The sequence below is a fragment of the Tachypleus tridentatus genome, chromosome 11, assembly GCF_004210375.1.
Source record: "Tachypleus tridentatus isolate NWPU-2018 chromosome 11, ASM421037v1, whole genome shotgun sequence".
Classification (NCBI taxonomy): Eukaryota; Metazoa; Arthropoda; class Merostomata; order Xiphosura; family Limulidae; genus Tachypleus; species Tachypleus tridentatus.
The window spans coordinates 53,018,330-53,090,418 of NC_134835.1; the positions used below are offsets into that span (position 1 = coordinate 53,018,330).

The 72,089-nt window shown below is 32.0% G+C and overlaps 1 protein-coding gene across 1 annotated transcript; it reads right to left on the reverse strand.

Moving 5' to 3' along the window:
• Nucleotides 1-8,680: 8,680 nt before the first annotated feature.
• On the reverse strand, nt 8,681-60,108 carry LOC143232170 (thyrotropin-releasing hormone receptor-like). Its single transcript, XM_076467276.1, has 2 exons — nt 58,925-60,108; nt 8,681-11,360 (listed from the first exon to the last, which is right to left on the reverse strand). The coding sequence occupies exons 1-2, from the start codon at nt 59,780-59,782 to the stop codon at nt 11,001-11,003; spliced, it is 1,218 nt and encodes a 405-aa protein (XP_076323391.1). The 5' UTR covers nt 59,783-60,108; the 3' UTR covers nt 8,681-11,000.
• Nucleotides 60,109-72,089: the final 11,981 nt, after the last annotated feature.

Here is a 72,089-nt window from a genome sequence, read left to right on the forward strand (position 1 = left end):
TACATAATAAAAAAGAAGAGAAATAAAGATACCATGTTCAGAATATTTAAAGCTAAGAGATGAAGAACACCGATTCCAGACTGATATGACAAGTAATCATGACTTTCCTACCACATGGAAAGTCATATGAGTGTACAAAACCTGAGTTGGGCTTATTTTCTTTCCTTCTCACCCAAACAGTGGTTTGAGGAAGGTCAGTGGACTAAATACTGTCCTCTATCTTCAGTGACCGACAGAGGATATATTGAGTTGTTGTTTTTTGTATCAGGAGATGAATATTTAAATCTTGTCCGATCTTATCTTTAGGTAAAGGCAAATATTGTCAAAAAATAAAAAAAATGATAAAGATGACTCTGCACCTGTCAACTTGCTACTTCATTCTCTGTTTTATAAAGTAGGTGTACACCTTAATGATAAACTCATTTCCTCATCTTGCGACGTTTACGCATATAAGGCCCAACGAATAAACCTTACTAAGTTATAGTGGTGAAGATAAGAGAAGTCATTCCATTTACAAGCAAAATGTATGGAAAGGAGAAGATTCATCTGTGTGTGGACAGTATTGTATAATTATGGTTGTTACCATTGTTGACATGTGTCAATAGAAAACTCATATCTAAATCTGGATCCCATAAAGACAGTAGTAATATCTTCGTTTATGATTTTTTTGTAAAACATTTTCACGTAAATATATCATTAATATATGTACATTTTTATATAGGTCAGATTGCAAATTTTTCACTTGTTAGAATACAAATTATTAAAAAGAATTATTGTGTTCAGGTTTTTTATTATAATAATACTGCTGAAATCTTTAATCACTTGAGTAACTTTTAATTGAGATATGATCTTTTTTTGGACGAATTAACTAATTATTGATTATACTAGCTGTAGTACTCGCCCTCTGGACGGATAGAACAAATTTATTAATAAATTAATGATTAATTATCTACATGATGAGACGTATTGTATGAGAAGTAAACACCTGTCATGGCATCTGGTGGCAGAAATCGAAACAATGACTTCGTCGTCTTTGATGACATAACACCACTCTCACTCTTCCCTGCTCCTACTACTTTTCTCTATATAGATGCCTCAGCTGTCTATCGCAGTTCAGGCCTGGCATGGCTAGGTGGTTGAGGCACTCGACTCGCAATCTGAGGGTCGCGGGTTCGCATCCCAGTCGCGCCAAACATGCTCGCCCTTTCAGCCGTGGGGGCGTCATAACGTGACGGTCAATCCCACTATTCGTTGGTAAAAGAGTAGCCCAAGAGTTGGCGGTGGGTGGTGATGACTAGCTACCTTCCCTCTAGTCTTACACTGCTAAATTAGGGACGGCTAGCACAGATAGCCCTCGAGTAGCTTTGTGCGAATTTCCAAAACAAACAAACAATCAAACACATTTTTTTCAGTTTTCATGTTATGATGATGATAGATCTTACTCTAACCTTGTGGGGCCTGGCATGGCCTAGCGCGTTAAGGCGTGCGCTTCGTAATCCGAGAGTCGCGGGTTCGCGCCCGAGTCGCGCCAAACATACTCGCCCTCCCAGCCGTGGGGGCGTTATAATGTGACGGTCAATCCCACTATTCGTTGGTAAAATAGTAGCCCAAGAGTTGGCGGTTGGTGGTGATGACTAGCTGCCTTCCCTCTAGTCTTACACTGCTAATTTAGGGACGGCTAGCACAGATAGCCCTCGAGTAGCTTTGTGCGAAATTCCAAAACTAACTAACTAACTAAACGTGTGTAAACTTTATAACAATATTAAACGACAGTTTCAAGTATTAAAAAATAGTTATAGAAATAGCGCGAACGAGATTTTATCAGTGATATGTATTAATTGAGTGTAATAAAAACAAATGCAAGTGGATTACAGTGCAATAAGTTAACCAGTGAGATTTTACATCGTAAATTCAACGTTTTCCGCAATATAAAAGTTTGAAACTCGTTAAGGAACCTAGAAAGTAGTGTCTAACAAAGCTTATTAAACGAGAGATAGCAGCTGGTTATAAAGATTTGTGAATTATTACTATTGTATTAAAGCTAGGATAAATCAAATGGAAAGGAACCAAAAAGCAGCAAGTGAAATAATTTTTTTATTGCGTTGCATGAATGCACAAAGAAGTATAAAAAAAGAATAAAGGCAATTGTTTGGTTACATTTCAAAGAAGTCAATGATTTTAAATTTTCGAAACCGAAAAACGTACATAGACCTTTATTTGTTTGTTTTGAATTTGAATTTCGCACAAAGCTACTCGAGGGCTATCTGTGAACATTCTACTATACTGTGTATCTGTGTTATTATTTTGGGATGATGTAAATTTGCCATCCCTACTATCTTGTTTGTATTATTTCTTAGGGATTGATATTAGCCATCCTTACAATTACTTTCTTTTTTAAGAAGTTTTTCTTCGCTTGTATATGTTCAGCTGGTCCTTCATACATTGAAATCTAAGTATTTTGTTTTTTTGACATCACTTGAATTTCGCGCAAAGCTACACGAGGGCTATTTGCGCTAACCGTCCCTAATTTAGCTAGAGGGAAGAGAGCTAATCATCACCACCCACCGCCATTTCTGGGCTACTCTTTTACCAACAACTAGTGGGATTGATTGAAACATTATAACGCCCCCACGGCTGAAAGAGCGAGCATGTTTGGTGCGACCGGGATTCGAACCCGAAACCCTCGGATTACGAGTCGAACGCCTCAACACACTTGGCCATGTACATAGATAAATCTCGACTTGAATATAGAAATTCTGCTTCAACTGTTAATACAAAGAGATTTTTAAAAGCTTCAAAATATGCAATACACTCATGGTCAGATATTTGACTGGATAACATTGTTTGTAAACGTAGTTTATAATTTACAGATGGCTTCTACGAACTGTTTTTTTCATGTGTTGAAAGTAGAAGGGTTTAACTTTTGTGCTTGTATGAATATCATGATAATTTAGTCATAAGTTTTAGAAAAAATTGTGTTATCGGAATTAAGATATTAAAACTTAATTATGTTAGTTTGAAGGTCAAGAATAGAGACAGCCCACGTGTAGATCTGCCAGACGTTTTTAGACTTACATCGTAAAAAACCGGGTTTTGTATCTCAGAACGGCTGGTATGGGTATTAACGCTTTTAGTAATAAAGCAGAGAAGAACGTTTCGAACTTACTAGGTAACCTGTAGATGACCTAGTAAGGTCAAAGCGTTGTTCTCTGCTTTATTAGTAAAAGTGTTTATATCCATACAGCCGTTCTGAGATATATTTTTATTTCAAGTGGGTTTCTCGTCATCAAGAAACCAGGTTTTGATACCCGTGGTGGGCTGAGCACAGATAGCCCTTTGCTTAGCTTTGTGCTTAACTACAAATAAACAAATATTTAAGACAGCTGGATGTAATGATATTTCCTATCAAAAACTTGCAAGTACATAGTTGTCTAATAAATGGAAAACTATTGGAAAAAGTAATGATATATTGTGGATGTCCTAATATTAATTTAGAATTATTTATGACTAAGAATGACAAAATATATACAAACTGTTCAGTGCAATAGTCAAAATTATATTGCATGTGAGTTGTTGATCAGAGTTCTTGTAGTCCTGAACGAGCAAAGTACATTATTATATTGAATCACTTAACATCTTGAATTAAATCGTGTTTACTTAAATTAGTTTATCCAAAGGCTAGTAATCAATATAAATGACCGAACTTGAATTCTTATGTAACATGAACAGATGTAAGAGGAGTTTGTTTTGTATTGAATTTCGCGCAAAGCTACACGTCCCTAATTTAGCAAAGAAGGCAGCTACTCATCATCACCCTCCGCCCATTCTTGAGCTACTCGTTTTCCAAATAATAGTGAAATTGAACGTTACATTATAATGCTCTCCACGGTTAAAAGGACGAGCATGTTTGGTAGGACGAGGATTCGAATCAGGGACCCTTAGATTGCTTGCCCCTAAACCACCTGGCCTGCAAAAAGAGAACTGGTGAAAGAGCTAGAACTGAATCACTGAGAATGTGGAGAAAATAAAATGATGTTCAGAAGTAAACATTTATTTTGGCACAAATTATATTTTAAGTTAATTATTCACTGCTTAAAATACACGTGTAACTGTATGAACTTAAAGACATAATATTTTGTTTGTTTTTTTAATTTCGCACAAAGCCACTCGAGAACCATCTCTGGTAGCCGTCCCTAATTTAGCAGTGTAAGACTAGAGGGAAAGCAGCTAGTCATCACCACCCACCGCCAACTCTTGGGCTACTCTTTTACCAACGAATAGTGGGATTGACCGTAACATTATAATGCCCCCAAGGCTGAAAGGGCGATCATGTTTGGCGCAATGGGGATGCGAACCCGCGACCCTCAGATTACGAGTCGCACGCCTTAACACGCTTGGCCATGCCAGGCCTTAATATTTTGATATTTGTTTTTTTAACCTGTCAGTATGAAATTAGCAGAAATTCTGTCATTAGTATGATTAATGTATATGATTATTGAGTACTTAGTTGCTAAAAATATACAGGTAGATTTTATAAAATAATACAGACGATGGCACACAGACTTCTGTACGAATTATCACCATGAAATTGTGAAAAATAAAACTGTTATTCCTTAGGACAGTACAGAAAAACGTATTATCTAAGTTCACATGTGTGGTTCCTAAACAAAATGTACCATACACCAAAGAGACACAGCTAGTGTCCTTGACGTACAACGATTGGCACAAAGACACTATAGTCTAAATCTCATTAAGATGTTTTTCTTATATCGTCCAGCACTTTTATTCAGTTCACTAGAAAAACGTGGACTTTTTCTTGATTATCGAAAATAGTCCTCATTATTGTGAAGCCACTGTTATTGATTGGTTGTGATGGATGCTGTCTTACATTACTGTATGACGTTGCAGACACAGCATACAACGAAAAGACACAAGAGCTTTCAGTTCTCTCATCGTATTTTGATGAACTTAAGTTAATAGTTAATAGTAAGTACATGCAAACATCTTTAACGTAAATAAAAAGGTTTGTTTGTTTTAAAAGAGCCTGAAATTTATTAATTTTATTGTACAGGTAACTACTGAACATAGGCTCATTTTTTTTTTAGATTCTTCAGTTTCACTTAGAATGAATTGAACTTTTAATGGAAACTTAAAGACGCCTCTCTGAAGTTTATAGAAAAAAATTCTTGAAGTGACTACTACGTATAGTATAATGAATAAAAGTTTACTTTGATATGACAAAATACGACTTTAAAACCAATCTTGACGCATTTTAGATTAATAGCTATAGACAAGTTTTTTTTACAGTTTGTTTTTGACCAGGTATAAAGAGGGAAAGTTTACATCTGAATAGAATCTGTTCCAGAGTATTTTCAAACAGTATCAGTTTATTTAACTTTCATATAAAAGGCTAAAATTCCTATGATAAAATGTAAACATGTTTATTATAAGTTATAAAACACTCCATTATTTCGATTACTTTCAATTGTTTATGTTCAAGCAAAGATATTTAAAATTGTACAAATGATAAAAAACATTTTGTAACGATCGAAGCTCAAGTTCCACACATTTTTTCACATTTTCGCAATTGAAACTTCAGGTATTAGTGTGCTTATCATGTGGCTAAGAACTGGTTTTCTTAGCTTAATGACAATACATTCTAGCTGTCTATGTTGACATTTTTCCCAGGAATCGAGGCACTAAATAAACTAAATTTGTTTAGATAGTGGTTGGTAATCTTACCAGTCTTATATACATCATAATGTTACAGTATTCTTTCAATCAACTGCAGAATACATCACGTGACTTATATATATTATTAATGAAGTATTCAGTGAAAGTTGTTAGTTTTTAAAGTTGATGATCCCGTTTAATTTAGACTGTTTTAAAGACATTTTAAAATGAATTTATGCATACAGCTATTTCACAAGTTTCTCAACTTTCTTCTTAGTCGTGTATAAGATAAGTAAGATATGACAACAGCAACAGCTTTTATCGGATTATAACAAGAGATGGGAATTTATTTTTATTGTGTGAATTATTTTATTAAGAAACTACAACGGTTATCAATTCTTCGTAAGTCTTCATTTAATGTTCTCAATGTGTTCACCTCTCACTCCAGAAATAACTTCAGTTTAAAAAGCTAGAATGTTTTACCATACATGTGTTTCTGTCCATACAAATATCAACTCGGTATGGCCAGATGGTTAAGGAGTTCCACTCGTAAGCTGAGTGTTGCAGGTTCAAATCCACGTCATATCAAACATGCTCCTCCTTTCAGCCGTGGGGGTGTTATAATGTGCGGTCAATCCCACTATTCGATGGTAAAAGAGTAGCCCAAGAGTTGACGGCGGATGGTGATGACTAGTTGCTTTCACACTATTTTTACACTGCTATATTAGGGACGGTTAGCACAGATAGTTCTCGTGTAGCTATGCACGAAATAAAAAAAAAAAAAACTCTTGCGAAACTCTACTATTCTACCTGGTTAAATAGCTTACGATAAATGAGCTATGAATACATAGGTTTTGCGTTGTCCAAATAATAACAAGAGCGTATGAATATTGAAAAAAAGTGTCAAACAATCTAACTATCATTGAATACAAACTAAGGATTACATACAATTTAAAAATCTAAACTTTAATGTAAATCGGTTTCGATATGTTCTTGTTTATACAATTTGTCTAAAATTGTGTGAACATAGATTGGGAAATAAATTTTTAGGCTTTTAATGACGTAATATATTTTGACATCACCACGATTTTTTTTTTAATCCACAAGTGTTCGTTTCAGTTACCTAAGCCTTGTACAGTTGCAAGACGACTTAGGTACAGTTATGTAAAAAAGTTAGGACACCCAATGAAAGCATGTGTATTTTTGTAACATTTTTGGATATATGGATATTTAATCTCAATTTTTACAATAATGAGAGATTATAGAAATATAACTAAACAATTAAAACTGAAGAAAAGACTTTTCAAGATCTTCTGTAAATGTAATTCTACAAAAATGCATGTTCTAACTTATGACACCCAATTTAAAAAATGGCTCAACTCACACACAGGTGTATCACACCAGGTGCACATGATTAGAAGATCGTTACTCACGATTTTGAATGAGGCTTGCCCTATTTACATTTCAGACATTTAGTTTGGTGTGCTCCTGACTGTTGAAGTGAGAGTGAGCACCATGGTGAGAGCAATAGAGCTGTCTGAGGCCTTCAGAAAGAAAATTTTGTAGCAGCTTATGAGTCTGGTAAGGGATTTAAAAATATTCTAAAAGATTTTGAAACCAGCCATTTCACTGTCCGGAAAATAGTCAACAAGTGGAGGGCTTTCAAAACAACTGCCAACATGCCCAGGTCTGGTCGTCCAAGCAAGTTCACCCCGAGAGCAGACCGTAAGATGCTAAAAGAGGTCTCCAAACACTCTAACATGTCATCACGGGACCTACAGCAGGCTCTGGCTACTGTTGATGTGAAAGTGCATGCCTCTACAATCAGAAAGAGACTGCACAAGTTTAACTTGCATGGGAGGTGTGCAAGGAGGAAACCTTTGCTTTCTAAGAGAAACATCAAGGCCAGACTGAAGTTTTCCAGAGAGAATGTAGACAAAGATCAGGACTTCTGGAATAATGTTCTTTGGACAGATGAGTCCAAAATTGAATTATTTGGACACCAAAACAGAGGACATGTTTGGCGTAAACCAAATACAACATTCCAGGAAAATAACCTCATAGCAACTGTGAAGCATGTAGAAGTGTCATGGTTTGGGGCTGCTTTGCTGCAGCAGGACCTGGATAGCTCACAATCATAGAATCCACCATGAATTCTAGTGTGTATCAGAGGTGCTTGAGGATCTTATGAGACCATTTGTACGAAAATTAAAGCTGAAGCGGAACTGGACCCTGCAACACGACAATGACCCAAAAACATACCAGTAAATCCACCAAGGACTGGCTGAAAACTAAGAAATGGAGAGTCCTGGAATGGCCGAGTCAAAGCCCAGATTTTAATCCCATTGAAATGCTGTTGGATAACTTGAAACGAGCTGTACATGCAAGAAACCCCTCAAACATCTCACAGCTAAAAGAATTCTGCATTGAGGAGTTGGGCAAACTTTCTTCAGACCGATGTCAGAAACTGATAGATGGCTACAAGAAGCGTCTCACTGCAGTTAATTGTTTAGTTATATTCCTATAATCTCTCAGTATTGTTGAAATTGAGATTAAAAATCTATATATCCTAAAATGTTACAAAAATACACAGGCTTTCATAGGGTGCCTTAACTTTTTCACATGACTGTAATTGAGCCGATAGCTTGCGCATTAAAAAATACTAAAAACGTGGCGTTAGTCCAAATAACTTACTTAATTCAAGTAAAATATGCATATTTACACAAATTCAAGTCTTTATTTAGGACGCCAAAATTGCTTTTATAATTTAAAAACTGCAATCTTACAAAATCAATCGTCAAAAAGTACCATTACTAATTTTTTATTTATTTTATATTGAAACATTTAAACTGACGTTTCATAAACATTAACACTGGATGAAATTGTAGGGAAAAGATATGACAATAATTTGTGACTTAACTTGTTTAATGTAAATATTCATAATACTAAGCGTTCAAATACAACTGGAAAGAAATAGTAACTTCATAATTAATGTAAAAAAAAATTCAAATTAAAACCCTGTTACAGGAAAAATGGTATGATGTATAGATATTTTTACTCTTTAAATAATGTCAGTAGTTTAAAGAAGGTGGGTAAAATGACGTTATGAATAGAAACAGACTTTTTTGTTAATGTTTTATCTTTCTTCCATTCTTGACTTTTAGATTTCCAATAATGTTTAACATTTTCACATGAAATTATTGCACTTTACACAAATAATATTTTAATCAATTTGTAGACGAGAAGGAAATGACAATGGTTTCACTTCTACAATTAATATATATATGTATGTATTATGGGCAACTGTAGTTTTAAAGGATTACTACTGGATAACGCTTTGAAATTAATTACTTAGAAAAATTCAAAATCTTTTAAAATTGATTTAAGCAAGGTATATTCAACATTTGAAACTTTATGTTTTACGATTCTAGTAGTTTTTCTTGGTTTTGGAGATGGTGTTTAGGGCTAGATGTTTACTTCTTAATTTCGAAGCCAAGAAAAACAAAAGGAAATCCTATAGAAAAATTTTCAAAGTTATGAAACACTTATTTATTTGAAAAGTAAAAAGTTAATGTTAATGAACAAATAAGCTCTAAGTATAATGTAAGAAAAACAAATTACAAATATTCGCGTATATTAAAACTACATAGCTTTATGTTTGACAGGAACACCGATCGCTTAAGAGAACATAATAAATTTTGTCAACTTGTAAAAATATTTATGACACCCATTTCTCTTTAAAAACACCTCTTTTTCGATCAGCCATAAACGTTAAATCATTCCGTTGAAACATGTTTGATGTGATCTCTGTAGTTGTTTCCTTTTTAACCACTGTTTTCAAGTGATAAGTCGCAGAACACTTTTGTGTTTTCAAGGTTTGTATTTTCAAATATTATCGTGCGCGTCATTGGTAAACCAATATGCATAAGTATTTCATAATAGTTATGCATACAGAAACTGTTCACTTTTTCAAATATTCATTCCATTCTCATTCACAAATTTAAAGATATATTTAATAAAACTCACAATTGTATATATATTGACAACATCACACTGTACAACACACATTTTAAAGAAAAAGACTTTTCAGAAGGACCATGATTATATTTTACTTTTTCTACTTGATAAAAGTTACGGTTAATCCAAAGTAAAACATGCCTCTGAAAACCAGAAAGTGTAAAATTGAAAAACAAAAAATAAAATATGACACAAAATATGTTACAATATGACACTTCAAAAACACGTAGGGACACAATAGTATATTGTATATAAATACAGTAATGTTAGAAGCACTTTCGAAAGGTCGGTTTTTGTGTTAAGGGGACAAATGATAAATATATATATACACTTGATTACAAATTACCAGGAAAAATATACATAAAAATAGGTGGTAAAACATCTATATTAAGTAAAAAATGGTTGAAAATCATTGATCCCAAGTTAAGAATGATTCTCTCACGAATGATAACACTCAAAAAGAGAAAAATTATTTGGCTCAATTTTTCTTTTTGATTAGTTTTAAATGTGAATTAATTCCCTATAAGTGCAATCTTAATTAAAAAGTGATTAGGTTTAATAAATCGTTGGGGAAGAGGAAGATATTTGTACGAAATAAACGAATATTTGTGATTTCTAAAGTATTTTAAGGTGTCAGAGCAAGTGAAACTTAGTTATGAGTACATAATGGTACAATATTTGAGATAAATGGTTTTAATGTGTTTTATAAACTATTCTTTTATGATTTTATACATTTTACATTTAATTTTGTCAAGTTAAACATTTAAGCACTGCCACTTTCAGAATATTTAATTTTAAAGTTCTTTTCACACGCCCCCAGTGACTCAGCGATATGTCTGCGGACTTACAACGCTAAAAACCGGGTTTCGATACCCGTGGTGGGCAGAGCAGAGACAGCCCATTATGTAGCTTTCTGATTAATTCAAACTAACAACAATCTTTTCACATTCAGTTACTAAGGATTTCTTAAACACTAACTTTTTCATTACATTGTTGCTTGTGAGGAAGGACCTTCGTCCAGGAAGTTACTTTTATACAGCGTTATAATATTATCATACTAACAAGCGTGGCTTTACTGAATCTAAGAAAAATGCACACCAATCCAATATACCACCAGTAACTGTATAGTAACCTTTATTATTTCTTAGTTCTCTCTTAAGTAGAAAGAAATCTGCCTTCTAAAAGTGCTCAAGTTTTAAAGTTTTTTTATAACTGTGGTCTACAAGGCAACATTAAAGGATTAAATTTATTTACATTTAGAAATACTGTCCTGACGCTACAGTCTAGAGACAAAACAGAGTTATATTTTACTATATTTGATGGAGCTGAAATGTTTCTCTTTTATTTGTCAGACTTCTGGTTGTTGTAGCCACTGTATGTGCAGCTTCAGGACGACTTGATCCAGCCACACTTCGAAAAGGATGACCAACCCGCAACTCCATCTTTGGACAGGACAGCATCCTCTTGAAGGCACGCCGAAACTTTATAGACATGGCATTGTAAAGGATGGGATTTATGGCGCTGTTGATGTAGATCATTGTTTTACAGAACATAAGAAACCACAGTTCCATGTACCGTCGCTTGGCAAAAGAATTATAGACAAGAAGGACTCGATAGGGCACCCACAGAGTGGCAAACACGGCTACAACAACAGCCAACATCTTCACAACCTGTAAATATAGAAAACAGAAAGATATATGGTAACGTAAAGGACTTTCAAATATCTATCTCAAAGGTAATGTTCACAACCGGGAAATTAAAAATAACAATAAACAAATAGATAACCAGTAAATTTGTTGACAGTCTTTATATAAATGACATAGAATTAAAAAAAAAAAAAACAAGTGTAATAATCAACAGCTAACGTCTTCACAAATTACAAATATTTTCCAGTGTCGAAATTCACAAGTAATTAACATCTGTTCCTTCACCTCATACAATGGAAAGAAACCGTATTTCTAAACAAACGGAAAAGCAATAAAGTGATCAGACCACACTTATCTTAAAGACTGCACGAATAACTTAAAATTAGGTTTAAGTACTATTGATAATATAATACAGCACTCCCAAAGCTCAAGAGCCATTTTAGTAATGTTACATAAAAGCTAAAACAATGAGATTGTTATTGTAAGTAGACTTGAAAATCAAACATATGAAAACACTCTGCAACTTTACAGATGAAGTTCTTATTTCTAACATTCAACAGCATACGATTCTGAAATGTTCTTGCTAATTAGCCAAGAACCGTAGCAAGGAATAATTATATTACCTTTCTAGAGCGATTATGGGTTCTTAAATTTTTAGAGACTAGCCTGTTAGCGTGTGTGTATCTCTCATAGCAAAGCTATATCAGGTACTCGCTGTGTCTACCGAGGGGAATCGAGCCCTTGATTCGAGCAGTGTAAATCCAAACACTTAGTGCTTTTCCAGCGGGGAACTAGTATTTTAGGAAAGAAATGTTCTTTCTTCAACTAATCTGCATAAACATATATCATTGTTGTAATATTACCAATAAAATGTCAGTTGACGTTATTTTAACCATAACAGTTAAGAAATAATACTTTCATAGGATATAACCATTTAGCTAAAGAAAACACAGTACATAAGCGAGAAATCTATGTAACAGATAGATATTTGATTAAAGCATCTGACAAGTATTTATATATATCATTGAATGAGTATGTGTGGTAATGTTAAGATATAATCACATGCGGTTAAGGATACTTCCATGAACTTAATATAAAACAATTCAATGATAGTAAACACTAATGGTGTTTTGAGCAGGCTATAATATAATTGAAATTGTAAATTTTCTAAAATATAAAAAAAATAAATAACTTATCTATTTTATATTCTACTTGGCCTTGTTCTGGTCTTGTTGTTATGTAAATTTTACTTCATTTTGATAGTAATTTTTTCTTTAAATTTCCATTTCTTCTAAATTGTCAAAACGTCTTTCCTTTCTCAAATTAAGTACAGTACAACCACACAAGATTGAGTGATTTGTTTTACTCCAAATCTTCAGGAGCCAGATCATATTAGAGCTATGAGTTTCTTTATAAAAATTATTTAATGAATAATATATAGTAATACGTTACATTTGCACGAATTTAACTTCATTAATTCAACTCTACAGACCTGCCTAATAATTAGTAAATAAAAATCCTCTGAAATTATTTTGATCAGTCATAATATTATATGTATTTACAGTAGAAAATATTATATGAAACCTGTGTCTAGTATTTAGATTTTAAAACCACATTTTTTACTATATTCTGTGTTTCTTCTGTATGCCTGCCTAGGTATTGCTTGTTTCTATACATTAATCCCCTAATCTCTCTTCATCTGTTTATGTGTCCATTGTGATAATATATATTTTAGTATATTTAGCATATTTTATAAAACTAGTAGAAATAAAATATTAACTACAAATCACAATTTTTGTGTTAAATAAAATAAGCACAGTACAATAATTAAAAACATACAGCATCACTTCCACTGTTTCAAATGATACAAATCCATTATTGTTAAGTTCTGTCTATATCAATAGAGCGAGAAGTATAGTTTTTAAAATAACTTTCCAACAAAACTTTAAAACACTGGTTCAGTTTTGTTATTGATTTATTTAACTATTGTTTCCGTTTATAGATATATCTTACATAATAATATGGTGGCCGTAATTTGTTTGGTTTTCACTCTACATACGTTATGTTTAAACAAAATAAAACTAGAAATTTTAATTATCGATTATTTTTAATTGAATTCGATGTTAAAATTAGAAAAAAATCATAAATTACATCAGTATAAACGACTTATTTGGCATTACTTCCAAATTCATTTATTGAATATTAATTTTAACACTGTGAAAATACTGTAAACGTTATACTAAATATAACCATAATAACCAGAAAAGTACCCAACGTTTCGCTGTATCAACTTTATTCAGATAGTTACATCATACAGCGAAACTTTAGGAATAAAAATTAAAATTTCTGATGATTGGTCATATTTGTTATAATTTTCTACAATGTCTACCATTATCTAGTGCAAGAACTAGTCACCCAAGAAACCAAAGATATAGTAACACTTACTGTGGAAATATTATATCAATGAATTAAATCGTATGCTGGTATCTGTTTCATATAAACGAATATTTCTCTATTACAATATAAAAATAGCCAGAAACAATTTAAATTATTTTGTATATTCATTTATCACTTAGTCATATTTTTTCTTTTAGACATTTTTTAGGTATTTCTTAATAAAATCAACTAATAGTGTGAAATACAGAATTAAAGATTTGTTTGAATATGTGCGACTTTTAATGTTCTGAGGAAACAATAAGAACCGAACATCAACGCTTGCAAATTGTTAACAACAAATGATTTTATTGCACAATAAAACTAATAACAGCTGATACTAGACGTCCTTACAAATTAGCCTTTAAATGTCAGGTCATGTCTGGGATTTTCTGTGCGATAAATTTGTATAGTTATTACTTAAAACATTTCTTCATAAAAATATGGCCTGGCATGGCCAGGTGGTTAAGGTATTCGATTCGTAATATGAGAATCGCGAGTTCGAATCCCCATCACACCAAACATGCTCGCCCTTATAGCCATGGAGGCGTTATAATGTGACGGTCAATTCTATTATTCGTTGGTAATAGAGTAACCCAAGAGTTGGCGGTGGGTTGACAATCTGCCTTCCCTCTAGTCTGATGCTGCTAAAGTAGAATGAGCTAGCGCAGATAGCCCTCATGTAGTTTTGCGCAAACTTCCAAACAAATCATAAAAATATAATATTAATTTATATAAATACTGCCATATCTTATTAGGATACATATTTAATCTTACGTTACTCAATGTATTTATTTTCAACTAGTAAGTCAATACCTTTAAAATGTAAACTCATATTCAGTATATTTATTTGGTACACGGGATAAAGGGCAGTGTAAGAGAAACGAAATGCTTAATTGGATTAGTGATGAGTTATCTTTCTAGTTCATTAATTAGAAAAGCTTATGTTTACAGAATATATAACATTGAAATATATGCTCAAACAGAACACCAAGTTTATTTTATTCAGTTTTACTTTTCATAAGCAAGTCCATTAAGATTTTGAAAGATTACAGTAGTAAAGTACATTATAATAATCAACAGTCCTGATTTTGCTTTGTAAAATTAAGTAACTTAAAACTCTTATTTAATTAGTTTTCATTAAGCACAAACTAAATACGGAATTAACCATGATTTACTAAAATTTTAACTTCATTTTTAATGGACATAAACTACACTCAACTGTCGACATTTTCCTTTTTGGGACTAACATGTAAATAGTAAACAATTTTATTCTCATTAAATAAACTTAAACCCTGACAAAAGTAAACAAGTAATATCAGCATCATATCACATCGTAATGAACTCTTATTGTATTATGTAAAATATATAAAAAAACTTGTTGAAAAATAAATTGCTTTGTATCACTTATGTAATCCTTAACTGTTCTGTATCTTTTAATATCAGATATATTTAGTTAACGTAAAAGGTGTACATGTAAAAATTATTAATATGGCAGACCATTTATTGTTTCATATCGTCATTTATATTACATTAAACACATGTGGAGGGGGAGGTAACAAGAGTTTGATTTTTTTCATCTTTTTCATAAAATACACTTACTGAGATTAACACTTTGTTACCGTATATTTGTCAGCTTGTGTTTCTTGTTCTATTGTGCTTGACATTGACAATATAGGGGTATCTCACTGGATTGTTGAGTCCATCGCATTTTATTGTTTAGTAAGATATGTTTTTGTTAAAGCTATGACATAAGGGATGCATGTTTCCAAAAAAATAGAAGTCAGAATACAAAATAGCAATAGGTTGGAATTTTGCAATACAGATTTAACAATGTAAGTTGCATGCATTTCTAAATATAAATTTAACTGAAACAAAAACCGATACGAAAATAAACATATAATAGCCAATTTGTTTCACCCCTCAAAAGGAAAAGAACAATAAACAAAATAATAAAGAAATTTGTAGGGATAAGGAATATTTTGGTTAATATCTCCGTCTTTATTTTAGGGATTTTACATAACTGAAAATATTCATTCCAGTTTTACTCTAAATATGATCCATTATGAGTATGTTTGTGTAACCATCACCCAGAAAAGGTCGGCTCGATTACAATAATGTTTGATATGGCAACTGGAATCTACTTGATGTAATTTAAGATTTTTGTCCGAGTACTGGGATAAAAACTCATGAAATATGGCACATTTCCATTTTTTTAGATACTTTTAACTTGCAGATTTAGCTGAGTCGATTATAGTAATTTTTTGGTATAGTAACTGAAAACTGTTCGGTGATGCAAGAAGGCTAATGTATTTTAAGAGCGTTTTTCTAGACGAGACATAAAACACATTGAAATATTGCACATATTCACTTTCTTATAGACTTTTGGTTTCCATCACCTACGGTTGTCCGGTTAATGCAACGTCTTATACGGTAATTGAAAATTGACAAGGATTATACTTTTTAAAGATTTTTCTCACGAATAAGGATTAAAAGGAGCCTGACATAGAATACATTTTTACTTTATTATAGACTTTCGGCTTTGAAATTAAAGAGGTAAGTGTTTAATCAATTAATTGAGTCAATTATTATCTTCCTCAAAGTAGCGCATGCAATTAGCATCTAATGAAGTCATTAGGGATTTGATAATAAAATAAAGAAGGATGCAAAACATTATCTAACATTGTCCTTCATACATTTCTTGCTTCTTTAATGGGTATCTTCAGCTAATGTTAATAATGTGTAAAAAATGATATTATATAAATGTATTAATTTGATCTATATTTACAGGATACGGTTAATGTGCTGTTACCGTTGCGTTCATAATGTATGCATTACGTGTCGATTGGTCAATGATAAGTTACTAATATAAACATTTGAATTTGCAATATGGTGTTTCGATGTTGTTCTTACTTGTTATCAACGTAGTTCTGGTGGACTGGTTGTGTTTGGATATAATCACAAACTTACACACAGGTTTTGTTTGTAAGCCATATCTATTTTTTTTTTACTGATATACTAGAGAGAAGGCAGCTACTTAATAGCACTGAAAGAAAATGAATATAGGAAAAAATTATAAAGATTAAGGCCAGCAATTAAGTAAGCAAGTATAAACTCTTCACAATAATGGCATAGGCGTTATTCTGGTGTACAATTAGCGAGGATATTTATTTCAAGGCTAGACTTGCTATTGAAATTATAGAGAAAAAGGTATTAAATGTTTAAAAGATATCGCGTTGTATATTCATCTATCAATAAAACTGATGACAGCTCATTAACCTTTCATAAATAATGAGTGTCTTGATATAGATAATACGAATTCTTCGACTATTCTTGCCTAGTAGTGAGATTTAACTTCATCATTTTTGTAATGTACTCACGAATTCGACGTGCGAAGTGCGGCTTTATGGAAACAGCAATCAAATCATGGACTCTAAAGTATACAGACAGCACATTAACCACTAGCTCAAGATTAACAAGGCTATATCTAGTATATGAGTAGAGATGTACCTGCTGTCAATGAAAATTTATGACCCAAAATTACTTTTATATTTCTGGATTTTGTTTCTATGTATTAGTTTGATTAGAAATACTTAAAATTTTTTTATGAAATATATTAAATCAACAATGACTCTTACTAAGAAGTTGTGATTACAAAGAAAGTTAATTTCGAGAAGGAGCAGTAGAAGCCTAGTCATACCTCAGACTTTACAATTTTCTTTGTTTTTGGATATGTTGTTGTTGTTGTTTTGGATCAGCGGTATGTCTGCGGATTTATAACGCTAAAAGCCGGGTTTCGATACCTGTGGTGGGCTTTTGTATATGAATTTATAGTTTTAACTTATGCATACCAAGAAATTGTTAAAAATTCCAACTTCTAGTCCACATTCTTCCATTATCTTTGTCTTTACTTGTATTTGCATTTCTATTTTTCCCTGAACATGATGCCTTGTAACGATTATAAATTAATGTTATAGTTGGCACCCAATTCAAGAAAACAGCTAATTTGTTGTATCCTGTAACAGACGTCGTAATAACAATTAACCGTAAAAGTAAATCTGTTGTTTTAGTATCTTTTTTTTCTAATATAGGAAATCCATCCCAAAATGTTTTTATGAATATTTGTTTTGTTCTTGTAAAATTTCAAGCGAAATTTCACCTTTTACCTAATATAACCTGAGCGAAATTCCGCCTTTTACCTGCTAAGTAATCAAACATCGTTAGTTCTTTTTATTTATTTTAAAATTATTGTGCAAAGTTACACATGTACTATAAGCGAATAGTCCTTCCTACTTTTGAACTGATAAACAAAGGAAAGGCAGTTCACTAGCATCCACAGCTATCTCTCAACGTACTATGTCTGACCGAAAAGTGAATTTGACTTTCACTATTATAACCCACTCCAGTCCTAAATGCAGAGAGTGTTTTTGCGACAAAGAGACACGAGACTTTATCCCTCGGATTCACAGTCTGAACAGTTTAACCAATGAGATACTTGTGATCTGTATTTTTCTTACGTTAATGACCCTTTTTTGACGAACATAAAGCTACATAAGTTGCTCAAAAAATGTTTAGTTTCTCCAAACATTTTTACTGATTTGAATGTCAGCGCCAATATAATATCCTTAGCGGTAGAATGATGTCCTATGCATTATGTGACGTCAGCGAAGTCTATAAATTGTGCAATCATTTCTTCTCACTTAAGTAATTTAATGTAGCCTCCTGTCTGGTAGCCATAATATATATTGTCAGTTAATCCAATACCGAAGATCAAATACAAACATTTTTCATAGAACCATATCACATTGATTGTAAATAGAGGATTAATTGAATGCTTTTGTCATTTATTCACTTGTAAATATACCATACATAGCTGTATACTCGCTTGTGAATTTTAAAACAATACAAAGATGAATCAACTTTTCTGAAACTTAGTTTACTCACATTCAATGGACAATTGCTATTAGCCTTGCCATATTTCATCTCATACGCTTCTAATTTAATACAAAACATAACATAAATAATCTACCAATATAATCGACTTGTTACTTTGAACTTTAAAATAGTTTCAATTTGACGAATATTCCCTAACAAGTTTCAACATAATCATAAAATGGTCACCTTGGAGTTTCATTTTATTTAAGCATATAGAAATAACTCGTTATAAATTATTTACTATAATACTTTTATACGAGGAACTACTTATTCTAGGAAACTTTAACAATGAACTGAGATATAATGGTTGTTTTTAAACGAGAATTTAAAATGGAGTTTTTGCTAACGTTCTTCTGAGTTGTAATTTTCTCTTTCATAAACCAGACATGACATAATATGAAAGTTAGGTTTTTTTTAAGATAATATGACGCACCCTGAAACTAACACCTCACTGACGTTCAAGAGAGTAATTAGATGTATAGATAAGAATGTAAATTTATTTTGAAGTGAATCGTGAAAATGATCGAATAAAATAACATCGTAGAAAATGTACCTGAAAAATCATGGTTATGCAAAAGGAGAAGAAATCTTAGTTCTTTTGATAAGTGTGATAACTGAAAACACCCCAACAAAACATATAAAGTGCTTGTTATGTTAAACTGTGTCGTAATTATACTTCATATTTGATAAGCCACAAGCTAGAGAGGCATAATTATGTATACTTGTTTTATTGCATGTGGTGGTTTTATAATATATTTAGAAGAGGCAATCTAACAGTATAAGTTACAGTTACTTGTTAGATGTCATCTAATGGGATAACTGTAAGTGTATGGACTTACAACGATAAAATCGAAGGTTTGATTCCCTGAGGTGGACGCAGCAGGTTACCCAATAAGATTGTTCTAAAAAACAAACAAACTTGTTTGTTGAATGTAGTGACAGCTCTGGTAATTATGTTCAGAAAGTGACATTGATGATTAAGTGTTTCAACATGAAGATTTAACTTTCGCTTACTGAATGATGTAAGAAATACCTTAAACACTTTTACTTGTCACGTGATGTCTAATTTTCCTTAGTTGGAAAAATAATACTCGTTTTGCTTACAAGATGTTTAACATGTGATATTTTTATCGTAGAAATTCATTTCCTTTAAAAGCAGATAAATACTGTTAGTTATTTTAGCAAAAAATGTCAATATAGCCTAGTCTTAAAAAGTGGCTCGAATTATTGTCGAACGAGTAACTATTTATAAAACAAATGCTCCACAGTATAGTTTTAGCTTGCTAGACATGTATGCTTAATGTTTAATATAAAAGTTATAGCAAAGCTAGATAACCACAGGGTTGAGGAAATAGACATCGTTACATAAAATCCATATATACCATGTCACATGCAAATGATAAGGTAACAATGGTAGCCATGCTAATGTTTGTGATAACACTATTATAATGCTAATGGTAATTTATGAGAGTGATAAGTTGAGTGAAGAGATCGTTCGAAATGAATACGGTTTATAAATATTTGTGTTTTATCTTAAATGAAAAGAAGAAGATTTTTTTTTCATCTTTAGATATATTTATTAACGACTAAAACATAACGACGGTAGAATAGTTACTGAAAAAACTGAAGTATTTAAGCCATTGAATTTTACACAATAGTTACTGAAAAAACTGAAATGTTTAAGCCATTGAATCAGATTTATGAGAAATGAAAGTCTGAACTGTGGAAAAAGTGAATTTGAAATTTTACTCTAGCATGAAGAAGGTTAAATTTCCTTCAGAAGTTTCTAAAATCTACCAGTTTCAAATTTTGTGTAGTCAAAGTTGAAATATTAAATCTTCTGCTTTTTTTTATTGTGTGTTGAAAATGAAACCGGGAGTTTGGAGCGACGTCTATGTATATAAGCATGCAATAAAAAAAAAAGTTCAGCAACAAAAACAAATAAAAGGAGCGCATTATAAGAAATGTAATATCTGACTATGTCAGTGAGTTATTTAAAGTCCAACACGTTATCACATAACCTTTAGAAATAATGCACCTTGAGCTGGTGTATTTTGGGAGTGAAGGTATAGGGTTATTGCTTCAAAAGTAATTACGTTGCTAATTTTATTGTATAATATGAACTAACAAGTTTATTAATAGAAGTCCGGAGAATCTTAGTTCTTGTAACTTACTTTCAACATCTTCCTATACGTTACTGTATCAAATCTTCTTTCCATACCGACTTTATATAAATTTGCATACTTATGTATGTTTAAAATAAAGCAAATAATTGGATATGTGTAATAAATGTAATGAGAATAATGATCCACTGCATATGTTTTTCTTTAAATTCTTTATGGATTTAGGCATAAGTCTCTGTTGCTTCGCCTAGTTTTAGTGTTTTAAAGGATTTATCATGGCCTGGTGATACGGGCGCTCAAGTTCGCAAGCTGTGGGTCACGTGTTCGAATTCCCATAACTGAACATTCTTACTCTTTCAACCGTGAGGGTATGAAATGTCACGTTCAATCCTACTGTTTGCTAGTGAAATAATACTCAAAAGTTGGCGTTTGGTAGTGTTGACTAACTACCTTGCCTCTAGTTTATTACTGTCATATTATAGACGGTAAATGCAGCTAGCCCTCGAATAATTTTGCGCGAAGTTAAACAAATGCCAGTGGATTTGCATATTTTAATTTTATTTTGCTTTTTGTCATTCCAATGATTCATATAAATGGAGAAAATACAATTAAAAAAAGAAAGAAAAACATTTTCTGATCTTCATTTTCACAAACAATTCATTTACTAAAGAGAGAGAATAATTTTTAGGGATTCAATTTCAATACCGTATTAACATATCATTTCTTAGTTAAGCCTAATATCTTTTATATATAATGTTTCAACATTTGTGTAAAGTAATAAAAGTGGTACGTAAAAAAACAAAGATTGTTTTGGTGTCGCAAATTAATAAATTGTTGCGTTAATGGATTAAAGTTATCTAGAAAAGGAAGCTAATTTTTTTGGACAATAATTATCAATTAAGACTTTCTAATATGATTGATTGTTCAGTGTTTTCTTTTAAATAATGTGGCAAAAAAAGTCGTTTATCTGTTAGCTGTATATAGAAACGGTTATTCACTTGAAATTGAAAACTTAAAAACGTCTGTTTATTAAAATGCTGTCGATACACTGTTTACTGGGATCAGTATTGATAAAATATATAAATTAGCTGTACTGAAGGAAATTTAACTAAATACAGAAATACAAAAGTTTTAAGCTGCACATCAATAATTAGATGAGATGTGTAATACATGTCATGAATGTATTAAAACTACTGTAAATATATTTCAAGGAAATAAAACTAACTAAAATAGTTTGTTTAGCTTCTTTGATGTCATCATTAAATTCTAAACTGCTTCACGTATTCAAATAGGTATGAAAGTTATGCATATATATAATATATATCTATATATGAGTGAAAATTAATACATTTTGATGAAGTTAAGTAAACAAAATCACAAAGAAGGAGTGCGTTAAAAACAGCAAATTCAAACCTCTGACTACTTATATTAGTTTGTTATTACTTAAAAGAACAATTTGAAAAAAAGTAATTAAACAAAAAAAAACGATGCACTAATTGAAAAGATTCCATGATACAAACTATAATGGTGAAATGTAAAATGTACCCTAGAGTTTGGAGGTGTTGAAGAAATAGGACCTATATTGCAGTGGGGATACACCGTCTATCAGTCTTAACCTCCATTCGTCAATTTCAAATAAAAAATAAAAGAGTAGCAATAGATATAAAAATAGAAGTTTGTTATAACTTAAAAAACAACCCGAAACAAAAATAAATTAAACAAAAAACGCTGCACGAATTGGAAAGATTCCAGGATACTAACAATTTTCTCATAAGTTTCATCAACTTTAAAGTGGGCTTGAATTGATTAGCTTTACACCCTACAGAATTCCATGCATAGGTAATGTTAAAAATAAATAAGTTAAGGCCCTAAGTTAGCTTAATGTAGTTTTGGTTCTTTAGTAAATTAATTCACCGTTCCCGAGATAACTGAATAACATTGAATCTTTCAATGGTAGTTTACGCAACAAATGAATGTTTTTATAAACTGGCTAACTTTACCAAGACAATTACTTATCTTTTCTGAAGTAAATGTTGTGGGCAAGAAAAGCCCACATTTACCTGTATTTGAAGTATATCATGTTTCGTATCCTTTAAGTATAAAAGTAACCTTGAATAAAATTAGTTAAACGAAAAGTAGTTAACAATATTCTGATAAAAGGATCATAGATTTAGTTGGTAAGAAAACACTGAAGGATTTAAACGATGAATTAGAGTGAAGTTTTAAAACTGAACATAAAACAAAAATATCTATTATATACATAAATAACTTAAAATTAAAACAATACAACAACGACAAACGGAATCAAAATGAATGTGATGATAAATGCAATATAAACTGAGATAAAATAAAATATATGATTATTTTTTAAATAATAATAAATTTGCAAAGGTACAGGGTTAATTAGCTTTAAGGCAAGAAACTGTACAAAATTGAATATCAGAGAGTGAATACTGCATTGCACAACTGACGCAGGTGATGTTAAAATGCATTATTACATCCGCAATAAGAATATAGCCTTAGAAAGCTTTATGAAGTATGAAAAAGGGGCATATGTATCTACGACAAAATTTAAAAAATTTAAAGCGATCTACATCTATGTGCGTCTAAATAATAACAAATGATTTATATTGTTTTTGAATGAAAAACGATGAATCTCTTACCATGTACAAGTTAATATTTTTGGGCGATAACCAAGCTCAAACGATTCAACATTTTGACAATGTACAGAATATTTGAGTTAATAAATCAGTATGATTATCTTAATTATTTAGACATCAATCCCCGCTAGTACACCGAGAAGTCTACGGATTTACAACGCAAGAATCAAGGGTTCAATTCCCCTCAGTGGGCTCAGCAGATGCCCTGAGGTGGTTTTGCTGTTAAAAAACAAACACCTTTGATGTTTGATAGAATAATAAATCATACAAATAAATATAGCTATCTACAGTGTAGAAATGTATAGTATAATGAAAGTTACTTACAAATGTTATTGGTTTATATATATATAAGTGAAGTAAATCTCAGCAGGCATATGTTACAAATTGTAGTATATTACAATCTAAAAACATCAGTTAAGAAAATGAATTTTAATTTTCTATATTAAGCGACAAACATGTGCCATTTCAGCATACTCAAAATATTCAGAACATAATGTTAAAATGTTTTGTGCATGAGCTTAAAGCAAAATGTTATTTCAGTAAATTAAAATAGTTAAATATTTATGTAAAACGGAAATCACGTGATACTACAGAAACTGAAAATTTATCGTAGGTATACATATATGTATATTTTTGAATGATCTTCTAATTGTGCATAGCAAAGTAAACAAAATATATTTGAAAAAGTAATGTTTACAAAGGTCATAGTGCAGAACGGAGAAAGAGACAAACATTTAAGTAATTCAGTTTTATTTGTTACACTAAACATGCTCACCCTTTCAGTTGTGTAGGCATTATAATGTGACGGTCAAACCCACTATTCGTTGGTAAAATAGTAGCCCAAGTGTTGGCGATGAATGGTGATGACTAGCTGCCTTTTCTCTAGTTTTACACTGCTAAATTAGGGACGGCTAGCACTGATAGCCCTCGTGTAACTTTGCGCGAAATTTATAAACAAACAAACACTGTATTAACACAACAATCATGTTACTATTGTTTAGCATACATCATTCTACTAGTTACAACTGTTACTTTTTATTTGTTTCATATGTTATTATTGTTAACTCAATGGATATCTGCGATCTTTTCACCGCGGGGAATAAAACCCCGAATTTTAGTGTTGTAACTCCGCAAGTTTCATCAAAAGTTTCTTCATATGTTACACAGTATTGAACTTTAAGTGGACTAATATTTTACAAAGTAGTCGTACTTTGGTTTGTATAAGCGGATATTTTACAGAATTATTATTTTTATTTATTAACACCAAAGATTACTGAAACCAATATTTTACTCAATAAACGTTTTCACAGATTGAATCTGAGTTTATTAAGAAAGTTAATACTAAACTATAAGGTGCTGAGATAAACACGCAGTAAAATAACCGAAACTTATGCAGAAATTGAGGAATAGTAAATGTAGAATCTGTTTGGTTATTTTTCACGCTAGCCGGCTGTTATTTTGAATTGGTGAATTATAAAGAAAGTAGTGAGATAACAACATATACTGACAATTCTTTAAACACCAATCGAATACTAGGATTTGACTACCACTCTTGTAACTCACCAACGGCTCCAAAGTGCAGAGCACAATTTTGTAACAATTCGACCCTCGGATCCAGAGTCCGGCACGCTAAACACTTGGCCACACACGGCCCTAACTAACAGAATCCAATATTATAGTTTCCATTGTGTATAGAGATCACCACGAATAGCGAATTAAAGCAAAAAGGTTAAATTTCTAAAGATGCAACTATTATATTTTCCATCATAACTGTGCAAATACTACATCATTTTACAAAATATTAATTGAGTAAGGAGTACATTTCGAAAGTGTAAGAGAGCTCAAAGAATCAAGAAGAATATTCAATATCCTGTGAATCGACAGAAGTGACCCCTTTAAAATTGGCTTCCAATTTTGTGATTTATTGCCAAATTAAAAGACATATAAAAACTCTCCGTGTTTTGATTTATTCCTGAGTATAACCATTTGTGAAGGACTATAATAAATAACCACAATATTGTATAGAGACAAAAAGACAAGTTACCCGGTATATTAAAAATAAAGAAATATGTCTAAGTATGAACAAAGTCGAGTTCTCTGGTAAATTTAAGTACAAATAATTAAATATCAAATATTTTGTTTATTTTTTCATAATTATTATTGTGAATTTTCTCAACTTTATTGAGTTCAGCTCTTTATTTATTATACTTATTACTGTCATTATTTTTATGGTCCCTTTTGATAAGGATTAAAGATTGTTCAGGTTGTATTTCAATGGGTTTTAAAACAACTGAAAAGTGGTACGCAATCACATATACTTTTATGTATTTAAATTTTAGTAAGATATAGCAAAGATATGTGACTCTTTGGAGTTTCGGTTACATAAGCTAGTTACAGTGTTTTTCCTTATTCTTTCACGCTATATTTATGCACACATACATATAAGACGTACTTCACACGTATAGTTATCGTTGTTTAGGAAACAGAGTCTCTTGAAGAAAGCGCTGAATGAGACTGAATGTTAGTCTGGTTTACAATGCTTGAAATAACATTTAGTGTGTGTTTTGGAATTTCGCACAAAGCTACTCGAAGGCTATCTGTGCTAGCCGTCCCTAATTTAGCAGTGTAAGACTAGAGGGAAGGCAGCTAGTCATCACCACCCACCGCCAACTCTTGGGCTACTCTTTTACCAACGAAACTAGTCATCACCACCCACCGCCAACTCTTGGGCTACTCTTTTACCAACGAAAAGTGGGATTGACCGTCACATTATAACGCCCCCACTGCTGGGAGGGCGAGAATGTTTGTCGCGACTCGGGCGCGAACCCGCGACCCTCACATTACGAAGCGCACGCCTTAACGCACTAGGCCATGTCAGGCCCCTAACATTTAGTAACTGGAACTGATATTTCTGTCGATTTTAATCTGTTTGTGATTTTAACGTCTGCGTTGCGAAAATCTTGACAAAAAATAACAGTTAGGTGAAAAGTAATCTTTATCGTATACATACTCTGAATGATTTGAGTGTCCGAATTACACTTTTGCATGTTCGATTCGAAACAATGTTGAATGCTTCAGAGAATAATGTCATTTCCTTTTCATGACTACTAATACAATTTTGTATAGAGAATTAGTATTTTAGACTTATAGTGAAAAACCAGATGTGTGTTGGACGCAGTACGTGATTCAAAACATCTGCAAGAATGTTCTTGCAAATATGCACAAAGAGCTATCTAATAAGCGCTAAGCTGTTCCTACCTTGAAAATGATTGACTAGAGTAAAGATAACTAACTTTTCAGTATCAACTCCCTAGCCATCTGTTAGGTTATTTTGTTATGTCTCAAAAGTATATCAGTTTGAAGTTACAAAAATTTGTTTGTTCGTAATTAATCACTAAGTTATACAATGATCTATTTGTGCTCTGCCCACCACGGGTATCAACACCCAGTTTTTAGTGTTGTAAATCCGAAGAAATACTGCTGTGTCACTGGGGGAAGTTAAAAATTCAAATTAATTTGATATTCATCCAGACTGTTGATTATCTCTTCCATATAAAGGTAATAAAATTATTTAATTTATATTTGAAAACGGTTAAAAAGTAGTATTGTCGAAATACACTATTATTAAGATCATCTGATTAGTTATATCGCTAAAACAAACTTTTTCTTTTGTTTAAGTGTCCTTAAAGCACTCAGTGACTTTAAAACAATTGATTTTTTCACTTTCCTAAATCTTTTTGTAATATAGGCTTAATCAATGAAAACAGAGAGTGCATATGATATAATAGCTGGAAAAACATGAACACGAGAATATGGAGTAAACAATGCTTTAGTCGAACTAGTTAGAAAGTTTTGAAACTTAAAAGACAAACTCAGAGCTTAGTGATTCTTTTAAGTTGTTCCATTTCTGAGCTTGATTGTAAAAAGAATGAAGAAAAAACTACGTGTATGTCACAACTATTCAACATTAAACCTGTCAACTTAAAACTTTGGAAAATTTATCATAGTATTCAAAAGTAATTCCATTTTTTCTATCAAATAAAATCAATGATTAATGCTGTCATACCAGTGGCATTGGTAACAGCAATTAAAAGTTTTAATCAGATATAAATAACATATTTGGGACATTTCTTAGTGAACTTTGATGTTTTGTGTGAAAAGCATTTCAAATGCATATTTTGTTTAATCAAATTTGCAAAATAACACTGCCGTTTGTTTATGTTTGGTGATTAGTCACAAGTGAATCCATTTGGCTAAAATCATATCTTTTACTCAATTAATAACTAAGATGTTTTCTTTCAGTGCAAAACTAAACATTTGGTAATCTGCAATCTTGCCGTTCTCTGGGATCGAATTCCAGATTTTAGTATTGCGAGTTGGTAAACCTAACTTTGACTCATCAGGTGACATCCAGTCACCAAACATTTGTATATGCCTTACAGAAGAAATTTAAAAATAAATTATGATATTTTTTTTTGCTTTATGTATGCTTGCATTTTCAGCCGTGGGACGGTTATAAAGTGATAGTCAATCTCACTATTCTTTGGTGAAAGAGTACCTCAAGAGTTGGCCGTGGTGATGATGACTAGCTGCCTTTTATCTAGTCTTACATTGCTAAATTAGGGACGGCTAGCGCAGATAGTCCTTGTATAACTTTGTGCGAAATTCAAAACAAACAAACAAGCCTTATGTGTTGGTATATATACATATATTTGTAGAACATTAAGAAAAATCATAGATTGAAGAATGTTTACTGTTGTTTACTGACTAGCTATCAGCCTTCCAGTAATCTTATCAACCATCCTAAGAGAACATTTTTATTTATTGGTGTAATATATATATAAATATATACAAATGTTTATTACGATATATTATGCCGTATGAAGATATTTATGAAAACAAGCAAATTATATTTGAAAAATGAATTAATAATTTAAATTGTACTTGTTTTATCATCTCTGGATGAAGTTTAATGATCCTTAATTTATTTAACAAACCAATATAAGTATTCCAAGAATTTGATAACAGTGATTTTCGATAAACAACAAGACAGGCTGAGTGATTTAGTGACTTATCCAGATTTTATTACAACACTCGCATGTAAAATAGTGAGAAGGTAGTGAAAAATAACATTTAACATTGTGATTTATCTTTATGAAAAGATTTGGGGGATTTAGACATAATACGTAACATTGTATTACCTAAAATATATATTTCATGTTAGGTTTCTACTAATGCTTTTGTGCAATTTAATGACATTATACAATTTGTTCTAATTAATAACTGACAATGATGAGCAGTAAGTGAATTGTTTATGTGTAACAAACCAAAACACCTCATATTAAAGCAAATATATGCTAGTTCTAACAATTTTGTATATGTACTAGTATTAAAATATGTTTTTCAACGTCTTTAGTAAAACTTTAATTTATAGCTTGTTTCTCCTACGTAGCTTTTCTTAAGAAATTCAATCTTTCTAAATACGAAAAATATTAGTTGAGTAAATTATAATTCAAGCATTTGAATGTGATAGTTACTCTCTCTGGCTCATTTTCTTTATGTGAAATATAATTGCCATAAGCTACACCATTGATTTGGATACATTTAGAAATGAAGATTAACCTAATGAGTTGCATTTTTAGATACTTGTTGTAAGAGAAAGGCAGTTAATGGATTATGTCTGCTCACGAATCAATCATTTGGGAGTCATTCGATGCAGAATAGTTGTGAGGTAATTACACCTGCAGTTCGGTATTGGGAATGATACATGTGATTTATACATATATAAATATTTCATATACTATAATATATCTTCCCATACACACTACAGTTTTTAATGAATAGATAAATATCCGTATCCGAAGCATGATGATATTTCAAGTGTTTAAAATTAGAGAAAGATCGATATTCCAGTACCAAAGGAAAAACATTATTATGGAGTTGATAGACTTTATATGTAAGCGTGGCCAAGGTACTAAATAGGCATAATACAAATATGCACACTATAAAAAAAAAACAACACAAAACAACTACAGACAGTTTTACTTTACAAATAAACATTGTCACTTAAGTTCATTTGCTTTTCTACCCAACTAATCCATAAAAGGGAGGCATAAACCATCACTAAGATACCAAACCAAAAAGCGACCAAAAACACCAAATTGTCCATCTTTTTCCTTTTTTGCTTCATTCGAAATAACACTATAACTACTTTATTACTAACGTCAATTTAAACCGAAGTCCACTCTATATGTTTATAAGTGCTGCATAATGTTATCATTTAGCCGTTGAAATTAGCAGTAATTTAAGAAAAATCATACCCCTTAAAGTTAGCTCTTTTATAGAAATTTGGTGTTCCATTCAATAGCTTAGGTACAGGGTGAAACAGGAATTACCAGGCAATAATAGATGAAAGTTATATGACTGTAACATGTAAAATTCTCAGTGTTTTGTACACTATACAATCCGAGTATTTAGGGGGCTAATCAACCTGTATTGTGTATGAAGTGATGGAGTGAAAATAAATATCCGTAATATTAAATTTTATTACAAACAAATACGAATACAGGAATGGTACAGCTATACACAGATCATCCCTACCTGAATTCCAATACCAAAATATAATGTTACACTCTAAGATGCATGCTTGATTATGATAGTACTGCCATTGGAAGTTATAGATTTTTGAATGTTGGTTTGCAGTTTATCATAATATCATAGCCATGTCAGAGAAGGCATCAATCTAGCGTAACTAAGAGCCTAGGAATCACGTACAAGGAAACCATGTTGTGTCAAAATATGTATTTATTATTACAGACTCCCGCTAGGAAGTCGGTCAATTCGACATAGATATGATCTATGTGTAGCTGTATCATCCATATAGTCTTGTTTACATTCATGTTGGCTCTACCATCCCTGCATCATTTTACATTTATAAAATGTTTTTATTACTCGTTTAAGAATAAATAAGATTACTGATTGGTTTGTGATGCCTTAATAATATGTCACATGAGGATTAAAGTTCGACAATGACCCATAGAGATACTAGTAGAGGATCTTATTAATTCGTGCGATGATGGCTTTCCATGTAAGTACACCTGTACATACAACAAATTTCTGAGATCATTTGTGAACATCTTTCATTTCTAAAGACATTCATTTAGTTGAAACTTAAGTTTCATATTAAGTATTATAAAAGACGTACCATAAAAGACGTAGTTATTGGAGTAAGAAAAGCTAAACTCATCAGCTTTAAATAGCTTTTGCAGCGATTGTGCCCTTATGTATATTGAAAATTGTTGTTTTGTCTTAAAGTTTCTCTATAATACTGATAAAAGTTATGTTTTAACCATATGTACTAGAGTTTTGATAAACGTTACTGTTTTAAGTTTACGTTTCTCTTCAGTACTGATAAAAGTTGTTAGGTTTCATTGTCTTATCGTACTAATAACATTTATTAGGCCTGGCATGGCCAGGTGGGTCAAAGCGTTTGACTCGTAATATGAGGGTCGCGGGTTTACATCCCTCTTACACCAAACAGGGTTGCCATTTCAGCCGTGGGGGCGTTATAATGTGTCGATCAATCCCACTAATCGTTGGTAAAAAAGTAGCCCAAAAGTTGGCGGTGGGTGGTGATGACTAACTGCTTTCCTCTAGTCTTACACTGCTAAATTAGGGACGGCTAGCGCAGATAGTCCTCATGTAGCTTTGCGCGAAATTCAAAAGACAAACATTTATTATGTTTTACCTATATCATCTTCAGTGTTCCTCTAGAGTAATCATAAAATTAACAATTTTAACTAAATGTTTCTCTAGAGTATTTATAAGTTTACTAAGTTTTACCTGTGAGCTCTTCAATTGTATTGATACAGTTTATCGTATCTTAAACTATATTTTATTCACAGTACTTATAAAAGTTACTGCGCTTACAGAATATTGATACAAATTTGCTTAACAAACATTTTAGGCGAAATTCACCATCGCAGTTTTTGTTAATTCACCTAAACTTTCTAAAACTATACACTACCTACTATAACATAAGATGTTAAAGTATAGTATACATAATGTATTGTAAAATTGATGGTTCTCCTTCTTGTTTTTTCTGGAAACAAGTTATAATGACAATTTTGAAGAACTCTTACATAGAATAAAATGCTTAAGTTAATGATAAAATAATTTTCAAATACCAAAATATATCTTTATATCTGTACTACAAGTATTCGTCATTTCCTTACGTATAAAACTAAACGGACAAAATGCTTGTCAAATATGTTGTTATTTGCAACATTACGCCCACTTGCAAATCATATCAATTTACACTTGGGAATCAGGTCGATGTAAGGATCCAGAGCTTGGAACTGGCTTGTTTATCTAATCTTGATAAGAATAATCCTACTTCATAAAGTTTAATCTGGTTAATCCTTTTCTGGCATAATTTCTCAGATCCTAGGAGTGTTTAAACATGAACATCTCATGCTGTGATCGTAACAGATGGTCCATTATTCTAGTTGCTCTTACAAACATCTATCAAAATGGACTGTAAATTGGCAAATAATCATTTATATTAATAAGATGGCAACCATCCTGTTACTGTATTATCTGACTGATCTGTATTTTCAACATGCAAATAAAACAAAATCTTGGAGTTAAGTGAGCCAACTGTTCAAAATGACACCTTGCTTGAACTTCCAGACAATACGTACGGTTGAATGATAATACTATAATACTGATAATAATAATGAACCATGTTATATATATGAGGTGGTTAGAAATATAAAGAAATGTTAGCATCGCATAATCACTTGAAACTCAGAAAAATTTGTTTAAATTATTTCGTAACGATTAACAACTTCTTAAGGATAACATTTCGTGAGTAATAAAAATGTACTTTACTATATAGAGATTTTTAGAGACATTTATTTTAAATGTTTAAAAACCTAACCTTTTGAAAGATCTATCAGTGTTTTTACAGTCTAATATTATTGAGACACATTTTCATTAACAAATTATTTTTGTGATTTATGTGTATTTTAATTGAAAAAAACATGTTTAAATCACTATTTTAACAAAAAAAGTAATGTTAAATCCATATTTCAGTCCAATAGCATTTTATTCTTTTTTTATACAGAAATACTTATCATATGGTATCTAGGTAGGTCAACGGTAGATTTATGGATTTGTAATTGTGACTGATGTAATTCGAAGTAATTCATCATAAATACAAACAGTAAAAGTCTGAACAAAATATGTTATAAAGAAAGGAAATATATTATAAAGCTATGCAATGAAAATTCCTCTCGTGCAGACAACTTTATTAATTCTTTCTACTGTTCTATACCCGCAATTCTCTTTTTTAAATCTGCGTCAAAAATTCACATTCCCAAATATTTTTGACTTTCATAATATTATCTTCCTATTTCTTTTGGCCAGATGGTTAGGGTTGTCGATTCGTAATCTGAGGGTCGCTGGTTCGAATTCCTGTCACACAAAACATGCTCGCCCTTTTAGCTGTGAGAGCGTTGGTAAAAAACGTAGCCCAAGAATTGGCGGTAGGAGGTGATGACTAGCTGTCTTTCGTGTAGTCTTACATTGTTAAATTAGGGACGGCTAGCACAGATTGCCCTCCTGTAGCTTTGCGCGAAATACAAAAAACAAAAACCTATTTATTTTTTATTGTTTTCATTACCTTAAAGTGCTTTGTTTAATTATTTCTCTGTTTAGTAACAGTCCAACCTTCATTCGTTTTACTTATGATCAATAAATGTATTCTACTTGGTCATCACAAATCTTACGTTGTATAGATTTATTAATTCTCACATCGTTTTAGAAGAGTATGCTACAATAATAAATTATAAAGTTCTTTCGCTCGGTATTTTTCAATTTTGTAGGAAATAATCTTTCTCTTCTTGAAATACGTAAAAAACTAATTACTTGAAGAAGATTTTAGAAACAAATTGTGATGTGCTATCCATCATGCAGGTTCAATTGATCAACTTTTTGTTAGTGTATATATTTAAGCAAGGTTTGATTTCAAATAAACATAACGGTAGATAAAACAAGGAATTCCGATCCCAGTGTAACCAAAACTCTAAACACGAACTAGTCGTATTTTCTTATATAAACATAAACATAAAATTTGTAATTTATAAGTTAAACTTCGAAAGGTTTTAAGATCACCTGATCTTTCTTTTTAAAGAGAAACAAAAATTGTTCTATTTTTAACTTGAAATAGTACTTTTTGATCGCAGTTTTCGTGATAAACGAAAAATAAATTGACAAATGGTTGTAATAATCCTGAACCCACAGCTACATAATCAAATCTGTCATAAATTGTATTGACTTAATGTGAGCTACGATGAGCATGATTTGTAATTCTAATTATATAAAATATTAAAAGTAACGAGTTCTTGCAAGTTATCCGTTAAAGTGAGTGATTTTATTTTCAACAGTCGCCTTTATCGCCAGCTACGTGTAAAGTGGCAATAACCGTAGGTCTATAAATGACCCTTGCCAAACTTCTACTATTGTTACTAAATACTTAACAAATAATACATTGAATTAAAAACATATTTATACCGAAGGTAATTTTATTAAACTTTTTTGATTTCTTAAATCCACTCTCATGTATAGAAATTAAGTATAAATTACTACCAAATGTATCCACGTCTTCTGAGGAGTGACAAACCAGATAAATACATGAACATTGTATAATAAGACTGCCTGTAATTTTTAAGGTATTCCAGCAGATCGCATTGAGGATTGTCCTGTTTCACTCATAGGTACATATAACCATTAACTTGTTGGTTTCTTGGTAGAATGTTTGGAGCGTGATGAATACACTGGAAAGACATTTTTTTTTTTTTATAATGAAATACAGGATTTAAGTTTTGTTAATAATACGTGTTATTGAAACTGTGAAGTAGAATTTTTCTATACCAAATATAGGATACTCTACAAATGGTTGGTGTAATAATACAATCTAAGTATGTTTTTCCACAACTGTTTACAAGGTATCACATTTTTTTTCAACGACATCATTTATGACAAAATTGATGATATAGTTACAGGTTCGTGATTAGCAAAATTATTTCCAAACTTATTTTTTGTTTTGAATCGTGAAAAATAATGACTGAAAATTTGTCCTCCAAGTTTCAAGCATTTGTTTATGATACCTTCAACATTTTTGATGATTCTAAAGACGGAAAGCAGTTCTTCGAGAATCTCGGTGGTCAAAACGTTACTATAAGGTTTACTGTGTGTGTGTTTGTTTTTTTATGGGAAAGCCACACCGGCTATATTTTGAGTCTACCGAGGGGAATCGGACCTCTGATTTTAGCATTGTAAATCCCTAGGCTTACCGCTGTACAAGCAGGGGACTCGTAGAACGTCACGCAAAAACATTATAAACTTGCATTCTGGGATATATTAACGCATAACAATGAAGACAAATTTAAATACGAAGTGTATCATGAAATAAATCGACTATTTTATATTTATGTTTGTAAGTTTTAACCCTTTCTTTTTTTAAATTAGCTAAAACGTGATTGGTCGTAATTACAATATTTTATATTTACTTAAAATACTTGGAAATATCAAGAATACTGTAAACATAAAGTATCACAAACAACATTATACCTGGTTATTTGAAATATTTCATTATTTTTAATCAATTAAAATAACTTCAAATTATAAAAAAGGCTCCTTATTCCTGATAAAAGTATTCAAAAATTATTCCTGATAATATTATAAATAACTATTTCGAAGGGGTCATCGTTTCTAAGCAATTAAGGAAGAATGTTTCAAAGCTTATTTGTTTGTTTATTTTAAATTAAGCACAAAGCTACACAATGGGCTATCTGTGCTCTGCCCACCACGGGTATCGAAACCCGGTTTTTACTGTGTAAGTCCGCAGACATATCACTGTGCCACTGGGGATGTTTTCAAACAGCTTCTAATAAAGTTGCTGCCATATACTGTTAAAGAAGCATTGTTAAAAAAAAAAAAACTAACAACAATTACGTAAACTTCTTAACAGAACTCATCCACACCAGGCCTGGTATTTACTCAGTTTTAGCTGAGAAATTTCGAAAAGTAAATCAATAAAGTAAACGAAAAATATTTTCAAAACCAAACGTTTTTAATCTTTTAAAGAACCAGATATGTCGTAATATGTGTCTACTGCAGCTGTTAAATTGAATGCTTTTCAAAATTATTTTTTAAACTTCGGGACCTGGCATGGCAAGGTTGTTAGGACACTTGCTTGCAACACGAAGGTCGCGGGTTTGAAAGATGCTCGCCCTTTCAGCCGTAGGGGCGTTATAATGTGACTCTCAGTCCCACTATTCGTTGGTAAAAGAGTAGCCCAAGAGTTGGTGGAGGGCAATGATGACTATTTGCCTTCCCTCTAGTCTTTAATTAATAAATTAGGGACAGTAGCTTTCCGCGAAATTCTAAAAAACAAATAAAACCAAACAATAAAAAAGATAACAACTCTTATTAAACTTGAAATTGCATGTACGGAGTAATAACAACCTCTTCTGCATGATATTTTGTTTCTGGGGATAATTTTCAATTTTGTTACCCCATATTTTAATTTCACATATACCCCTTTATTTTTTATATTTTGTTATCATGCAGTTACGGTAGTAAGGTAAAAGAGGCTTCCAGTTAAATATTTTATTTTTGTGGCACAAATAACCATAAAATTGCGGTTAATGACCGAACTACCAGGAAAATCCATAAAAGCAACTGAAAAAATTTTGTTACTTCACGCGACGTCGAAATGTTGCTTTTTATATGAATATATTTTTCCTCCTGCTTCATGAATGTTAATTTTTCTCTCTATATATATAAAGCACAAAAATCTATATGTCTGCTATTTAATTACTTTTCTGTTACTGATTAATACCAACAAAACTTTGTGAGACATTACTTTAGATCAAGGTCCATGTGTTTACATCCGACATACACCCTTTATTAATGATGCTAGTGAGTTTTTATTATAGTTAAGGTAAGTTAACATTAGCTACATTCATAGATGGCGTCACACTCTACCGCTAAACCAAAAGGCTCATGAACGTTATTTACATCTCAGTGACTGAGCTAGCACTTTCTATAAAGGAATGCAAAGAAAAAAAATGTGTTTCCACTAATACATAAATTCAGATGAGGTTTCTGTTCCAGCATCCACAATAAGGCTGATGTGAAGAACCATGTATTGAATTATACCTACTTCTTTCTTTAATTCATGAACTTACAAATACGGCTCATAAGAAACTTCTGCGATCCATGACAGCCAATTAATTAACAACAGAAAACACTGTTGAAGGACATTAAAAGTAGGGCGTTGAAGTGGTTAACAGAAAACACCAATATCTTCACTATTTTGGCTACTACCTCTTCAAACAAAGTCACCCTGAACATCGCTCAGTGTATTTCGTGTTTTAAGCATATACATACTAAGTTCTTAAAGCTAATACAAAACTTTGAGTGAGATAATAATAAATAATATAATAATACATCATGTTATAAATACGTTGTGAGGAAGTTAGGATTTTTATATTAGTTATCATAGCATCCACTCCAATATTTTATAAAGTTAATAACCCGGATAAGGGAAGGGTACCTCATCTTGTGTACTGTACATTATAGTACTTAGGGACAATAACATGCATTTTGATTTATATCGTGCTACTCATAAGAGAGATTTTACAAAAGTATATTTTAATCCCATGGAAAAGGTAGGGGCTGTCAACAATAAAATAGTTCTATGCATTTACCTTTTACAATCCTCGAGGTTACGAACCGACCAAACACAAACAAAATTATTTAAATAATTTTCTTTGTGAAATTCTTAGGGAGTCCCAAAAGAAATTAGTAAGTTTAATAGCAGTAATTTTCTTAGTATTTCAGTTTGACGCCTTTATTATTAGGCAACCTTTACTTAAAAAAGAAAAAGTCGTGGAGTCACAAGCACTACGGTGTGTAAATAGTTTATAAAACTGTGCTTAAAAAGGCCGAGAGGTTCTATCTGGGCTCTATGAATAAAATAGCGTGATAAAACAAAGAGATTAAGAACGGTTTCGTGGCATCGTTGGCAAGAATATTTTCGTCATAAAAACACAAAAAGCTGAAAAGTAAGTAAAGTGTGATAATTTATTATTATAGTTTTCCTCACTCCACCAGATGTAGAGAGATAACAATGCATCTACCTCTTACATTACGACATCTAATAACAGTATGTAATATTAACTAGATAACTTATTAAGCAAAGTAAACTCAGACATATAGCGTTTATTTTAGAGCAAAGACACATCGGTCTATCTGCGCTTTGTCTATAGCGGGAAATCTAACCCCAGTTGCTAGAGCTGCAAGTGTACAAACTTACTGCTGATTATCCCTTGGTGGAAAAGCAGAAAGTTTATAGACTTACAAAGGTATGTTTATGGACTTACAACGCAAAATTAATGTTTAATAAGTAACCTTATAAACAGAAATAAACGATGAAACGCAGTAAAACAAATATATCTGGAGAGAATCGCTGGTATTATTCTATCTTGCAGTTTAAGGGTTGTGCAGCAGAAACATATTTTAGTTTTATATGAAAATTTTGGGCTGAGAAAACACTTTACATCAGTGTTTTCTCAGCCCAAACGAGCCGTTTTTGCATATAAATTTCTCAACAAGTGGGTTTCTCGTCATCACTGATATTTTAGCCTTGAATAAAATTTTATGGTTTTTGAAACTTTCTCTAAGAGTTCCTGGGTTTCGTACAGCACACTAGGGAGCTCGGCATGGCCAGACGGTTAAGGCACTCGATTCGTAATTTAAGGATAGCGGGTTCGAACCTCCGTCGCACCAAACATGTTCGCCCTTTCAGCCATGGGGCCGTTATAATATGACGGTCAATCCTACTATTCGATGGTAAAAGAGTAGCTCAAGAGTTAGCGGTAGGTGGTGATGACTAGCTACATTTCCTCTAGTCTTACACTGCAAAATTAGAGACAGCTAGCACAGGTAGCCCTCGTGTAGCTGTGCGCAAAATTCAAAACATACCAATACAACAAACTAATGAAATAAACTAAGTGTGTTGTGCAATTCATATCTCTGATATTTCAAAATGCTATTAAAATGTTTGTGGGAGAAGGTGTTGATAGCTTCTTATAGCTTACAAATCTGACATTGAGCTTTATTATAAGGATACTGGAGATTTTTGTTTTTGTTCTTCTGGAAGGAAATGAAACAAACGATTATTGAGTTGAATTAAATGGAAATATTTTTATTTTCGTAATATGAGGAAATATTTCGAGTTTAAAGTGATAGGTAATACCAACAAGAGTTATTTAGGACTGAAATGACAAGTTTTCGTTAAGTAGGTTTAGTATTTTTAATCTTCCCATCAATTTCAAAATCGTTATAAGCACGCTGTATTGTGGTTTGTCTTAAAATATTTGCCGTTCTTCCTTGTTGTTTTCATTACTTAGAATATTCTTGAATATAATAACTTGAGCATAGATTATATCACATTTAATTTGGACAGCATGGCAATTCTATGGCGAACTATGTTATAATCCATTACTAGGATTTTTTATTTAAGACCATCTTTCATCCAGATGGTAATACTAAGAAAGCCTAACTTGTGACGGTAATAAGTTCGATGGTTTTATGGAATGAGAATAACTGAGCGAACAAGCATGAAAATGTTTCTAGCTATAGGGTTTTAGTTTGGTAGAGAATGGTTTCCTAAGAACATTCGCGGTTGGAGTAATGCAAAGTTTAAAGGTAAAGATAGGGTTGAGGTAAAAGTTGTGAAGTATGAAATGGAGGTTAAGATAAAGTATTAACGTGAAATGAGTTCGATCACGGACGAGCAAATTGAAATTTATAAAGGTACAAGGTTTCCATGTTTTCTTATGGTAAAACGTGTTTACACAGGATTTGACAGGTCCATTGAAATACGAAATTTTGTGTACTTATGAAGAAAGGTGTTTAGTATATTTGAGGTGTGCTTTGAGACAACGAAACATGATATAGCATTTCAAACTTCTATAAAGCCATCCTCAGTAGATTTAAAATTCTGTTATAACTTATTAACATCAAAATGAATGATCATAAGTAGGTAGATTCACGCAGGTAAAAGTTCATATCGATGGAATCATGAATACTTATAGATTGTGAAATATATCGTGTTTAGAAGAAAGGTTGCGTCTTCACGTAAGTACTTTAAGAAAGTCACTCGTGTATATACTCACGTGGCGAATACATTACTTGTTCTCAACTCACTCACGACGAACAAGGATCCACGTATTAACTCCTCACAAGTTCTCAGGTTTCTTGTATTGTGATTTCTATACTTCGTGTCTTAGTATCAAAATTTTAATAGCAAACATATTTTCACACCTTAATATTGAGCTATATCAACAGTCACCAACTCAGCTTGTTCGATCATTGTGAGTTTTATCCAATAGAATTTACATGCCTTTAGGAGAAAGCGTTGCTGACACTAACAGCATACACATACATAGTCTAACAAGGCCTTTTCTATATTTTGAATTTTGAGGAGTGAAATTTTGAATTTACATATTAGAGTATTAAATTTGTTCCGAATTTCCTTTGGGCCAAAATTCTGTCAATAGCATACATAACTTATGGACAACGAAATTTACGAAAATCTTTTACTGTAAACTTTTTGCTTCTGAAATGCGATTCACTGAGTAGAAAGGGAGAGAATATATAATGGAGTGTTCGTAGTTGAAAGTTTTTATTTTTCTGTTTTGAGACAAAACTATTGACAGTGTAATTTAAGATTTTCACCCTCATCTGATCTTGACAACACCAAATCCCATTCTATCGTTGTTAATCAATAACATGTTTTCGCCCCCTACTGTTTTCACCGGGGACTACAGACCGGTTTTTCAATATTCTTACAACAGAGCAAAATCCCTTAAGGCTATCCAACTTTGTGATTTAGCGAAATGTGAACTGAACCTAAATTTCAATTAATAGTAAAAGTTATCTAAAACTATAAACTGTTCGTTTGCAGATGTATGGATAAAAAAAGGTGAAAATAACAGCCAATTTTTAGTTTGAAATCTTAAAATATACACACGTTATGGATAATAAGCTATGTATAAAGGAAAACATGAGTGTTGCGATTTTCTTATTTTAGATTTTCCGCACAAGCTGTGCAAGGACTTTTTGTCTTAATATAGGGATTTAATTGTCCCTTACATAACGCTTACACGGTTTCAAAGTATAGAGCGAATTTTTGTAGTGTTTGGAAGCGAACCGTGAGCTCTCGGATTTGCGGTTCTTTTACGCTAACCTCTGTGTCTGGTTCGATTCAAAATATTTTGTTCTTTATTTATGTTAAGCACAAACTATACAATAAGTTACATATGCTATGTTTATCTCAGGAGTAAAACCCAAAAGTAATCGTTGTAAGCCTTCAAGCCTGTTTTTGATTCTCAGTGAGCCTGAGACCAAACTTTAGTGTACAATCATTTTTAGTTGAACTCCATGTCTTTAATTAAACCTAGTTTTCAAAACAGTTGAGTTATATATCTATTTGTTTCGAAAAAAGTAGTATACAACTTTATTTTTTGGTTTGTTGTATCATTCATAAGATCCAATTATTTTTATTTCAATGCTGCTGTGATAGCTTTATAATAGAAAAATGGGATTTTAAGTGGAATAATGACCATATTGCTATTGTATTTGGAATTTACTTTCATTAATCTTAGGACCTCGAGTTTCTCCTGCAATGTATAGTTTACATTTCAGTTATGATAATTATTTGCTACTCATTAAATCGTTTATATAATGAATAGGGTTGAAATTACCCGATATAACGTTCGACATTGAAAGTCATTTTGACGCAACAGAATTTAGTCACAATACATTGCATCTTATTAATAATGAATTTCATCAGTGTCTTCCAAAACATTAATTCCGATTATCAGCATCGTAAGAGAAACAGAAACTAAGTTAGGCATAAAGGTTGAAAAAGACAGTTGTTATACGACGGATTAGGAAAATGAAAAGTATGTTAAATTATTAAATTAACGATAGTGTTTTAAGCCACATGAATAAAAGTTTACATTCTACATCTGTATTTAGCTTAAAGCCACTGAGGTTATTCACTTCCGTCTCTAATTTTGAACTGCTCACCAGTGAGAAGTCAAAAAATCAGCAGCAATTTTCTACCTACAATCCATGTTATGGAATTGCTTGTCACTCCTATAACACACCCACAGCTTAAAGTGAGAGAAATATTTTGTGTTGTAGCATGAAGTTGAAACCAGCTCGTCAGATCCAAATCTTGAACTCTACTACAGTGTTGACCCACGTCCACATTACTAAAAGCTTACAATTACTGACAAATTAATTTGCTCCAAACACACCCATGCTTAAAATGACAATGGTAAATAATTTTTGAATGCAGCATTTATTAATTAAAATCATCTTTAGAAAATTAAAAAAAGTTAATTGAAAAATTTCTTATTCTATACTATAGTTGGATGATAGAAAACGTTAAAGGTATGATGTGCTTTGGACACGATAGTCTTTTTTCCCATATTTCATACTTTAGTTTTATTAGCCTTTCCTGAAGGATACGAGCTGTTTTATAAAACTTCATTGGTGATTAAAAATCGTCCTTTAGCATAAACGATAAACTTGATAGCTAAAATATATATCAGAAAATGCATAAAATAACAGTATTGAAAAGTAAAGAAAGCCAGAGACTAGAAATATCAAATTTAATGAAATATGTAGCTTTGAATAGACTAGTTTCTAATTTTTAATTAAATATATATTTGGAGAAATATTAATACACCTTCATTGCTTTATCCTTATACCACTATGAAGCAAATTTTTATCAAAATTATTCTAAATGCATGCAAAACTAATAATTCCACATACTTTGCTTTATGATAGTCAAGCGCAAGTAAGTAAATGAAATATATATTTTTCTTTGAAGTTAAGCACAAAGCTACAGAATGGGCAATCAGTGCACATATTAGGAAACGTGCAATTTAAACTAACACTTCATGTTTAATGTGAGGGTTTCTATAATCAGTAATTTTGGATCGCCAACACAGTGTTTCGTTTGTTACTAGTTGAATTTACTCTTTGTATTTTTTATAATATTAATTATTTATCTTATTTTTGTAAAGGTTTTCATGAATTATAATGTAATAACTAAGACATCTATTCGTGATATTCTATTCTATAAAATATTTAAGTACACTATCTCGGCCCTATGTTCTACATAAGATAATTAAAATGGAAATGTGGAGTAATTTACATGCATAATGGAAACTCCGATGAATTATTCGTGATGAAAATAAACTACTGTTTTCCATATTAGATATAATGTTTGATTGACTGGGTTTCATTTTAGGAATTCATCAGGAATATATAATATTTTGTATTATTACACAGTAGGCATTCAGTTGTTCACTTTGCTGCATTATCTTTCCTGAAAACCCCGCAAAGGCAAATTATCAATTACGTTTTAGTGTTCAATTAACATATTAAAAGTATTTATGAAATTGTAAGTACGAAATTAGAAAAAAAAAAATTTATTCCATTTTAAACGTTCTTTTTACAAACGTTCAGCTACAATCTCAAGTCCCCCTAATGGCAAAGTGGCATATCTGCGGATTTGTTTCGATACTCTTTGTGTGGTTTTGTGCTTAATTAAAACAAATAAAATCACTAAAAATTAAAGCTTCAATTATTATTAAATATTTAAAGTACAAATTAATACTTGTTTTTAAATCTTCATCAGCGAGATGAAGATAGTTTTTTTAGGCGGCTTTTTCTTTAAATACTTCATTAATTATATTATCTTTGCAGCAACGTATGACACATGAAACAGTTTTTGCTCAAAAACAAATTAACAGCTTACTTAAACTTGTGAAATCAATATTTACTGAACTGAAATAAAATTTTATATACACGTATATACAAATATCATACGTTAGGTCTCTAGTGAGCTCACAGACTTACAACTCTAAAATCTTCGGTAGAGAGAGTACAGATAGCTCATTGTGAAGCTTTGTGCTTAACAAAAATGAACAACATTGTGTATATATATGTATATAAATATTTGTATGTATATGTTAGCTTGTATGCATGTGAATTCATTAGTACGCACTGGTCAAGATAATATAGACCGCAGCGAGAACGAGAAAGATGATGGGAAAAAAACTGTTGCACAAGGGTTTATCTGGATGCCTTGCGACAGTAGAAAACACATTATTATCTATCTTTTTGATTTAATTGCTGGTTAAATAAGTTCATGAAACTGTTTAACACGGCAAGTTAATTTGCAAAACTTATTCAAATAAATCAAATAAGTGACGTTGTATGCTAAAATACAATCAGGACAAAATGGAGCAGGGTATTATAGTTATAATTATCTGACGTAGAATAGGAATAATAAAAAAAGGATTCTAATCAGATATTTGTATAGTGAAATGATCTTTGTTGAGAAAGTTAGAAAAAATTAAACTTATATCTTATATCATCGTTTCAAGGTAATTAGTTCATGTAATACAACAGTCCTCATCTGATAGCAAAACGGATATGAAATTTACGTGAGTGTTAAGGGTCAATTAAACTTGTTTATAAAATGACTTATCTGTATTAATTAATTTGAAGCAACAAAGAAAAAATAATTTATTCAAGAGTTAAAATAATAATAAAATTCTAAAACGAAACTAATAGTTTTGTGCTACCTTTAAACAGTATGATTGTTTAATTCGAGTGTTGAGAATATTTGTACTGATTAGATTAGTTCTTTCGTCTGTGTCTGTAGTCACATTCATCGTTATATAGAAAGATCATTTTAAAATGTCAATATTAGTACCATACATAAGACACGTCTTATAACCGGACCACCTCAGTGACTCGATACTATACATATTGAAAGCTCTGACCTTCCTAATGCAATTCAGTTGGCGTATGGTTAAATTCAGCTGAGAAAGCTACGTATTAGGACTTTCCAATGCGAAGTTCTTGTATTCTGCGAATACAAAAACAAACATGAAGCCTGAAATTTTATTGTTTAGAAACATATGCTTAGCTATTCAACTTTCTGAGCATAGCAAGAGAAAGCATAATTCCAGCTAGGATAAAATAGGCTACTCCATGACTGACTAACTACCAGTCTCATTAACAGTTGTTAAAATAGATAAACAACGGAAGTAGCTGAAGGACATAAAGGTCCATTGCAGCTAAATTTGAGCCACTCTAATAATTGTAAAGGGTAATTCATATAGACAATTGTGACACAAAATCTGTGTTCACTAAATTGTACCAAAGTTTAGAGACGAAAGGAAGATGACCTGTCGAAATTTGTATGAGCTGCTTATGGCAAATGGAAATATATCATTAAACTGGATGAGATATGTGTCTGTTTAAGTGTTGGCAAAGTTTCGGGGAATTACAAAAAATGAGGAAGGGCACGTAACGAAAGCTTTTTCATGGAATCCAAGGGATATGTTTGCAGGCTTTAGCTCTAATGTTAAGTTAAACATTTGGAAATTTATATGCAAAAACGGCTCGTTTGGGTTGAGAAAATATTTTACATAGGAGAGCGAACAACGTTTCGACCTTCTTCGGTCATCGTCAGGTTCACAAAGAAAGAAAGAGGTAACTGACCGGAAGCTGACCACATGTTTGAAAGGTACTGTGTAACTGAGTGTCGAAATGTAGAGGGCGGTGTTAGATGTTTTAATATATAATTTTATTTATTTTATTATATTAATATAGGTATAAAGGCATTTCTTTATATTGGTTTATTTTGGGTTTAAGTTGTTGTATAAGTAAGGCTTCTTTAATTTTGCGTTTGTTTATGTTTGTTTCTTTATTTAGTATTTGAGTGTTTTCTATGGTTATGTTGTGTTTATTTGACTTGCAGTGTTCGAAAACGTGTGAAGGTGACTTTTTATGTTCTTTGAATCTGGTTTCCATTTTTCTACATGTTTCTCCAATATAGAAGTCGTGGCAGTTATCACATTGTATTTTATAAATAATGTTGGTATGGTGTTTGTCAGTGTAGTTTTTACCTAGTATAGACCTCAGTTTTGTGCCTGGTTTTTGAATAAATTTGGTATTAACTGGAATGTCATATTTTGTTACTAATTTTTGCCAAATGTTGGTTATTTGTTTGCTGATGTCAGGAATATATGGTATACAGCAGTATATGGTTTCGTGATTTTTTGATTCGTGAGATATATTTACTTTAGTTGGTTGATTTTGCTTTCTGTCTAGGTGTGTGCGTATAATGTTTTCTACGGTTTGTGGAGGAAACTTATTGATGTTGATGAAGTATTGTTTTATTTTGTCTAATTCATCGTTAATTTTATCTGGTGAGCATAGTTTTATGGCTGTGTTTATTTGGTTTCTTAGTATGTTGAGTTTTTGTTTTGTTTCATGTGCTGAGTCCCAAGGAATGTATAGTCCAGTATGGGTGATTTTTCAGTGGATTTCTGTTTTGAATTGTGTGTCGGTTCTTGTAATTTTGAGGTTAAGAAATGATATTCGCTCTTCTATGTAAAATATTTTCTCAACCCAAACGAGCCGTTCTTGCATATAAATTTCTCAACAAGTGGGTTTCTCGACATCACTGATTAAACATTTGGAAAGTTGAGCGAAATATCAAGGTGAGATCTGTATATTCGAACACCATTACGCCGTTAGAAAATACTGTCTGTAAGGATTGGATATTCTATTATTATAAAATAACCAACCACATGTCCTTGCCTTGCAAGATGCAAGTACGAACATGCTTCACCGTTTGCACATATCTCCCATTGTTTTGTTAGCCTTTTGTTTGCTTGAAGAGGCCCTCGAAAATCTTTGCTCATTCACTGATGATGGACTTCAGAAACCACAAAATGAAAATAGGAAACAATTCCTGATGACGAGAAGCCCACTCGAAATAAAAATGTATCTCAGAACGGCTGGTATGGGTATTAACACTTTTACTGATAAGGAGAGGACAACGTTTTGACCTTCCTAGGTCATCTTCAGGTTAAGGTCGAAACATTGTTCTCTCCTTCTCAGTGAAAGTGTAAGTACCAATACCAGCCGTTCTGAGATACAAAATGGGAAACAGTTATTACTTCGTATTGTGTAAAAGTCTCCTGCAGTAGAAAATACACCACAGAGCAATAGTTCTTAACCAGAGCTAACTTGTAGAATATCACTGGTGGTAGAAGATAAGATTTTAATGCTACACGGGGACCCTTGAACAGTTACTACTCTTGTAGCCGAAAAACGAAGACAAAATTGTTAAAGAATCTTTATTTCAGTTAAATAAATAACTTTCAATTCGCGCTAGCTAAAGGTTTTATACTTATTTACTTATATGAATATTAATTTCGTTTATCTCTCGTAACATATTTACTCAGTTTTACCTGAGAAATTTGGAAAGGTAAACTAATAAAACAAACAAAAAATATTTTCAAAACTAAGTGTTTTTACATTTAAAAAATTGTAATATTAATTAGGTAAGGTAATAAAAAGAGGGGGTAAACTTTTGGAGTTTAATAACGAAAACTGCAGAAAGTTTTAATTATAGAATCTTAGAATATTTAGTTACTGATTGATCCTTTTCTTATTGAAAATGTTTACTTTATGTTTTAATTTGGTTATCACACAAGAATATTTCTACTGTAACTGATAAAATGAACGCTTTTAAATATGTGCTTTGTAAACTTTGTGAATTTCTAAAAAAAAATTACACTATGAATGTTTTTAACAAAAGTTAAAGTAATTTGTTCCCCAATAAAATTGAAAAGCTAATATATTGTCCAAAATAAATAAAAGCCAAAACATTTTCCAAACAACCTAATTATAACTCAGAAACTACTGAAAGTGAAATGTACTGTTTTTGTAAAGCAGTGTCTGAAGCAATTATTTGGCTCAGGGTATCGTATGACTACCTTATTAGCTCTTCTGAACGCTTTATATAAATCTTTTGATTTACTTTTCCCATCTGATCCAGCAAGTCTGATGTGTGAGGTAAAATTAAAAACCGTGTTATGTAAATTTCAGTTAAATTCTTATTTGTGAAGATATTTCATAAGTAAACTGAAAGCTTCCTGTTTTGTTTTCTAAAAAAAAAATGCTTAATTTAACAATTCCGTGTGACGTAAATAATTCGAAGCACGAATTTTTCTCTCGGAAATGAAAGCTCTTGTTTAAACACAAATATTAAATATACCTTCAAATGTTTAGGTGAATATTTCAAATATATTTAACACTGATTATTAGGTACAGCTTTATTGATTTGAAAACTAATATGGGTAAACAATATTAAGTTAAAGAGAGATTTGGGGTGAGGGCAGGTTTCATGATGCACTTACTTTTGTTAATTTTAATATATATATATATATATTACTAAGGAAATTAAGCTGGTTTTATCATATATATATAATATAAATGCTCTGTTTTATAACTGTCATATTAGCCCGACATGGGCAGGTGGGTTAAGGGTTTCGATTCGTAATTTGAGGATCGCGGGGTCGAATCTTCATTGTACCAAACATGTTACGGTAAGTCCCACTATTCGTTGGTAAAAGAGTAGCCCAAGAGTTGGCGGTAGTTGGTGATGACTAACTGCTTTCCATCTAGTCTTACAGTGCTAAATTAGAAACGGCTAGCGCAGATAGCCCTCGTGTAACTATGCGCGAAATTAAAAACAAATAAACAATTACTGTTATATTCCCCAGTGTCAAACTAAATACAGTAGGGCATAATGTATCAGCTATGCTAATATCCTTGCCATTATTTACAAACTCTCCATTTCCTGAGAACAAAATGTTATTTTGAAATATTGTAATAAATCTTGTTATTCACTTTATCTTGTTTATGTAAATTCTTTTACATCCTATTATGTCTTGAGAAATAATTTGACAAAAAATATATTTTTTAATCCCTGTCAAATTTTATATTTTTCATTTCGATCCAAAAATATGAAAACAAAAACTCTTAATCTCTTCTTTCTCTTCTTGGTGCCCCCCGCTAGTACAGCGGTAAGTCTACGGATTTACAACGCTAAAATCAGGGGTTCGATTCTCCTCGGTGGGCTCGGCTATAAGAAAAGCACACAAACACACTTTTCTTGGTAGACCTGACAGGTAGTTAAACCTCTCGACTCGTAATCTGAGGGTCGCGGGTTTGAATTACCAAACATGCTCTACCTTTCAGCCATGGGGGAGCTATAATGTGACGGTCAATCCCACTATTCGTTGGTAAAAGAGTAGCCTAAGAGTTGGCGGTGGGTGGTGATGAATAGCTGCCTTCCCTCTAGTCTTACACTGCTAAATTAGGGACGGCTAGCACAGATAGCCCTCGAGTAGGTTTGTGTGAAATTCAAAACAAATAAACAAAACAAACTGTTGGTGAAATGTTTGCCTGTGGATGTATCTTATCCCTGTTGTTTAATAACATTTAGTATATAAATATCTATCGACTCCGTATCTTTTCCGCATATTCTCGCATTTATGAAGAGATGTGATATGTCATTGGTGATCAGTTTCATAAATATCACTATAACTAGGCATGTCGTTGCTATTTTAATGGAAAGTATGAGGGATTATAACGCTAAAAATTGGGTTTTGATTGCCGCGGTGGTCACAACACAAACAGTCTCTTTTGTAGCTCTGTAACATCGAAACAAACAATTATATGAACTGAATAGTTTATTGCTTCCATCAATGTAGATCACCTTAAGCATGTACAAAATAAAATCACATTTTTAATAATACAGTGGCGTAAAAATCAGGAACCTGGCCCATAATTTTCATAATTTATACAAAACCCAAGAGCTTTTAGGACCCCTGGTGCACATTCCTTTGCTTCGCTTGACCCAACAAATCTTGGGCCACCCGATTTTGTATACGATTCCTACACCTCAGTAATAGATTTTTTTTCGAAAGAGCTACAAAAAAGTGGTTAACAGTTAAAAATTATTGTTTTTAATTTGTTTACAATTATTTGAACGTAACGTACATGATGGAATTAATAAAGGTTTAAAAGAAAATGAGGTTTTCTTGCAACAGATTAAAACCATAGGTGCAGATAATGATAATACGCGATTTACTGTACAAAATCTAACACGTTCTCAATCCCGCTGTTTATGTCCTAAATGTCCAAGTGTATAGTTAATTTGTTGTGAATCCTATTTTATAAGAATAAGATTTCTTCTCCACAGACAACACTTTGAATGTTCTCTCTAAGAGAAGAAAAGATGATTTTTCCAATATTTGGTCTACCTGATTGTAAACAGGTATTAAAGTTTATTGATTAACAATTAACAGATGCGTCACAGCTTGTACTGATTATTAAAAATTCCTGATTAGTTTTAAGCAATTATTTAATGACCTTATATAAATAGGCTCAACTAGAAACCCATTAAATTTCATGTAAGTAATTTATATCTATTTTCACATGCAACATGATTCAAACGTTCATGGTCAGGCCATTAATTCAAAAATAAAAAATACATTAAAATAACTACACTTGGTATGAAATAAGGTGTTGCGGATCTATTTCTAAGTAATATCAGTGGATTCATTCAGGATCATCTTATAGAGTAGGGGTGGGCGATAAACTTCAAGACTTTAGTAGGTCATCACGGGCTGCATGACTGCCCGTCATGACTTCCGTCAGTTTAGAAATGTTCGACTGACCGTTATTTCGTCTCTCGCGTGACAGGTGGAGATACTTACCACTATACCACCAAGGATTACCTTTTCTCCACCCCTCTTATAGACCGTATTTATCCCTTGAAAATTTTATTAATACATATCACAAACCTTAAACTTAAATGTAAAAGGTGTAGAAGATAACAGATGAAATTTAAACTACCAAAATCGCCCCTTAACAACAATAATTTCATGCGTATTGAATTTCGTCACAGAATATTGAAATATGACCCTTGCAAAACCTGTTACACAAGTCAAGATTTGAGGTGTAAAGTCAGAATTTTTCATAAAGAGTTTATTGTATCGTTGAAAGATTCTAAAGGTTAAGAAATATTAAAATAACTCCGTATCCCTAAATAATGTAGCACACTGTAGGGTAGAGTGTTATTCAGCAGTTTAACATAAACGTACTGTACGGAGAGTATTATTAGAATACCTTGCATGATTCTATACCTAACGCTTCTCAGATGCACGATATCCTTCATTCTAGATGATACAACTTGTGTGTAAGCCGATGCATACTATAGATCCACTTATGGATAAAACTAGAAAAGGAACCAGCATTGACAATGTAACGGTTATATTGGTATATGTTACACTTTGGACTTAGCCATTGGTTGTTTACTACTTCTATAATGATGCCGCTAACTGTTGTAGTTATGGAGCAATTTGGGTAATTTCATATTTAAAATGTTTATTTATTTATTGCCTACGCCTTCGCTATTGAAATTTTGGGGCGTAATGTATATGCCCCTGAAGTCGACGATGAACAGCAAAAAAATCTTCATTATTATTTTTACCTTTCGGTCTTATAAAGCTTGATAGTTTGAGCGCTCTACTTGCAATCTGCAACTACGAATACCACCATAGAGCATGCTAGTGCGTGCTTTATAATGTCAATCACACCTTTTCTTTGTAACCCAAGAGAAGGCAGTGTGTAATGTTAACCAGATGCATTCCTCTAGTCTATTACTTGAAAATTAGGTACAGCTAACACAGATAGTATTTGCATAACTTTATGCGAAAATCGACAAAACAAACAAACAAACAAATATTTACCTATTCACTTATGAATTATATGCATGTGAAAAGATTTTTGAAACATCGAGCTTAATATGCTGGATACAAATGTGTGTTTTAACATTAATAAATTTCATACTTCCCAAAGAAAATTAACCTTCTGTTTTGCTATGTTTCAGTTTTAATTTTTAACACATAATGTAATTGGAGATAATATTAAAATAAAAGTATTTCTATCCAAATTTGGTGTATTTTTTAACATTGTTGCAGTCGTAACAACCAGAATAAACTGAATCAATGCATCAATTTAAATTTATTTTATGTTTGTATAAAATTCAACAAACAAACAATGTATTGTTTCCAAAGTATACTTTATTAACTTTCAATTATATTCGTTTTATAAATTTTTAAAACCAGCTGAACAAGGTTTCATTACATGGTATTGCAGAAGTTCACTCAATATTAGTTTGTAGTCAGAGGTTCATATACATTTTATCTACTTAACTTCTAGTAACATTATTATAATATTAACTATACGTGAAACTAACAGTAAATTACCAAGACAATGCCTGTAAATGGTTTGGTTTGTTTTGAAATTTCCACAAAGCTACATGAGGGCTATCTTCACTAGTTATCACTAATTTAGCAGTGTAAGGATAGAGGAAAGGCAACTAGTCATCACCACCCACCGCCAACTCTTGGGCTACTCTTTTACCAACGAATAGTGGGTTTGACCCTAACATTATAACATCCCCACTACTGAAAGGGCGAACTCGTTTGATGCGATGGTAACAGTCCAATTCGAATATCAAGTTAAAATCCTGTTTATTTTGAAATTGATCTCGAAACGTCATTCTCTTAAATAAAGAAAACAAATGTTTTTTCTTTAATTGTACATTTCCTATGTAACAAATATTAATGTGCTGTGCTTTATAAATGTGAAATACCATGATAAGTAAGTTTTTGGTCCGGATGTATTTGAAATTCAAATAAGAAGAAAATTAAGTGATGTTTATTTTCTATGAAAGATGAGAAGTTTAACAGTTATACATCTATCATGATTGATAAAATATCACAGAATTTTGTCACTGTATAAACTTAGAATGATGAAATATTCCACTCAAAATGAAAAATGTGCAATATGAATTATTCTTATTAAGTGTTAAAACAAATTTCCCCCTAGTGGCACAGCGATAAGTCTGCAGACTTACAATGCTAGGAACCGGGTTTAAATAATGTGTTGTTTTGTGCTTAGCTTCGAATAAAGATTTGAAACAAATTACAATATTGTTAAACACAATAATGAGAATAAGTAGCCATATAAAAAAAAATTGTGGCTTGTAAAACAAGCTCACTATGAAACATACCGTGTCCTGTTTCGAATACCTTCGACAGAAGTGAAAAACTTGTTATAAATTAATCAAAGTAAGATTAAAATGTTTGTACATGCTGTTTAAAGAATATTTTTATATTGCTCCATGTTATGTTTTAGGATAGTTGTTACTCTAAAATTTATTTTTTAATTTTTTTACAGTTCAAGTTCTCATTAACGTATAACAGGATGTTTTTTTTTTACTTTTTCTTGTGGTTTGGCTTGATTTTCTTTTTTAATTTAGAGTAAAGCTACAGGAGGACGATCTTCACTAGCCGTCCCTAATTTTACAGTGTAAGAGTAGACGGAAGGCAGCTAGTCATCACCACCCACCGTTAACTCTTGGGCTACTCTTTTACCAACGAATAGAGGGATTAACCATCATATTATAACACACCCACGACTGAAAGGGCGAACATGTTTGGTGCGACGGGAATTCAAACCCACGACTTCAGATTACAAGTTGAATGCATTAACCACCTGGCCATACCGGGCCGAAATTTGTATGGACAGAAACTCTTGTGTGGATTTGATTCTGGGTTTATGAGAACATACGAAGAGAGAGGTGTAGCCATAAATTATTCATTACGGTACCTTGATTTCTGTTAAGGGCTGGGTTTTGTATTTTGTACTTGTTTTGTTTTCTAGTGTTTTGTTGTAAGTAAAATTTGAAATTCGTCCCACTGTATGATATTCTTAGTTTTGCAAACATCTTTGATGCTGTGTAGATAGTTAAAGGTGGTTTTTGTGTTCTTCAATGTTTACAAAACAGTACTTCATTTCAATCCTACAAGACAAGGCGTCCTTTGTTGACAATGCAACAATTCACGACCATCAAATTTTTCGAAATTAGTTTGAAAAGCATGCATTAGGTTCACTAATCAATGAATTACTACAGGTATCTACTTTTCTATACTAACAATCCGATTCACTGTCTTAATCTCATACAAACATTCGTGAAGTAATTGCAGATTATATTCCTCGAAGAATGATCTCAAGTCGAACACGACCTGCCTTTCTTTATCTCTTTGACTTTTAGTCGAGCTTTATTCAGGGTACGATAATAAAACCAGTAACAACAAAGAGTGGAAATTCCTTGTTTACATAAAATCTAATTTCCAGGCATTTTTTTTTTATGAAATCAGGCTTACTTTAAAGCCATTATTAACATAGCTTTCTATCCTTGGATTATAACACAATACAAAATGACTGCATGGTTCTGAGAAAAACAGAACCGAAAAGGCAATGTTGCCAATTTCCTTTAATAATATTTATTTTTTTTCTTTTTATTAGGACAATTTGTGTTGAAAAACATAAATTATCTTAGGTAAAGAACTGCCATTAATGTTTTCCAAACAAAGTTTCTAACGGACGTATAACAGAACGTTGATAAAATATTTTTTTACTAATTTTACAGCGGTAACTCTATGGATTAACAATACTAAAATCAGGGTTTCGATTCCCCTCGGTGGATTCAGCGGATAGTCCAATGTGGCTTCGCTATAAGAAAACACACACGCTAATTTTATTAGCTGAAGTTTATTTATTAGCTCAGCTACAGGCTGCTCTAAGAAAATTTTGAAATATCAAGACGAAACCTGAAGATAAACAACTAAAACCGCTTAACTTAATAGCAGTGGATTATGGTATGAACAAAACTTTCTTGAAAAGTAAAATAAAAAAAAATGGTTAAACTCTTTATAATTTGAAAGCTTTCGAGGTTGCACGCAGTTAAAAACGCTTAGCTCAGTCGATCCAATGAAATGGGGTTCGTAATAAAAAGCTTTGTTTTTAGCAGTTTATAGATGACGAAACGTTGTTTACGTGAATTCCTTGCTAAGTATCGTTAATGGTGTTGTACAGAATCCGTTTGCTTATTTTTCTAACAAATGTCTCTCTGTATGAAAACACAGTTTGTGTATTATTTCATCACACCTGTGCACAAAAAAAAAACGTTTCATTCTTAGCGGCCTTCGACGTCTGACAAGGACAAGATAAAACGATGCTGATTAATAACATAAGGAACAACCGTAAATATATCTTCGATGAAGAAAGTGAAGCCCCTTACAGTTTCTTCAAATGCTCAGTGTTTGAAAGGTTTATGTTAAAGGTTGTCCGCCAAAAAATAAAACTTTTCATTAGCAATAAACCCGCACACTTTCCAAATGGAGAATAGAGTCTTCACATCTGTCGCAACTACGCCAACTAATCTAACACTCAGAAATTTTGTGAGAGTAAATAGAGAGTATAGATCCTTAGAACATGTTTTGAAGAGGAGGAGAAGATGGAGTTGACTGATGCGCAGAACCTAAACAGAACTTCGTCCGCTTTGGTTAATTGAAGATATCCAAAAGTAAAGACATAAATTGGGATGATAAGAAAAATGAAAACATACGTCATGTCTTATTTATTACATGCTTGTTTAAAAGTTACTAAGTTAGAGTGTGTAACAGAAAGTGATATAGTGGGATATTTGTGTTGTATTTAAGGGTTACTTAAACCCGATATTTAATATTACAGTCTCTACCAGTTGGGGATTAAGAGTTCGTATTTTCTATATACATTACTACGTTTACATTCATAACACATTGGGTTTACACCGATATGCATTTTACTTTGATGTACCAACATAGGTGTTATAGATTTAGCTTAACTTATCATAAATTGGATAACTTTTGGCATAGAAAAGTAAAAAAATTCCTAGTTACAGGAAGAATAATATTAGTTATGGTTTTATAACAGTTTTATAATCATAAAACAAAACCGAAACCTATAATTACGTAAACTAGTTTCGAAAACTTATTTTTCGCAAAGATTTATATTTTAAGATTTTGTTTTTTGTAAACATAAACAAATCTAATAGTAGACAATCACTAAGTGTAAGAATTTCGCTTAAGTGTAACATTTGTAACGGCGTTTCATTACTACATTCTCATTTTGAGTGTAACTCACAAAATTTGTATTCCGTAAAGGTGCGCTCAATGACAAAAACAAATGAACTTGTAGTTATTGTATGTTTGTGTTTCTATATTGAACATAAGAAGAAATCTGAAAATGTACATTTAATGAATTTATTTATGAAGAGTGTCCCGGTTGGTCATCAGTAAGTTTCCGAATTTATAACTCTAAAATTCAGCGTTTACTTTCTCTCGATGGGCATAACGCACATAGCCCATAGTGTAGACTGACTCTAAATAAATTAATTTTAATTTCTTGCAGAGAATACTTAAGTAGGTTAATTGATGACTATGGTTAAATAATGCAAAATTTTCAATATTTAGTTTTTCTTTCAAAGCCTAACTGTGCTTCATACCTTCTTTACAAGAACGTAATATCATAACTTGTACTATGAATGTAATTAAATGATGTAAAAATAAACTATGTTTAGCATTTACTCGTTCGTAGTTTTAGGCTGTTTCTGAAAAAAAACAAACAAACAACATTATTTCATAATAACATAAAGAGAAAAACAAATTTATTTTGAAGGGTCGAAAATATATCCAATATCTCTGAACATTTTTGTGACAAAGTTCAATTTTTTAAAGTTTTACACAAGTATAATTTTATCATGACTTCAGGTGGATTTAATATAAAGATAAGTAAATATAATATTGTCATTCTTATATTTCAAAAAGAATGTTTGTACGACATAACTATAAATGTGTTTGTTTGTTGTGAGTTTCAAGTGAAGCTGCTTGAGGGCTGTCTTCGCTTGCTGTCCCTAATTTAGCAGCGTAAAACTAGAGGAAAGACAGCTAGTCACAGACAAAAGTACGGAAAGAACAGTTTCAAGATTTGGACAATATTAGCAATAAACATCTGTTAATATATCTAATTTGCCTTTTTGCGTTTAAAGTTGTAGCTGTAGAATGAGAAAAAATATTAAAGTTCTGTAGTTAAGGTCAAAATGTTTATGAGCTTAGTGTTTCTATTGTTCTAAAACGTTCAGCGATAGAGGAAAAAAATTAAATACAAAGTAATACTATCAGCCTGGTTTACGGATTTCAGACATATTAAAATCAGTTTTATAAAAAAAAATATTTCTTGAATTTTTCTTTAATGTGCTTGTTATAAGTGTCAGCCAACCTATATTTCCGAAACAGCGTGGCGCTCACCATATAAATGTCTTCAAGACATATTACGAGCATCAGGTACTAAAGCTACTGCATCATATTTAATCTCACTAGACTCTATTAACTTTGCAACAGTTCTATTGGTTGGTTCCAATGTTTTGCAAAGAAAACGTTGTCCTTATACATAGCACTGAATTTTAACAACGTATTAGCTCTGCTTATAAGATATATATTAAAAAATTCGTAATCTCTGTGTGTTTTTTAAGCAAATCCACATCAGACTATCCCCTGAGTCGAACGGGGAAAATCGAATCGCTGATTTTTAGCGTTGTAAATCCGTAAACTTAGCGCTGTACCGGAGGGGGATTCGTAATGTCAAATATTAAACTTTAACAGTAGTACAGATCATAATCGTTTTAATATTTATTTAGTTTCTTGGATCTCTAACGTAAAAATAAAACAAAACAACACAATAAAGGTACATGATGTAATTCTCTTCGATACAAATGGACTCTGAGATTAGGAGACAATGTCCAACTGTTAGCTTTAGAAAAAATCATTTGATGAAAAATTATGAAACAAAGTATTTTGTACTGTGGATAAAGGCAGCAGCTGTCTGGAAATATCTGTGGCAAACTGATTGCGCTTGATGTAACAGTTCGGTTAAAAGCTTCAGAAACTAATATGTATCAATATTTATTTGAAGAATATATAAGCGTCAAAGAAAACAATTTAGAGGCGCATTGCTGAATCTTTGCTTTGGTTTGTTCCGAATATTCGATCAACGCTACGCTAAGGCCATCTGTGCTGCTTTCTTGAATTTTGAATTGATAGCTTAGAAGTAAGGCAGTTACTGAAGAAAACCCACCACCGACTCAAGTGCTACGCTTATTAAAATAATATTTTGACCAACACTCTTATATCACGAAAACGACTCCAGAGTAAGGGGCATGATTTTCCTATTTTGTGGAAATAGGACGTGAACCATGGATTGGTGGATTTACAGTTCTTGCTGAAAATAAACATACATAACTGAATTAATAAAGCTTTCTTGGAAATCTAAGATGTAAATGTAGAGTCGATTACATGCTGGTTCAAGTTTTATGACGCCTGATTAATTTTGTTTGTTTATGTAGTTAAGCATAAAAATATATAATGGGCTATGCTTGCTATGCCCACTACGAGAATGAGAGCCTCTGTGTCGCTGGGTGGTCGCTTGTTTATTAAAAGTTAACAGAGAAAATAGTAAATTCAATGTATTACAATACTTTAGGAAACAATATATATATGTAAGTCCTAATTTAAGAAACTGGAACAGAACTCAAGGAATTTATTTTTAATAGTTCAATATACATTTAGATACAAATGGAAGTCCAGAATAAACATTTTAAAAACAAATCGAAATAATTTTTCAACCATTGAGGTTTACTAAAGGTTATGAACCATTTGATTAATCTTCTGAGCACGTACTTTTTACTGTGTAAAAAGAGGAAAGTAAAACAAAAAGTACATTATACTCAGCTTACATCAGGATCAAAATATGTAACATAACGCCTGTGTATTAATGTTTATGGTTATATAAGCTGTATATGGTATGGAATCTCCTTCCACTTTTGACAGGAAATAGGATATAATCTATTCCATAAGTGTAATCACAAGCAACTTAGTAAACAAGATTGCAAAATATTGTTTTTGAAAATCGTTACCTCAGAAAAAAATAAAATTAATAATTGTAGAATTTAAAAAAATAAACCTTTTTGTCGTCATTAGTTGGTATATGTTTAACCTGACTTTGAGCTACAAGTTTCGAACACCTTTAACCGAGCATTTTTTTCTGAATAAAAATATATAATGCAATGAATATGACAATTATTACAAAGTTTTGTAATTATGCTTGAAAATAAGATATATGTATATGTAGGTCTATGACGACATATTTTTTTAGGTGGATAATAACGTAATTATGGATCAGTTTTAATTAATTATATTATTATTGCATAATAAATATATATAATGTATAATAATGTTGTACTTACGTAAAACTCTGTAAATGTTTAGATATATAACGATATCAATTACATTTTAAATATTGTAAAGCATTTCAGTATTGAATGCGAATGAAAAAAATATATCAAAGTAGCTAAAGGTCTTTTCTTTCACGAGAAAGTTTAAATATTGTGGTTCGCTTTATTGTGTGATTTACAGCTAAACATTCTGAAATATAAGATGAAATATTTAGTCTAACTTACCTGAACCCTGGCACTTGTGTTCTTGGTTGTCTTTTTGGATTCTTTGGATGAACTATTTCCTCTTCCTGGATTTTTTGGAATTTCGTTAGTGAACAAAATTCGAGCAATCAAACCGTATAATACGCAAGATAAGACAAGAGGAAAGATGTAAAACAATATTAGATCAGTAAAGAAATATCCCACGTACTGTTTTCTTGATAAAGCAAAAGTACACGTTTCTTTATTGGTGTGGCCCATGTAGAAGATACTTTCTGTCTTGGTGAGGAAGAGCCAAGGAGAGCAATAAATACAAGCAAACACCCAGACTCCGATGATGATTTTCTTAGCTCTGCTGACGGTACAAACCATCTGGGCTCTCATCGGGTGACATATAGCTATATATCTTTCAACTGTAAAAGCTGTGATCGACAGGGATGAGGCGTTGATTCCTAAATACTGGAGAAAGATGAAGATTGCACATCCTGCTCTTCCCCAGATCCATTCGTCGCCAAGCAAAAAATATGATAAGATCTCGTTGGGGACCGAAGCTATCAGAACCATGAGGTCAGCAATGGAAAGACTAACCAGGTAGCAGTTGGTTGGAGTCCGCATGCTGTGTGTCCTTCTAACTACAATGACTACCATGCTATTACCTAAGACTCCAACTAAAAATATAATGCTTTGAAAAAACGTACCAATTATTTGGTAATTCGGGGAATAATAAGAAGGGTCCAGATAAGTTGAAGAAACAAATAATTCCGGTTCGTCCAAAGTTGACGAAATATTTCTGTCAGTGACATTGAATAAATCATAGAGAATCGTATTTGATGAGTCCTGAATACTATCTTTTAAGTACGAAGGAGATGTTGAAATTGCCATTTTCTTCCGTTCCTTTGTAGTTTTTGTTACTTTTACCGAGTTATTCTTAAATTTTTACATAAACAGAAACTTATTTTTTATCTTGTGGCTGACGGTCGGTTTTAATCACTTAGCTTTAAGGATTTAAGAATTAAAATATTATTTTATCTTTATATATTTTAAAAATTAACAAGCTAACACTTAACGACCATATCGTGTAAAGTTATGCAATCTCGTTCAGAGATATACAAGTAAAATCATGTGAGCTGCATAAACTTTAGGAGTTGGATTATTATGTGTAATATATAACCTAACCACAATAACCCACTCGTGAAAGCACTTGTGACTTCACGCGCGGGATAAAACGTTGAAGTAGCAAGCTCTTAGGTGGTCACCTCATTCTCGTTGCTTCTTGATCATTTTCCACCGAACATCTGCGCATGTTGAAGTTTCCATGGAAACGAAAACAAGAGACATCACTCTTCTGAAAAACGTACCAACTTCCTCAGGACCATTAAACAGCTTATAACTACAGATGGGGCTGCTTGTAAATTTTGAAAGAAACATTTAAACTGAGTGTAAAATTTCGTCCTCAATAGATTTCAATCCGTGTTATAATTATTTACTTGTCTGAACAATATATATATATATATATATACAACTGTATGTGCTGGAGAACATCTCTATGAATTTTCTTCCTCTTTTCGCTCAAGTGAAATATTCCATTAAAAGTTTTTATCATCATTTCTTCAAGTTTTATGTTTTTAGCTAATCTTGTTTTGTTTTTTAATTTTGCGCAAAGCTACACGAGGGCTATCTGCGCTAGCTATCCTAATTTAGTAGACTAAGACTAGAGGGGAGGCATCCAGTCATCACCACCCACAGCCAACTCTTGGGCTACTCTTTTACCAATGAATAGTGAGATTGACCGTCACATTATAACGCTCACACGGCTGAAAGGGGATTTGAACCCTTGACCTTCAGATTACGATTAGTGGTCTATACTCACACTTTAAGTAATGAATGTGTGTTGAATTCGAGCACATTGGTGTGTTTGTAGCATTGTGATGAACAGTCACATTTTGAACAGTTAGAGAAGTTCCCTAGTGACACAGCTGTATGTCTGCGGACTCCCAACGGTAGGCTCCGGGTTTCAATACCAGTGGTGAGCAGAGCACAGATAGCACATTCATTGTGTGTATTTGTGCTGAACTTCAAAGAAACGTTTTGAGACAAACACTTGTATGAAACATTACTGTGTTATAAATATAATATGTGGAAGAACTACACTAGAAAATAATTTATACTTTCAGAGATTCACATACAGCAAAGTGAGTCCAATATCTTGTATCTGACACGAATAAACAATTATGTTTACTAAATTACTTTATCAAACCATCGTTATAAGCTACAAATCATTTTTTCGAAGTTGAAAGACAGCGGACTATTGATCCCACATAGTCTCGTGTACAACGAGAACGAATAAAATGATAAACAACACATCGGCGTTGAAATGCAGGAATGCTGTCTTTACCATGGGATAAACTGTTCAAACAACATAGACGACGACACTTTGACGTTTTTTTTAATAAAGAACTCAATTTCAGTCCTTGTTGACTCACTTAAGCATTCTGTTTACTGCAAGTGAACGTAGATCATTTATCTTCGTTGGATTTGACTGGTGAAACTTACGCTTTTCTTTACCATGGAGTAACTTTTACTACATTGAATTTTTTTATTACTGTACGTATCGTATAGTTCAAAAACATGTTAATAATTTAGCACATCTGGTTTACAAACTGGTCATTGATTTTGTAAATATTATAAAGAGTTTGAAAAGGTAATGTGTATTCTATACAACGAAATGATGTTCTGATTTTACACAACGCGAACTGTTTAAACTGACCATTTAGTTCTGTATTTTGATACGCTTAAATTTCCGTTGCGTCTTAGCTTATCGTTTGTAAACGTTTTTAATTTTCAATTCGAAAACAAACCTAAGCAGTTTTTATGACTTCTACTTACCACAGTTTTTCTCTAAGGCCCAGATTAATTTTAATAGTTCCCTTAGAATTTATCGTTTATTTTTTCTCATTGTTGACGAGACTACGTGAGAGCGAAAGTCTAATACCTTTCAACACGAAGAAACGAATGCAATGAAATATTCACACATCTATCTACATTATTCGAAGGAATGTGATAGTATGCCTCGTAGTTCGAGATTAGAAAAAAAAAGTTGTGCGATACATTAGATAAGGAAATGTGATATGGTAAATAGACTCTTTACATTCAAAGATTAATACCAAGTTACTAACTAAAACAATCATTTAATGATAACTAAGATCTTATGATACAATACGAACGTTCCTTTTTTGGATTTTTTGATTCTGGCAGTGTTAAAGGTAACTTCAGCATCTACTTTGCTATCCCAGTTAAAAGAAACAGTAATGAACTGAACATTATGTTTATTTCAAGGAATCAATGTGTCTACACATTGAAAAACATTATTATGAAAATGTGCTCAGATTTTTTTCGTTCATTTTATATAACGTGTGTGAATAATTCGTACATTTGAAACAAAAAAGTTTTTATTTCACATTTGTAATTATACATACAGTGTATATATAAAACGATTTTTGCATACTATAGTCTCAAAACTTATTATTTTTATAAATAAGATCCCTCAGATAATATTTATAAACTGTTATAAATACTAATTTACTGGGTCCAGAATCCCCGTTGCGCCAAACATGCTCGCCCTTTCAGCCGTGGGGGCGTAATATTGTGACAGTTAATCCCACTATTCGTTGGTAAAAGAGTAGCCCAAGAGTTGGCGGTGGGTGGTAATGACTAGCTGCCTTCCCTCTAGTCTTACACTACTAAATTAGGGACGGCTAGCACAGATAGCCCTCGAGTAGCTTTGTGCGAAATTCAAAAAAAAAAAAACTAACTAATTTACTGAGATTTTTTGCAAGAAAATATTATTATCCTGAAAGGCAACACAAGTACCGGATTCCAAACGTGTTTCATCAATGGATTAGTTGCCTTATCACAAGCTGATGTCAGTAGCTTAACATTAAATCCAAAATAACGCAACAATTACTTATAGACGTTACTAAACACGTAAAATAAAGAGTTAGCGAACTCGACATTTGCTAAGTGGCTTTCAATCATTCCAGATCAAGAGAGCAACAAAATAGTCCATGAATATTAGAGGTGTGATTCTCAAACGCTTCGAAAACAACTAAAAAATCCATCTAAACCTAATTATGCATGGCTACTTTTATCTTCATTACGTTTGAGCTTTAAAAATGAAATTACATGCTATCGAAAAACACAGTCACAACATTATTTTAAAATAGGAATTAACGGAACAGCTATTGAAACACAAACTAGTTGATGGTGATATATGAGAAGAAAACATCATTGGGTAGATATGTAGGATAATAGTTTTCAGGCGATTAAGAATAAATTTTAATCCTGAACACCTGTAAATCCAGACACACAACACTTTAAGATCAAATTATAAGATGTTTGTGCAGGAACATGAGTCACTAACGTTATCATAAAAAGGATCCCTCTCCAACATCAAGAATGTCAAAAACAATTACATAATTATATAGTAATACAGTTGACGTAATGTTATCATAATGTGGGTGGATATGATCGAATCTATTGCCAACGGTAAAATGGTTACCAATCATAGATACACCATTTGCAAAAAAAAATGTTCTAGTTGTTATAGATAAATATATCATGTTTTAGTTATATTTCTATCATCAGTATAAATACTCTGAACCGTGAAAAGCTGTAGATATTATAGTGTCTGAAAAGGGTGCTTGCTTATAATCCATATTTAGGGAGATAATGAATGTAATATTATCACATTTAGGTTCTTCGTAGTAATTCTAGACGTTCAACTTTGTATAAGAATTTTATTGAAACAGGATGATTTTGTCAATTATTGACAGAATAATGTCTGCAACAAAAACCTTCGTCTTACATCTGCATGTAGGGAATTTACTTTAAATTATTTGCTTTATGTTTATTTTTTATTTAATACCATTATTAGTTAGTTAGTTAGTTATCACCATTAGATTCCATCTAGGAACATAGGGCCGCAATCGCTTGCGGATTCTTCAACAAGGATTTAAGTGAGTACGTTGTTAGCCCACTGCACCAAGCCGTCCCTAATTTAGCAGTGTTAGACTAGTGGGAAGGCAGCTAGTCATCACCACCCACCGCCAACTCTTGGGCTACTCTTTTACCAGCGAATAGTGGGATTGACTGTAACATTATAACGCCCCAACATCTGGGAGGGCGAGCATGTTTGGCGCGACACGGGCGCGAACCCGCGACCCTCGGATTACGAGTCGCACGCCTTACACGCTTGGCCATGCCAGGCCAATGCCATTATTAGTGATCATTAAAAAAACAAATCGAATTCGTTATTAGTAATTTTTAACTTCTGTATGATTGTGACCTGAAAATTCAGTACATGTTAGCAGAATGTATCCAATTAATTTTCAATTTGTCGTTCAAGAAACATCAATTAATTAGGTTTTCTAATTAAAATCAGACGGGTAATGATATAGAGTATTATTTATTGTAACAAGAGAATATGCTCAGTCTATTTAGAAACAATAGATATAACACATGTGTAATGGCTTGGTATTCAAATTACAGGTTTGTCACTATTTATAAATCAAGTTTAAGAAATAACTGGTAATAACATAACAACAAAAATGACATTTAAAACGAATAAGAGAGAACATGAATACGTTATTATTATAGAAACAATCAATTAGACAAAACATATATATATATTATTATTATAGAAACAAGTCTTTACTTTGTTAGAAGAAAAAAAGGATGCTTTGTTCAAAAATTTTCAATCAATATGAAGTAATTGAGATTGAACATGAAATTATCAAATAATTGCTAAACGTTTTGATTTTCCAACCAACACAACTAACTTAGTATCTTAAAAATCACGTATGCAAGGAGCTTTGTTAATATAAATTCAGAATACTTTGTGATGAAGCTTTCCAAAGATATGAAGCAGTCTCAGACAAAATTATATCAATACACATGAAATTCATGTTTATTCCAAAATGAGTTTCTGAATTCTGGGATGTTTCTCTTAGTTTGCAATCTAATAAACAAAGTGCAATTGAAAATATCACATATAATAAAAGTAAGATATATTTATAAACCTTCTGAAGAAACCTCGACGCATAACGTTTTACTGACAATTGAAGTGAGATACTTACCATTTACTAACTAAGTTTATTTTACTTTGGAATACAAATGTATTTGCACTTTTTATGATTTTCTTTTACATTCTTGTCGATGAATGATATCATATACGGCAAAAACAAATGACGCAGCTTTCTTATCAGTACTAGTTCATTGTTGTCTAGAGCGTGACGTCTGTTTTAAAACATATGTATTTTCAGTGATAAAAGCCCTTATAGAAAAACTTATTCAAACTCAATTTTACGTTGCATATTTTCATCAGTATCATAACGGTATTGATTTTAGGACGAATATGTGTTAATAATACGTCAGTAACTTGTTTTAACGCCGCCTCGCTTCCTTACAATCGGTTTAAGTCGTCAGCTCTACGAAATGAATAGCTCAATGCATCCAAACCCTGGCCTTAATAACCTTACTGTCATGAAATAGATAGAAATTCTGTTATACATACTCAGCGGCAGACTTGCTGACAATCTTCTAGCGACAGACACCAGCATTACAGGGAGTTTCAACCATCAGTGTATATCATATTTCTATCACAGTGCCTTGGAACAGAATAGAGTTTGGTAAACAATGTCGAATGAAAGCTTGCCTCTATATATACTTGAATAATAATTTTTAACATGCTTATTGAAATCTATACATGACGTGAATTATAGCTGTTGAAACTAGGCTGGGAAAGATATTGTTCATTTGAGGTATCATAGGATATGTTTTGAAATTACACTTTTCAGTTTTAATAGTTCATTTTTTGGCAGGGGTGGATAAATTAGTGTCCGTTAATAGATAAGCGTCAAGAACTGGAGAATAAGGTCTTGGCTATTTCATCACTTCATTAAGGTTGTGTCCGTTTCTTCAATATGCACATCAAACAACCAAAGTTTATAGAAACATCAATTACTTAGAATAACCACACATTATTTGGCATTGAATTTTTCACTGTCTTACATAACTTTTATTTCGCATTAAATTTTATACCAGCTGCATCATGTTTGTGAGCTTACAACAGCTGCGAAGAATTTTGTTCATTTTTAAAGGATGCATACATGAGCCTTAAAAAGAATAGATATATAATATGTTGTTAGCCACTATTTTACAAATCGTCATTACCAGCATGTAATCATTTGAAAGATATACAGCATCTAGTTGTTTAGTGTATTGCATTTCTAAATAATAAAGTTTTGTGATTAGAAAAAGTAGTTTAAAAGTATAAGTCATTGTATTGATTCTCTTTGTTTAGAATATCAATGAGCCGTTATTTAATTTTCTCTGGTAGACATCATTTCAAAATTTATTTTTGTAGAAAAATATTATTTTTCTATTTCAAGGCAATAAGGATTCTTGAGTGAAAATCAAAATATTAACAAAAGATAACTAGAAACCACTAAGACCAAACACGGTCATTTTGTGTAGGTTTCAGCATGCGCTCGTTAAAAGTTTATTTTGTGTTAACTATTATAAAAGCAAGGGTTAAGTTGGGGCGCAACGGTCCGGAGCAGAGTTCCTCTTCTTGAGAATTCAAGACACTGGGTTTCTGTTTTTCCGATTGGAACGTCAAGGTGGATCACAAAAAATAATTCTACCTTTTCAAAATGTCATTTTAATCACTGCATATAAACAATATCTTTTGAGTAAATCATCGAAATTCTCTAAAAGATACGTATCTAAGCAATCAATCAGAAATAACTGGTATAAGACTTTAAAGTTGTTACAATTGTCAGTCTCAAAACGCAACTGATGATTAGATTACAATCATCTTCAGTAGGTCGAAATGTCATCTAATCATCTGTTCGAAGTTAGGTCTGTTTGAAGTTAAGTACAAAGCAACACAATGGGCTATCTGTGTTCTGCCAAACACGTGTATCGAAACTCGGATTTTAGCGTTGTAAGTTCACAGAAATACCGCTGTGTCACTGGGTGTTATTTATTTCAACAACAACTCTCAGCTGTTCAGGGTATACCAAATAATTATTACTTTAAACAAGGATAGAGGACTTTCGTAGATCAGAAACTGCTATACATCCTTTGTTCAAAACAGATATAATAGAGATGAAAACATTTTTGTTTCATCTTTGCCTCTGGAAGATATAAAAATATGAATTAAGTATACACCAGAAAAACTACTATTGAATCTACTTTAACAAATATTAGAAAGGTAATCAGAACTTAGTAGTCAATCAGCTGACACGCAGGGTGTACTGGAAATATACTTTTGCTTCGTAGTTTAATAACAGGTACAGGAAATAAAACAGGTTAATGAAGGTACTTTTCTTCACTGTTTTGCTACTGAAATGGTTTTAGGCACAAAGACAGGACGCAAGATATATTTCATTAGTTTGACCCACGAAGATGAAATTGTTCGTATGTTTCACTCATTATTCACAAATGAGATGTTATCAAAATTTTTCATACAGGTACACTTTTCCATAGACCCCCATTAGTACAACGGTAAATCAATGTACTTACAACGCTAAAATCAGGGGTTTGATTCCTCTCGGATGGCTCAGCAGATAGCCAGATGTGGCTTTGCTATACGAAAAAACACACAAACACACACTTTTTCATAGTTACAAATCACTCACATCATACAAATATTCAGTATCATGATAGCTGAATTACCTGGTTTTAAATTAGTGCGTATTCTTCACGATTTATATCTTTATAGCTTTGCAATTTTAGTGTATATTTGTATTATATAACTATAACATGCGTATATCTTAAATCTATCTTTTATATACGGTACAGAACAAACTAGCGTGTCTCTAGATTTATACGCTTAGTTTTTCAATATTCTTCATACGTAAATATATAGAATTGAAATTTATGTACTAAATCTTGGTAAAAACCTTTCATTCATCATTATGAAAATGCCAGAAGGTAAAATGTATTCGCATTTCTCTGAACAAACTTACTTCTATCACAAAGCAAAGCCCTAACCAAAATCACTTAACGAAAATCTACGAAAAATTCGTTGTAAGAGCTCATAAAAAAAAACACAAGAGGAAAGTGCTCAGCTGGAGAACTTTCTTGGGCTAATTTTTTTACAAAACGTTCTAATCCCATTAACTGCGGAGAACAGTTAAAAATGTCTCTGTTTGTACTAATTATTTTTGAACATTAATATATGATACGTTAAACACATCATGTCTATCAAGAACGTACAATGAGCAAAATATACCAAAAATAATAATTTGAAAAGGTTTCTTTGTAATGTTGACATACTGATTTAATAATGATTTGCCTCATGTGTTTGTTTCTTTTTTAGCACAAAGATATATAATCGATTATCACTGCTGAAAATTTGCTATTGGCTTATCTGTCCATCGCGATGATTGAAAGTCTCGGGTTTAAAACTACACTAACAAGAAAATTTTGGACCAAGACAACAAGTTAAATACAGTAATAATCGATACATTAACACAGTTGAAATTTAATTTTGTAATGAGCTGTTATATTAACAATGAAGTATATCTAGATTTTAACATTTCTAGTATAATCACTATTTTATCATAATAAAAGTTGTTCAGAGTACGCAATAGTAGAGACTTTTAGCAGAGAGGTGGTTCAGAAAATGTACCACAAATTAAACTTGACGTTTATATTATGTTACCCTCACTACCTGAAAGAACAATGGTTCCTTATATGCAATAAGTTTTCGCAGTAGAATCGTAATTCACAACATGTAAAGGAATGCATAGTAACATTTGTGATTTAAACCTGACATCATGGACGTTTATAAAATGAAGGTTCATAATATGTGTTAGGAACGTGAAGTTCTGGTCTAACGCAGCGTTTGGATGCTGTGCTTCCATAATTCCTATGTTACCATCTATATCGAAGTTGATATAGTGAAAGCTCATCTCTTATAAAATTTGTATTTCAATTTTACTTTATCGTTATTTTGAATATTCATTTGTTTGTTTTTGATTTTTTTTTTTAATTTCGCACAAAGCTACTCGAGGGCTATCTGTGCTAGCCGTCTCTAATTTAACAGTCTAAGACTAGAGGGAAGGCAGCTAGTCATCACCACCCACCGCCAACTCTTGGGTTACTCTTTTACAAACGAATAGTGGTATTGATCGTAACTTTATAATGAAAGGGCGAGCATCTTTGGCGCGACGGGGATGCGAACCCGCGACCCTCAGATTACAAGTCGCACGCCTTAACACTCTTGGCCATGCCAGGCCTTGAATATTCATTAGTTACAGTTTAAAAATGGACAGTTTTTATAATTTAAACTAACTTATTAAAATTTTGTTCAGAAATAATAATTGCATCTGGCGAAAACACCAATTCCGCAGTAAAATACATTTTTGTAACGAAAATAATGTTTTTCCAATACACAGTTTTTACGACTAAAATGTAGTTTTTTTTTAAAAACACTCGGTTCCTGTATAATGCACTGTGATACTTCTATGATGTGAAGTTACTACACTTTCTATTTCTTCTGTAGGAAAAAAAATTAAATAAAGTATAGAAATGTTAATAAACTACGTATTGATCTCATTTTAATGTAAACTACATCACAGATTTAAAAACATGATGTTGTTTATTTTTTACGATATGATATATATATACGTATATTAATAGATTCGGCATGGCCAGGTGGGTTTTGGCGTTAGACTTCTAATCTGAGGGTCGCGGGTTCAAATCCCCGTCGCACCACACATGCTCGCCCTTTTAGTCGTAAGGACGTTATAATGTGACAGTCAATCCCATTATTCGTTAATAAAACAGTAGCTCAAGAGTTAGCGGTGGGTGGTGATGACTAGCTGCCTTCCCTCTTGTTTTACACTGCTAAATTAGGGACAGCTAACGCAAATAGCGCTTAAGTAGCTTTGCGCAAAATTGAAAAACAAAACAATATGTATTGTAGCCCAAGAGTTGGCGGTGAGTGGTGATGACTAGCTGCCTTCCCTCTAGTTTTACACTGCTAAATTAGGGACAGCTAGCGCAAATAGCACTTAAGTAGCTTTACGCAAAATTGAAAAACAAAACAATATATATATTGATTCTATATGAGACAATAAATATAAAAAGAATTCTATGTATTTTATAATTTAGGCAATATTTCAGATTTAGAATGAATTTTTTTATAGGGTTAGCTTATTTATATTTTCAGGTAATTTTAAGGTGTTACAACAAAGGGATTATTTCTATCTCAGGACAGCTGGTATGAGTATCAACACTTTTAGTAATAAAGCAGAGAACAACGTTTGACCTTCTTCGATCATCTTCAAGTTAACAAATAATGTTTTCTGCTTTATTAGCAATGAGATAATTTTTACTTCAAGTGGGTTTTTCGTCATCACGAAAAGTAATTATTTGTCATTCTCAGTTCACTACAGATTTCAAATTTGTATTGTGTTTTTCATCAGGGAAAATAGTTCTAACTTACTCCCTCGTAATGTTTTTCTGTTAATAATCACTGGCATCTCTTTTCATTTAATTTCAAAAGTAATGACTCAGTCAATAAAACGTTTGTCAATATGTAGGTTTTTGTTTCAATTGCTTGTTAGTCATTTTTTGAAGGCTTACTATTGGCTTATTTGTCCATCGCTGTAATCATCTGACTGTAATTCTATTCCTACTCTTGATACAATCCTAACGATCGATATTTTCCCAAGACAAAGAACAAAGTCCAGATATTTCTCTCCATAAAATCATCTTCATTATAATAAAATACAAACTCAGTTATTGTTATTAGGGTTTTTATGAAAGCTGATTTTACAATACTTTTTTCAGATTTGTTTATACAAACATTTTAAAAAGATAATTAGTCCTGTTATTTAAAAAAAAAAGAATTATACGAACTCAATGTTCATTTTCTGTTATGTTACACAGAGCTTTGGCCCAGCATGACCATGTGGTTAGAGCGCTTGACTACTAATGTGAGAGTTATGGGTTCGATTTCTCTACCCACGAAACATACTCGTCTTTATAGCCGTAGAGCATTATACAGTAACTGTCAATTTCACGCTTTTTTGGTAAAAAAAGTATCCCAAGAGTTGGCGGTGGGTGGTGATGAGTAGCTCCCTTTCCTCTAGTCTTTCAGTACTAAGCTACGAAAGGCCAACGCAGAATAACCCTCGTTTAGCTTTGTGCGAATTTAAAAACAAACCGCAAAGACTGAAAAGTAAACCAAATTTTATATATTTATTTGATTGCTGTTAAGTGTTACAATATTTGTCTTATAAGGATGTTAAATTTTATGACAAATCTTTTTGAAAAACATTAATAGCTTTTACGTACCGCCAATGTTGAATTTTATGACAAAAGTTTTGGAAGAACTTTAACTCTTTTTATGTACCTGCAATGTTGAATTTTATAACAAAATCATTTGAAGAACATTATCTGTTCTTATGTACCACCAATGTTGAATTTTATAACAAAATATTTTGTAGAACATCAATTGTTTTTATGTACCTTCGATATTGAATTTCATGACAAAATATTTTGAAAGAACATTAATTTTTTTATGTACTGCCAATGTTGAAATTTATGATTTTATGGTCACTTTTTTTCGAAAGAACACAGTATTTTTAAATATGCCAACAGTTTGTTGTAAGATGGAATTGAATTCGGCTGAAAAAACATTGATATATTGTTTCATTTACAACAATTGTATCATCAGCTTTTAGGTAACTGATTTGACTTTAAAAAATTGTAACTTGAGTGTATGAATAGCCTTTGTTACAAAGAAAGCTTTATTATACTAATATCTCCCAGCATAAATTCGAAAATATTTGTACATGAATTTAAAGTATATTATTTTATCTGAACATTGTTGTTCTAATGTTTAATGCTATTCTATTTATTGCTTCTATAACTTAGCTATGGTTTGTTTCTTAAAGCGTTTCATTAATTTACTACTATCTGTTATTTATGATTTTAGTGTAATTTACAATTGAAAGAAATGTGCAAATTTTTATGTCGTAAAAGACAGTAGTTTGGGTTTTTGTGTGCTACAGCCCATGTGAACATTACTGAGTTATTTTCCTTTGTTAATTTTATTCTTATCAAACAAGAAGCTACTCTATAGGTTATTTGTGGTCTGCTCGCTGTGCTT

Excerpts from the sequence above, each read along its gene's own strand:
- LOC143232170 (XM_076467276.1), bottom strand. The coding sequence starts at position 59,782 with ATGGCAATTTCAACATCTCCTTCGTACTTAAAAGATAGTATTCAGGAC. Across the intron at positions 11,361-58,924 it reads ACACAAGTGCCAGGGTTCAG|GTTGTGAAGATGTTGGCTGT; the intron begins GTAAGTTAGACT and ends CTATATTTACAG.